This window comes from Humulus lupulus, chromosome 3, assembly GCF_963169125.1.
Source record: "Humulus lupulus chromosome 3, drHumLupu1.1, whole genome shotgun sequence".
NCBI lineage: Eukaryota > Viridiplantae > Streptophyta > Magnoliopsida > Rosales > Cannabaceae > Humulus > Humulus lupulus.
In genome coordinates this window covers 243980902-244052990 of record NC_084795.1, presented here as the reverse complement: position 1 = coordinate 244052990, position 72089 = coordinate 243980902, and the positions used below count along the sequence as shown (strand labels likewise).

The window sequence follows — 72089 nt, the reverse complement described above, 5'->3', positions numbered from 1 at the left end:
TAAGCAACTATATTTCCCAAGTGACTACAACATAAAACATATAGATACATATATACATAAACATAACATAGCATATAAACATATCATAACACATATAATCTAACCTATTTTCCTTACCAAAAATCGGGATATTGGAGACAAGAACGGGATTGGAAAACTCCTAAAACCAACAGTAAGAATCATGAGTTTCTAAAGAAATGGAGATGAAAAGAAGATCTAAACCATCAAGATAGAAACTTACCAAAAAACCTTAAGTTTCAAGAAACTTAAACACCTAACCAAAAGCCATAAAATCAAGTTAAGATCTGAGAGAAAATGAAGAAAATAAAAGAACTATAAGGAACTAAACCTGAGGATAAGAATACCTTTGATTGACTATAACTTCAATCTACACCTCAATACCGAAATATCACTCTATCTTACTTCCCAAGTGTTTATAAAAGCTTAGATCGAAAAGCTTTTTAGTCCCAAAACCCTAGTGTTTTCTCTCTAGAATAAACTTAGCAGCTTGAAGGCTCTAAAAAATGCTTGAATAATGAGTGAAATGTCCTATTTATAGAGTTCAAGGAGTGAAACTAACCCCTTTTAAAAAGAATAAATAAATGAATATTTATTGAATAAAATTTGAATTTTTGTTCAACAAATGCCCAGAACTCGGTCAAAAATGTTCAAGAGCAAGTCCAAGTTATTAAGGGTTGTTTTAAGCTCAGATTTCACGAAGTTTCAAAAATGCCACCAAAGGTAAATATATCGCCCCCCATAGGCGATATATCGCCTACCCCTATGCCCCGAGCCTTCATAGTTTCGTTCGTGCGAAGTTGACGTGTTTTCCGTATCAACCTTAGGCGACATATCAGCCCTTGTAGTTGTGATATATCGGCATACGCTGATATTTTAAACACGTTTTTGCACACTTTTAGCACACTCAAAGTTTGTTAAAACAACCTTGACTGAGTAAAACATGATCCTAATAGCTGATGGAAGGTTCTAGAGCTTCTAGATCTATCTTTTATTAATTTGTTCATCTAAAATGCTTAAATCCTTAATAAACATACATGCGACAAGTGTCACGCTCTTAATTATTCTATCTAAACCTTAAGTTATAATAAATATTATTTCTAGGACCAACTATATTAATCAAACCTTATGTTAAAATTAATATTCTAAACTATAGGTTAAACTTATAAAATCCATAACTGTTTCTACGAGTTTCCAACTAAATCCAAACTTGAACCAATAACCACGAAAACTAAAAAATACTACAAGCTATTACTACTACTACTATCTAGATAAGTAAGATTCTAAGATGCATCGAATCCTTCAACCAAGAATCCAAAGAGGGTCCATGTGCACAGGAGAAGAACACTTGTTGTTAATCCTATCTGCTCGAAGGCTTACTTGAACAGGATGATCACAGAACTCCCATTATCCACCAGGATCCGAGCATCCATTTTATTGGCAATCTAGGTCTCGATCACTAGGGGATCATGGTTGGGTAAATGTATCCTCTGAGCATCTTCCTTAGTGGATGTGATGACTTGGTCTGTCATTCACAGTAATTGGGCCCGAGCATACCTGTTTTGTGAGATTTGCAATGTCCTTTCTAGGTGAGGTCCTCCTGAGATGGTCTCCACTCTTTCGTTTGCGGGTGGGGGACCTTGAGCCATTGGTTATGGAATAGGTAATCTAGGGGCTGCTCCTTGGGCTTGATTTTGGTTTGGTTCCACCAGTTGTGGCTGATTGGAATTCACATGAGCCTATGTTGAGTGAGCTTCGGCCTGGGTGTACTAGTGAAAGTGTCCTAGTTTGATGAGATATTCTGTCTCATCTCACAACTGTCTGCATTCATTGGTATTATGCCTAATTTCATTGTGGTACTTGCATAATTTTGTCAGATATATTTTCTCGTGCTCTATCCAAAGTGGTTAGGGCCTCTAGTAGTGGACATGCTGCTCGCTGTCCAAGTACATGTACTCCCGAGAATCTATCGATTCGGTGTACTCAGAATATTGGGTCGCATACCTTTCTTTCGAAGTTTTATTCATTTTCTTGTTCCCTTTGTTTTTGTTCCCATGTTTACTACCACTTAGGCCCTCACTAAGCATCGTTGACTGAGATGGAGTGACTGCTCCAGTATTGAAAGCAAGCTAGTAAGCATTAAATCCAGTGGGAGTTGCTCCTTATCCTATGGTCTTGTCATTGTATCCCACTTATGGAGCACTCATTGCACTTGTTTATACCGAAGTGTATTGGGAGAAGTGAGATGGATTAGGAGTCAAGGTATTGGGCATGGTAGGAGTTGGGATGAAAACTGGACCTCCAAAATCCCCTATTTGTGCATCCTCCCAATTGAAAAACTCCTAGCCCAACAAATTAAATCCTCTAGCCTATAAGTTGGTCGGTTGCCAGCATGCAGGGCCATGAGTAGCTGGCTGTTATTGACTCTTTTAGTTCTCATGGATTCCTCCTTGAAGCACTTAATGTATGCTTTATGGGTCTCGAAAGGCCCTTGCTTGATGTTGGCCAAAGTATTGACCTCAAAATTCACCTTTCTTGCTGCGATGAATTGTCTCTATAACTCAGTAGATAGTTGGGACCAGGAGTGAATTAAACCTGGCTTGTGTTTCTTAAACCATTTGTCAGCTGCTCCTGTTAAGGTTAACGGGAAGCAATGGCTTCTGGCGACATTGGACACTTGGTGGACCGACATCAATCAATTAAATTTTGAGAGATGGTCGAAAAGATCCGTCATCCCGTTGTATGGAGCCATGTTTGGCATCTTGAATCCTCTTGAGAAAGGAGCCTTCACGATGTTCCGAGCACATGGTTCACCTTCCTCTTCCTCAGAGTCTGACTCTTGGCCTTGTCTCTTCGCCATCTTAAGCATGAGTTTTTTCAGACTTTTTAGCTCGCCTAGATAGGATCGTTGTTAGCACTGTGAGTAGGGAACGACCCGTCATCGGGCATTTCCTCCTTCCTATGAGCATTAAGGTTATCTCACAATCCGAGTTATAGTTTGCATCCCTGGTTGAGGTCTTCAAGCGCAGCCCTGTTCTTGCGAGCGTTTAATTCGACTCGCAAGTCAGGCTGCGTGTGCCCATGGAAACCTTCCTCGGGAAGTCCCACTTCCATTTCTCCATCTGACTCTTCTAGGAAATCATTATTCACCGAGATGCTAATATGATGTCCTTGGTCCATGGAGACTTCCCTCTTTTTTGCTCCCAGCCCTGAGTTTTCCCGAGGTCATTGGATCATAAAGGGCTCTCTCTCTCGAGGGCTTAAATTATCTGTCATGTCGCACCTGGGAAAAACGCTCGAGGTTCCATGGAGAAAGTGGGCCTGGGGCTCCCCTAGGGGTTTGAGGACTACTTTCGGATCACGAGCTCTTCTCGGAGGGACTCCAGGTGGCTCTAATGCTCTGTGGTAGGGCTAGGAATAAACTTGGTGGGCCAACAACCCAACCCAACCCACACTGCCAAAATGGGTCGAAGAGGCCGACCCTCACAAACCAAATACCCACTTGGTGGCACATTGAAGCATGTCGCATCTCACAGGTTGGAAACGAGCCAGACCCATTTGAAGCAAACCCAACACAATGAGGCCGACTTTAATTTATATACATATATTTTTATAACCATAAGCCTAAAAAAAAAAAACTAACGTTAACCATCCTCTCCTCACCACCTCCCTCCTCATTCTTCTCTAATCTCTTCTGAGATCTCATGCTCCCTTAATCTCTGTCTCTTTAAGACTAAGTCACACTCACACTCACTTCACACACACAATAGTCACTCATACCTCACTCTGGAATCACCACCAACTCTCACAAGTTTTCGTTTCTTTTTCATGTGTAAGTTTTTTTTTTTTTTTGATGTTGATTGTTAATGTTATTTTTTTTGCATACACTTAATATGCCAAAAATTTGATTTGTATAAATCTTATATTTTCGGCATACACTACTTAATATACCAAGTTCAAATCTGACACAAAGATTCTAATAGTGAAAGACTCAAAGCCTAAAAGGAAGCTGTTATTTTTCTTGGGAAAAAGGTATTTTCTTCACTTTTTTAATAAAATACTATAGTAATTGTAATTTATTTTTGTGATATTTATTTATTAGAATGCATTTGCTTGGTATTTGTTATTGATTTTTATTTATTACAATGAATCGATTAGTGAAAGACTCAGGCACACCAGTCGGATCTCTTTGCTAAGACTCTCTTCAAGCCGAGTTCATCCATTGTCTGCAACTGAGTTTTGAGGTGTGAGATTTTATTTTAATTGTTTTGCTCTTCTGTTGAATGCTCTGATATATAATCATACACCAAAAATAGTTTTGTTAATATATAAAGAGATATAAACTATACACATGTATCGTTAAAAAGAAGTACTGATGTGATGTGAGTAGTGTCGTTAAAAAAAAAAAAGTAAATTTGGATTCTTGGTAATTTAGTCATTATCTTTGACTTTAGCAATCTTTTTTGGACCATTATAAATTTGGGTTTTGTACAAACATTGACAAGGCTGTTGACTAGTATTACAAAGGTTTGTGTACAATATATATTACTTAGGCTTGCTGATATTTGTATAGATTTATTATTGTTTTATTTTGATATGTTGTGTTGAGTATTAGAATTAGTTTTATTACGAATCTATGATATTTGTTAAGTGCTGGAATATTATGATATTTGCCCAAAGTACTGAAATAATTTAATATTTTGTACATATTTGTCATATTTTGCAACTGTTAGTATTGTTCTTACTTTAATGTTGTTTATTTTCAATAAGTTGTGGAAGTTTGGTTTTTGAATTGTAGATAATAAACTTAAGGACAATGCAAAAACAAAAGAGAAGACTAAGACACCCATTGTCATTATTGATTGATGGAGTCAAGTTTTTTATTTCGTTTAAATTTCTATGAACTATACAGTTACTATAATGGATGACTGTAACAATTTTAGGACTTGTGTTTGGAATATGGATATCTATAATATTTGAGTTGTTAAGTAACTTGGTAGTAGAAACTACTAAGACATGATTTTCTTCATTTTAGGTTTTAATTTGATAAACTTTTTTTTATATTGAATTATTAATTTTGATAAACTTGATATATTTATTTAAATGGGTTATAACTCAACTCAACCCAATCCTTAATGTAAATTAGTAGGGTAAGGTTATATATTAAAAATATTTTAAATGGGTTAGAATTCTGTAGGGTGGTATAATTGGGTTGACTCATTCAAACACCCTCAACCCGGACAACCCAATCCATGCCCAGCACTTCTCGGGTTCTCTTCTACTTATGGGCAGTCTTGGCGCTTTCTTCCCTCACGTGTGCTGGCTGTACATGTGGCACACCAGTTGGATGTACAAGTGGCATGTCAGTTGGGGGGTCAACATGTAATCCATGGGCTACCAAGGCAGCCCTCATGATGTTAACCACCTCTTGTAAGGCGGTGATATTGTTCCTTTGTGCCTCCATTTCTCTCTGTTGGGGAGCCACTTAGTTCCATAGAACCACCACTTCAGGTGGTTGTTCATGCTTAGTGGAACGTGAGGACTCACTGTTTCCCCCATCTCCATCTTACCTGTCATTGTCTGCAACCTCCGGGATGCCTACTGGTTGGCGCCCTTGTTCTCCTCCAGGTGCGGTCGAAAGATCTTCATCTGCAACTGAACGATTTTGTGTGCTCGCCATAATATTGTTAGGATTTTTTGTCAACTACCAAATAAATAAAAAGCTTAAAGAAAAAGAAGATCAAACACTAGGTTTTATGTGGCTCGGGTGAGCCCTAGTCCACAAGTCACTTGCACTAAAGATAAAGAACTTGCAAAGCTCAAGTTCTCTTGGAATTCAGGTAGCGTTTTTGCTCACTCTGAAAGTTGGGATCCTTTTACAAGTGATGTCATGTAACGACCCAAATTTGCTAATAAGGCTTAAGGGCCTTGATTAGTGTGCCTGGAGGGCATAATGGGAAGTATGTGTGAATTTAATGATTAAGATGTAATTATGATTTAAAGCATGTTATATGACTACTTGAGTATTTGAGATGCGTGACTATGTGTATTATGTTATGTGATAATTTTAGCCCGTTGAGGGCATAAACGTGATAATTATGTTATGTGATTTGTACCACGTGGGTGTGGTGATGTTGATGTGATGCACGTGCCGAGACGGTCCTAGAGAGCTAGATAACTCAAAAGTCACAACGGGATTTTATACCCGGCTCGGGAGCAGTCTAGGGGTATTTTGGGGATTTTGTAATTTAGTTCTTGTGAGATAATGGTAACTGGTAATTTGGTAACCTGTGTAACTGTTAGTAACCATAGAAAGTAACATGTTTAGATGAAGAAATGGTAGAATTGTAAGGAAGTAGGAATGACAAAAAGGGCCTTGAGGTTTAGTTGGAATGGGAAATAGATGGAAGGGTAAAATGGTCATTAGGCAAGGATTTGGATTACATCAGCTGAAGGAGAAGGGAATACGTATTACACTTGGTTATATTTTGGTTTATGCTGAATTTGGAAGAAAGAGCTAGAAAGAAAGGGGAAATGAAGAAGGGGCTGAACTTGTGACCTAGGAGGAGATTCAAAGGAGTTTGAGGCAACCAAAACCAGATTTAAGCTAGGATTGCTCAAAGGTAAGAATTGTACTCTGTTTAAAGTTGAATTTAAGTTTGAATTTTCAGAGATTGAATGGGAAAACTTAAAGGGAATATGGCTGGTTTTACTTGGAAATTCAATTAGGATAATCAAGAGGGATAATCAAGAGGAAAGAGGTTGGGAGCTGGAATTGGGAGGAGTTCAAGCTGAGTTTGATTGAGGTAAGAATCTTTAGCATGTTTAATTTTCGTAATTGGTGTGGTTTAAGACTTTTGAAGCATGATTTATAGTTTTGGAAGCCATGGTTAAAGTTTTAAGAATTTGAAACTCAAGATAGGATCTTGGGGTGTGCTTGTGTGATTGGGGTTGTTTATGACGTTTATGGGTTGTTAGAGGGTTCATTTGGGGTTTTGAATTGATTTTTGGGCTTAGGTATTTGTTTGGAATGATTTGGAATGGTTTAGGCTCGGGAAAAACGCAAGGAAAAACCCAGATTTCTGGGCTCGCGAAGGAGCGCCGCGGCGCTGTTCTTGTGCGCCGCAGCGCGTGGCTGTTCCTGGGCAGAGCAAGCTCTCTAACTTGCTGGGCGCCGCGGCGCTAGGCCAATTTCAGAACATGGGATTTTGTAATTTTGAGCCTTTGCTCCGGGGGTTCGGGGGATGTCTTCGGTGCATTATTTTAGGGATTTGGGGGTTCCGAGAGTGTGGGATTGGTTCCGGGAAGTAGTTTTGGATTGGTTAGTGATAAAGGATGTTTCATTTGTGTTGTGACTAGGTCTTTGGTGAGGCTCGGGATAGAGGACCGTGCTCGCGGCTTTGGGGCATCGGAAGCTTAGGATACAGGTAAGAAAGTTGCACCTGATTATGTGGCTAGGTTGGGACTAAGTGTTCCCTATGTTTGTATGCATTGTTATGTGAATGTGATTAACCATGTGGACACGATGGGACTAAGAGCTCCCTACATTTGTATATCATGTCATGAGATGGTATTATTATTCCATGGGACATGCGATAACCGGCCTAAGAGTGTCGGAATCAATATTTGCGCACAGGGCGCGGCTCGACCACTGGTAGCTGAGGCAGCTTATTTATCACTAAGCTCGGTTAAGCTGGCCGGAGTCAGTGAGTATTACACTGGGGGCGGCCCGAGAGAGCCGAAGACAGTGTATTAAATAGAGGGTGCAACTAAGGGCGCTGACCCTGAGTATCATTTGATGATGTGATAAACTGTTGATTGTGAGCGTGAATATTGTGTTGTGAACGTGATTTGTTGGCTGTTTGGATGACAAACTGTTATTCTGTTGTGAGTTAATACTGATTGGATAAATGTTATAAAATGTTGAATTCCTGGTTGAGCATTGTGAAATATTTGATAAGTGTTGTTGATCTTGCTATGTTATCATGCTTTCTTGCTGGGCCTCGGCTCACGGGTGCTATGTGGTGCAGGTAAAGGCAAGGGTAGGCTGAATCAACCATGAGTTGGAGAGCTCTAGGGGCGAGGTGTACATTGTCAGTTGCTCGGCCGCCACGGTCGAGAAATTGTACAGGGACGGAAACCTAAAATGTATATTTTTCCATTAGAGTGGCTTGAAGTATTTGTAACTCTTGGAATTTGTTGTAACTAAGACGTCTAAATCCTGTTTTGAGTTTCCATGTATTAAACCGTCATTTTTAATGAAAATAGCCTGTTTGTGACCAAAATCTTTTATTCCTACTCTGATGATGGTATAGAGTTCACACTTTGTCTAAATGACTTGATTAGCAAGTCTTGCACTATTTTAAACACACAGTGTAACGGTCTTGGTTAACCACGGCGTTACATGCCACAACCCTATTTATAGGCGATTTAAGGGATTAAGCTCACTAATGGGAGCTGATTACAATAATTATTTCCATAATGGGATTGGTTATCTATAAATGAAGATTTTCCTCCATTAAATAGATCGGCAGGCCCCATCGGATATTTAGCATGCCCAATACGAGAATGTCAAGCTCACTGCTTTATTGGAAAAAGTGCTTCCCGATACTTGTCAGAGTGGTAGCTGCACATTTTCCCATGTCAAGCGGCATCATGGGACATCCTTTTTGCCACTTGTACAGAACTGGCAACACAATCTCTGCGGCCACTGGGTGTTAGAGAGGTGTCTGTGGTCCCGAGTGTCTCTCTGGTTGACACTTGGCAAGCATAACCCTTGCCCGGAGGAAAGGTTCTTGAGATTCAGACAAGTTAATCACAGCTAAAGGAATCTCAACGGGTCACCTCCCGACCACGTTCTCATGAGGTGGCTCTTATTGATAACCAACCTGACATCGTCCCCGGGAGTGATAAGAGCAACACTCACAAATTAGGTCTCAACTTCCAAGGAAGGCTAAATGACATGATCAATTAGGCTACATTGTCGTACGCTAAAAAAACAGACAACAAGATTCCTTGTCTTCTTCAAACCTCTTTTGATCTCATGTGTTGAGAACATCAAGAGAGCCTATATTTGACCATAATATCCTACGTGCACACATGCGTCCTTGTGTATTAAGGATTGGCTTATAATATTTTGGTGTGAATCTAAAAGTTGTCTCATTGGATTGGATGATCGTTATTGATTTACGAAAAGATAGCAAGGGTTATTGATAGGATACGAGAGGTATGATTCTATCTTATATGGGTCTTGATTTAATGTATAGGTATATATGTGATCCTGGCTTTGATATTAGTTAATTTTTAAAGTCACTCTCCTGATGCACACTCTGATTTACACAATCAATACCAACACATTACTCACTTCAGGATTAAGGTCAAGTCTCAAACGACCATTGAGTGATGAATGATGAACTTCTATATTTTAACGAAGATTATTAGAGGTTCTTTCTTTCATTGTGTCACTTGTCCTATATAATCTATATTGTATATGCCATCCCTGTCTCCATATGTCAACTACATGTAACAGTCCTGTTACACCCAAATTTCGAAGATAAAATAAATAGCCTTGAAATGTAGGCTCGAAAAAGTTAGACTCATATCTACAAACTTATACGAATTTTCAAGTGGTTCCGGATCTGTTATTAGCACTCGAGCATGAGTCGCATTGTTCGAGCCTGAGTTGCAAGATTGAAGACACCAACCTTCTCTGAGGAACGTACTCAACCAAATTACTGAATGAGGGGAGGTTATAACTGGAACGATGAGCTCGAAGCTTGACCAGTCTCGAAAGCGTGTCAGCACAACGAAGGAGCTCATTGACGTGTTTGGCGCGCGCAAAGGTTCTTAGGAAATCCCTATTTCATAGGAATTTGTTATTATCATATATTAAATCCCTATTGTCATGGGATATTATGTAATTAACACATATATAGCATTTATTTCAAATCTATTTGATTGATTGTAACTTCCCTGAATCAGATGAAGATATTCTCACAACCAGGTCTATAAATAACCTGGGGAATTTCATTTGTACTCACGCACAAAATTGTACTGAGAATACTCTGCCAAATTGCTTTCTGAAAAAGCTTTGAGAGAGTATCAAGATCAATAATATTGACACGTGGACTAGGCCGATTTTAACTATTGAACCACGTAAAAAGCTCTTGTGTTCATCTATTTTTCTGAAATATTTTTTAGTGCTCTTCATAATTAAGTTGATAAAAAACGGCGTCAACAATTTGGTGCTTTCATTGAGAGCATTAAACAAATCTATGTATTGTTTAATCAGAAACCTCTTGCATAGCATCAATGGCCGCCACGAACAATCCAGGAACTGGTGGATGACCATTGCCATAAATCCCTAAGGAATGAACTCCTTAGACTGAGAACCATCCACGAAGGCCCGGGAAGCAACCTATGATAGATCGAGGCCCGGATGAGGGAAGCACATCTTCCGACTCCAAGGGGCCACCTGCTCCAACCCCCAGGCCCAATGATGATCTCTATTATAATCCCGAGAGGTACGTGCCCATTGTGGAACTAGAGAATCACCAACTGTACCAACAGTTGGCCAAAGCCACATGCCGTAATGAAGAATTGGCCAGGTAGGCCCCCGAGGCCCAGGCACCTCCTCGGAGGACCAGGGGTTGTCCCGGGGGAGTACGACCACTAGAATGGCCAAACAAAGGGCCCAGCAAACCCAGCCAAAGCCTAGGTCAAACACCGACAATGATCACCTTGGGAAGAATACTTAAACTACTACTTTTGGTAATCCTACGGTGAGTGTAACTGCGCGAACGGGGAATAACTGAGCTCCCTCGGCAGCCCGAAACACTAACTCCAAGCCTGTCAAAAATAACCTGGAGCCAGTCCGAGGAAATTTTGGACCTTCCAGGCCCAACAATGGAAGGCCCCCACCATCGCCAATAAGGCATATCCCATCTCCAATAAGGCACCCATCTCCAGCTCGAGAGGCACCTCAGCCGGCTCCTAATACGAACCGGATAGGGGAGCGGGCACCTCAAATACCTTCTCGGAGTGGCAACCGAGATGAAACCATAGAGCTCAACCCGGCCTCGGGGGCAAACGAGAGGCTCCCTGAGGACATAGGGCATCCCATCCAGTAGGAAGTCACATGTCAAGGTCATAAACAACTTGAGCGAGGAGGCCAGTGCAAGATCCACCTCGCAACCATCGAGCCACACAACCAGAGAGAAATGTTAGTTTCATGAGTGGAAGTTTGGACCTCAGTAGCTCAGTGAGTGTATATAATATTGAACCCAGGAATACTAGGAATTGCGAGAACAAAAACCCTGATCTTCGATATCATTTGAATCAAAACCGGGGCTAGGCTAACCCTTCAAACCCAAATTTATGGGTGCATTTGAATAGCCGAAAAGAGCCCATGAAGCCAATATATGGGAATCAATATAACCTTGTACTGGGGTAGGGAGCTGGAGTTTTTACAAACAATAACCAGCTACCACAAGCGCAAGCTCAGCCTCCAGTGGACTTGGTCCAGGAAAGAATTAACCAGCTCGAAAGAGCACTCCGACTCCTTCAAGATGAAAGGAATAAGGACACGGCAGATGACTCCGATGAGGAGCTCGAGCCTTTTGCTCCGCACGTATCTAATACTCCGTTCCCTTATGGATTCAAGATACCCCACATAGCTCTTTTTGACAGGAACTTAGACCCATACAGCCATCTGAGCACGTTTAACATAATCATGCATGCCGACAACATTGGTTACGAGCTCAGGTGCATGCTATTTCCAACAACTCTGACAGGACCAGCAACAAACTAGTTCGAAAATTTTTGAAGGCATTCGATCTCGTCTTGGGAACAATTAGCAAAGGAGTTCAAGAAATAATTTAAGGCCATGGTAGGCATCACACTCGAAGCCTCGCCTTGACTATTGTTAGACAACAGTTGGGAGAGTCATTAAGAAGCTACCTGGCAAGGTTTAACATCGAGGTGGCGCGAGCCCGTAATGTTCATGACAGCCTATTATAACTACAACAATGAATGTCAACTCAACCTCGACCTCGGCTACCCCTCCACGTCTCAACCCTCAGGAGATAACCCTTCAATGAGATAGAAAAATGAAGGGAATAACTCAGAGGTGGACAGGGGGAAAATGAAAAAAGGTTATAAGTATTTCTCCATCTACATGGTTTATACCGAGCTTGCTGAAACTCGAAAGAACATTTTTATCGCAAATGAAAATCAGGTCTCGTTTAGGAAACATGACCCAATGAGAAATCAAAAATAAAAAAGAGACGCCAATAAGTACTGCAGATTCCATAGGGACATCGGGCATACCACCAATGAATGCCGACAACTAAAGGATGAGATCGAAGGTCTAATCTTGAGAGGGTATTTTGGACAATATATAAGAAAATGAAATCCGACTCAGGCATCGGCTGGATAGAGGGAAGCTCCTACACAGCCTACCCAGCAGAATACAACTTCACGAGCAAGGGAGGATGATCGACCTCCCTCAATAGATGGGGAGGATCTGGTAACCATTTTTAGAGGTCCACACCTCGCTAGGTCAGGTAGAAATGTCCAGAAAAGATATGTTAATGAGCTCAAGAAAAGGGACGGATTTCCCTACGAACCTGAACCGCAAGCTCCAAAACAACAAAGGGTTGAAACTCAACCCATTACTTTTATATAAGAGGATACATCGCATGTCCAATTTCCCCAAAACGACCCTCTAGTCATCACAGTTCAGCTCACCAACAAAAGGGTGTGTCGGTTCCTTATAGATAACGAGAGCTCGGTTAACATCCTTTACAAGGCCACTTTAGAAAAGATGGGACTCAAGCTTCAAGATTTGAAAGCCTGTGCAACAACGTTGTACGGATTTTTAGGAGAAAGGATAGCCAACACGGGATCCATCGAGCTCCCGATAACTTTGGGAGACTATCCAGTCTCGGTAACCAAGATGATGGAGTTTATAGTGGTGGACACCCCATTTTCCTACAACGTACTGCTCGGGAGACCAGCCCTGATCAGGCTGGGGGTAGTATCATCCGTTAGGCATTTGACCATCAAGTTCCCGAAATATATTGGGATTGGTACACTGAAAGGAGACCAACTCGCCGCACGAGAATGCTATAGCATTTCCATGAGAGGGAAGAACCAAACAAGCGCACAGGCACTTGTTATATGGGAAATGAGTGGGTCTGTCTTTGAAATCAAAGAAGAAATTTACCCTAGAGTAGAAGAGGATAGGACCGATCTCAAACCAATAGAAGAGCTCGATGAAAAGGATACAACTAGAGTGGTAAAAATAGGTAAGAACTTCTCCAAAGACGCGAGATAGTAATTAATTCGCTTCCTGAGGGAAAATCAAGATGTGTTTACATGGTCGCACTCGGGCATGGTTGGGATCAACCCAAACATCATAAGCCATGCACTCAACATAGAAAAAATCTTCCCTCAGAAACAACAAAAAAGAAGGCTCCTAGACGATGATAGGAAGAAAGCCCTGAAAGAAGAGGTCGAAAGACTAAAGGCGAATCGGTTCATCCAGGATGCTTTCTACCCTGATTGGATAGCTAATCCTGTGTTGGTTCTAAAGCCCAATGGCAAGTGGCAAACTTGGGTTGATTATTCAAATCTCAATAAGGCATGTCCAAAGGATTTCTTTCCCTTGCCTCGAGTCGATCAGCTCGTAGATGCCACTGCAGGTCACGCCATCATGTCATTCATGGATGCATACTTTGGATATAACCAGATAGCCATGCATGCACCCGACCAATAACATACGAGTTTCATGGCCGATAAAGGCTTGTATTGCTACAATGTAATACCTTTCGGGCTCAAGAACGCAAGAGCCAGATTGGTGAATAGGATGTTTGCTGAAATAGTAGGAAATAACATGGAGATTTATGTGGATGATATGCTAGTCAAATCCAAGCATAACTCTAACCATGTGGATGACCTCGCTGAATGCTTCGTTGTGCTCCGAAAGTACAATATGAGATTTAACCCACAGAAATGATCATTCGGAGTATCCTCGGGAAAGTTTCTCGAATTCATAGTGAATGCTCAGGGCATAAAGGCAAACCCCGATAAGATTAAGGTGGTAATTGATATGCCCTCACTTCGAAAAACATAAAGATGTCCATAGCCTAACTGGATGAATGGCGGCCCTAAGTAGGTTCATCTAAAAATCTACAGATTGGTACCTCCCATTCTTTAACCTTTTGAGAGGGGGCAAGAAATTTGAATGTTCGGACGAGTGTGAACTCGCATTTCAAAATCTTAAGAAGCACCTCGCCGAGCCACCAATCTTATCCAAGCCAATTACAGGGGAAATATTGTACTTATACCTCGCCACAACCGAGCATGCCATCAGCGCAGTACTTGTTTAGGAGGATAAGAAAGTGCAAAAACTTGTGTACTATGTCAGCAAAAGGTTACTGGGGGCAGAGTCGAGATATCCGTTAATGGAAAAGTTGGCTTTGTGCCTAATACATGCATCTCGAAAGCTTCAACCCTATTTCCAAGCACATCCTATACATGTAATAATTGATCAGCCGTTAATGCAAGTATTATTTAAGCCTAAAGCCTCTGGGAGATTGTTAAAATGGGTCATCAAACTCGGATAGTTCGAGATCATCAATCGTCCAAGAACGACGATAAAGGGCAGGCCTTAGCAGATTTCATTATTGAATGTACGAGAATCACCAATGAGGAAGTCGTAACCCCGAGCCCACGAGCTGTGGAGACTTTTCATCGATGGATCTTCCAACGAGAACGGGTCGGGGGCAGGAGTCATTTTGATCACCCCGACGGGAAATCGCTTTCATTCAGCATTACGGTTTGGCTTTAAAGCATCGAATAACAAGGCTGAGTACATAGCACTATTAGCAAGTCTCTGGACTCTGAGCTCAAGGCAAAGGTCATCCACCTCTATAGTGATTCCCAATTAGTCGTTAACCAGGTCCTATGTGAATATCAGGCTCATGGCATTAAAATGGTAGCCTATCTAGAGAAAGTTAAGGCGACATTCGGGGAGTTTGAATTCTACACCATAGAATAAGTTTCGCGAGAGAAAAAATCAAATGCGGATGCCCTGGAAAGGCTCGCCATGACCAAAGAAGCTGACAGACTTAATGTGGTTCCGGTTGAATTCTTACCGGTCCCAAGTATAACCGAGCCTGAAGAAGAAGATGTCGACATGATTGACTCGCAACCTACGTTGATGACCCCCATAATTGACTACCTTGAAACTAGAAGTCTCCTAGCAGACCAAAACGAGGCTAGGAAACTTATGTACAAAATAGCAAGATACACCATCTTGGAAGGAAGATTGTACAAAAGAGGGCATTCCATGCCACTACTTAGGTGTGTAACTCCGCCCGAGGCAAGGAAGATTTTAGAAGAAATCCATGAAGGATTTTGCAGAGACCACACTCGGGGGCATAGTCTGTCGAAAAAAGTGATTAGGCAAGGATACTTCTAGCCTACAGTTAAAGCAGACTCATTCGAATATGTTAACCAGTGTGACAAATGCCAACGATTCGCTTCAATACCGCAACCCCCACCCTCCCAGCTTACTATGATGAGCTCTCCATGGGCATTCGCGGTATGGGGAATTGACCTCATAGGATCTTTGCCAACCAGGAAAGGAGGATTAAAATATGTGGTAGTCTCCATTGATTATTTCACAAAGTGGACCGAAGTTGAACCTCTAGCAACCATCACATCAAAAAAAGTTCTAGATTTCGTGGTGAAGAATATAATCTGTAGGTACGGGATGCCCAGGAAGATTGTATCAGATAATGGGACCTAATTCAACAGCGACATGTTCACATATTTCTGTGAAAAGAGTGGGATGATTAAAAGCTTCTCCTCTGTGACCTATTCACAGGAAAATTTCCAGGTCGGAGCAGTTAATAAGACTCTAAAGAGTTCCATGAAGAAAAATCTAGAAGAGGCTAAAGGAAGATGGCTAAAGGAACTACCCCAAGTCCTATGGGCGTACAGAGTGACAACACGGACCTCAACAGGACATACCCCTTTCTCCCTGTCTTATGGTTGTGAGGCCATGTTGCCTATCAAGGTCGAAATCCCAACTATTAGGCACGAGGCATACGACCAGGCCTCGAACCAATCCCAGCTCAAAGAGAGTCTAGACCTAATTAACGAAAGATGAAATGAACTCAATTAAGAAATGATGCATACCAAGATAGGGCTACAAGATATTTCAACAAGAAGGTCCGAGACTGGAATTTTGGATTGGGAGAGTTGGTGCTCAGACATGAATTCCTGGCCATACGAGACCCATCTGCTGGGGTGCTCGGGCCTAATTGGGAAGGACCTTACCAAATCGAGTCCATCATTCGACCTGGCGTTTATAAACTAGCGAGATTGAATAGAGGTTTCGTCCCGCGATCTTGGAATGGTGAACATCTACAACCTTATTATCAATAACATAAGAACGATATTTATTCATTTTAACCCAGCTGGTGTTTAATTTTTTCTTTTCATCAATAAAGCATTGATGTTCATTTAAAGTTTGTCTTTTTATTGTTATACTTTTTGCAAGCCCTCAAAATTTAATAACCTAAGATCACAATCATAGGATATGAAGGGGGCATAAGTGGTATGCAATCATACCATGTGCTCGAAAAAACATAACGTCAATAAAAATAAACTCTAATAGCAATGTATGGATTGGCAACCTAACATGAAGTAAACAATAACAGTGTATGCATCATTAACCAAACACGAACTAAACAAGTCTGGAACGAACCAGAAAAACCTAAACGACACAATCAAAAGTTAGAATTCTAGATAAACCAACAAAAGTCATAAGTCGAGACAAGAGCTGAAAATTTTTGCAAATAAGTTTTGACCTCGCAACCTCGAGATCATACTTGAGGATGAGGAAAAGTTACTATGGAAGAACAAAATAAAACTAGACTAACGAGGTTATATGCCACTAAGTATTTTTTTAATAGAAATACATGGTAAAAGTAAAATTCGACCTTGACAATAATGAAGTCGAATATGGGCATTCGAGTGAACTATGCATGAATGCGTCAAAATTCGAGCTTAAACCCAACAAGTATTTGTATAGATAAACAAGTACAACACTTTATGCACAATGTGTAAATATTTCGAGCAAGGAATATAAGTATAAATATCAAAACTACCATTGACATAAGATATATAAGCAAATGTTTCAAAAAAAATTGTCCCAAAGGGCGTAAAAACAATTACAATAATAATAATAATAATAATAATAATAAGGGATGCAGCCCTTTAATAAAACTCAGTCTTGGTGAGTAGGTGCAGACTCGGCCTCCTCCCCTGTCTCTTCTTTAGCTCCGCCATCCAATGTGGTGGCCGCAACCTCCTCCTCGACCAACCGAGCCTTCCACTTGGAGATGAATTCTTCCTCTTTATCCTCGAGGAACAAGGTGTCCATCTCGGGGTTCAGGGACCACATCATGTACATGGCTCGGTCGATTGCCCAGTCTTTTTTGGCCTTGAATTCCTCAATCATGCACTTCATTTCATCCTCGAGAATCTCGAAGGCAGAGTTCTTCTCTTCCCTTAGGCGTTCGGCCTCTGCCTTGGCAGCACTTGTCTCTGCCTTTGGGCGATCAATCTCGGCCTTAGTGGCATCGAGATTGACCATCTTAGTATCAATCTTTGCCTTCAGGTTGTCAACAGGAGTCTTGGAAGAGGCGAGTTTGGCCTAAGAGATTTTGAGAGTGTCCTCGAGCTTGGCCTAGGCCCCTTTTGCCTCCTTCAGATCATCCATGGCATAGATTCGAGCCTGGTTTGTGTCATAAACAAAGGTCTCAGCCACCACCATTCTTTAGGAGAAGAGTGAGCTTTGGCGAAGGATACCTAGGAGAGTCTAAAACACAAGACTACCATGGTTAGAATATTAACAAAGTCACCAAGAAAATAAAGATCACCTAAAATAGACTTACCGAAACCCTGAGCTCCATGGTCTGGTCAGCGAGGCGTGTGGGATTGTCCCCCCTCAAGAACCGCCACACCTCGGCATCGAGGTTGCTGCACGACTAGAGGGAGACAGAAAGTCCGAGCAGAGATCAGCCCCTAAGGTCCCAGCCATGCTGGCCAAGGAGTATTCTCACATGTGAGACGAGGCTACAAATTTATGAGTTATGGTTGGGGCACCCATAGGCTGAGGAGCCAAAGGAGACGCAACATTTTTGCCTTTATCTTCAGTAGGGACTAGGCAAGGAGGAGACTTCGCACTAGCAAGTGGCATGGTAACCGGGGGATTGATGGTAATTGCCATCGAGGTCGCAGGGCCACCAACCACGTCTGTAGAGTCCAGAGCCTGGAGCTTGGGTTCGTTGGAGAGAGGAACCCTCGGCAACCTTCCCAGACTTCGAAGGAGCGCCTTTTTTCGAGGTGGCGCATCCTCACTTAGTCGCCCGGGCCTTAGGGGGCTTCCTTAAAAGGTTATCCAAGTCTGATTCCATGTCACCTGAGAATAATAAAAAGGATCAGTTAAGCCGAGAAAGGAAAAAATCATACACATTTCAATATATATAAATATATAAAAGGTTAAGTATCAGGAACCTAACTGGAGGACCTAATAGAGCTCGAACTCGGGGACTAGAAAATTCCCCTATCTTCTGACGAGGCTACTAGAGTCCCCTCCCTGAAAGTAGGGGACATCCTCGAAAGGTCCCTATAATCATTTTTGTCATATTGCACAGAACCTATGGTTTCGTATTTCCCTAGCCATGGTCTGGTATTTCCCTAGCCAACTATCGAATCTATGGACTCTAAGGTCTACCCTTGACCATGCCAGGAAGTTATTCCTGGGGTTCTTAAAAAGAACCATTACCTAAAGTCCATACTTAAGTAAAGAGGGAGACCACATAGATGGTTCGAGCACAACTTTACCTCCTCCTAACAAGCTCGCTGAGGCCTCGTCTTGTGCCTCATTACCCGAGCCCGAGAGTTCGAAAGGGCGAGATCTATGGGTATGAAAGCTCGGGCCCACGTATTTTCCTCTCATGGGGAGCTTGGTGGTGGGCACGGGGAGATCTTCCCATCTCGCGTATGTGCAATTGCCAGAGTCTCCAATAGTCTCACCCTCTACAAGAAGGTTACAAAGTCAAAGCTTGTCTTTGTGAAGAAGGTATGGGAGGGATTGTCGGCCGTAGGGAAGCTTAAGGATAGCTTCCCTATGTTCCTTCATGGCTTATGTGGGTTGGGGACGATGATAGTTGGCTGTATACAAGATTTAAGTGAGCCAATCGACCTCACAACTAAAAGGGAAAATATAATCAGTGAAGACTAGCAAGATACTTACGAATTTGCTGAAAGGAGTAGAAGCGAGAGGGAGCGAGACCATCTGTCTAGAAGACGACGGTCTTGAAATTAGGAGGATGGTTTAGAATATCCTCGAATAGCCGTTTCTCCTTGGGATAGCTCGAAAGGTAATAGAATCCATCTCCGCTGTGAGCTCGGGAGGGGTTGCTTTTGAGGAAAAAGAGGCATAGGATCTCGTGTGTCGTGGGCTCCTCCCACTTCATCTCCTTGTATAGTAATCTTAATGCAGGCAGGACCCTGTATGAGTTCATCTAAATTTGGAATGGAGTTATGTCCGCATAGTCTAGAAAGCTCCAGAAATAATCCTTCAGAGGCAGTAAATCCCCAGCTCACAAGTGCTCACGACTCCAGGTTGCAAGCTTAACCTTTCTATCTAGATCGTCATTTCCAGGGGCCAAAAAACTCCTCTTATCAGAGCTGGTGGGGTGCCAAACTAATTGGCCGGAGAGCTTCAATCCATGACAATAGAGGAGCTTGAAAATCTGTCAAGTCGAGGTTATGGAGCTTTGGTAGTGTTCGGCCTCGAAAAAAGAACTCTTCAAGGCCGGGATGAAAAGAGATTTGGGGGCTTTGGATGGCTGGTTAGATGGACCCTCCATGAGGTTGAATACGAGGTCACCAAGAGAATAGGCTACTGTGACCTTGAGTTTGGGATTCAGCGGAATCGTTCGGATCTCGAGGTCCGGATTGGGATACACCGTACCTCGGAGCTTCTTTCTTTTCCTCTCGTCGATCTGACATCAAAAATGGGCGTGTATATCTTCTTACTCACAATGTCCCTTGTGCATGCAGATTAGTCGCTGGTTTTGTGTTAATGGCGATTCCAGTTTGGGAGTTGATGGATGGCAAGCTTGGGCCCCCACCGATTCTCAGAAGACTGTGACATCTAACAAGGAAGAAAAAGGTGAGGGCCCATTATAAATATATATATAAGAAAAGGAAAGGGATAAGATCTTAATAATCTGAACTCGTAGGCATGATGATAACCCTTGAATAAAGAGTTATTTCATGTGCTTTTGAACTTATAAATGTGAAAAAATCATTGATGATGACAATTTACTATTAGCTTCTGTAACTACCTTTTGTGTTTTTATGATCTTAGTTAAGTTTAGTTATTTTTGTAGTTTTTAATAGCTCATGGGTTGAAGACAATAGTTTCATGGATAGATATTTGTACAAAGAATGAACTAACATGTGAAACTATCTAAGTTGAATTTTGATTGCTGAATTAGCAGGTTTGCAGTAGCAAAGCAGATTTTGCTGAAGCATTCTGATTAGGCCTGCTTTTGGACACCTAAGTGTACTTGGAAATTCAGAGGGTGAGTTGGAATAGTGGCTAAGGTGGCAAGTACAGAAAGCATGAGGCAAAAATTGGAAGTAAATGTCAAAGGAAAGAAGAAGAGACCCACGTATATAGAAAATGAGGGAAATATTGTACTGGTATGGCCAAATTGGGAAACCTAGAGGTACAAAGAGAAGCATCAGTTGCATATTGAGGGAGGCTGCCATTTTTGGGAAAGAAAAAGCAAGAAAGAAAGGAAGAAAAGCCAGAAATCACACAAGAAAAGGAGGGGGGCGCATAAAGGAGCTCAAGCATCATTTGGATTTGTTCTTTCTCCTATTTCTAAACATCATTTTATATTTTCTAGATTGATTTCTGCTCTGAATATTTATGGGCTCTATTGAATTTGGGTTAATGCTCTTTAACTCAGCCATGAACTAATTTTTGTGTGGCTTGAATTGTTGATGAACCCTATGTTCTACTATAGTAATTTCTTGTGCCTTATTTTAGTGAAATCTCTCTTGTTCATTCAAGTGTGCTTATTGTTAATTTCTTGTTGTTGTTTGGCCAGCAATGGCAAGATTGATTAATTATGTTTGATGCTGGAAGTATTAAATATAATAGAGAAAACTTTGGATGACACAAGTCATAATCTAGGTTAGATTATGTTAGTAAGTAACATAGGGATGTGTTATTTGCCTTGAGTAACTTTTGAGAATTGAACCTTGAATTTGCATTCCTAAATCTGATTTGGCATAGGAATATGTTTAATTAGGTAAAAGAATTAATATCATAAATTTGAGAGAGTTTTATGAATGTTTAGTGAATTTTTGTTAACCTAGGAGTTTTGCTAAAATATTGCTGCCGCAATCTGTTCAGGATAACTAACATAGGGGTAATCAGTAATTCAAGTCCATTTTACAATCCGCATATTTCTTTCAAATTTCTTTGTTTAGTTCAGTTTTAATTTCAGTATTTCCATCTCTTTAGTATTTCGTTTAGCTTATAAACAACTCATTTGATTGTTAATACTTTTAAGTTGTTTAGTAACTGTTTTGCCTATTTTTCTATTTTGCAATCCCTGTGGAGACAATCTACTTATCGTTGTATTACTTGTGTGATTACGTGCACTTGTGTATTTAAATCAATTAAAATTTATCACAACAAGTTTTTGGTGCCATTGTCGGGGATTGGAATTAGACATCTGTGTAATCTCAATTACTTGCAATATTTTTTTTTCTTTGTTGAGCTTACCTTGTTTGCTTGCTCTTGTGCTTTCTCGAGTGATCTATTGTATGAATGAGCAAGAAGACATTGAGCTAGATCCTATTGACCCTGAGATTGAACAAACAATTAGAAGAAGACTAAGGGAACAACGGGCTCAAAATCGCCTTAATATGGCTAAAGAGGTTGAAGGAGTTGAGGGTACTAATAATGTCGCTAACGCGATTGCTATGGCTGATGATAGAGAGAGAGCCATAAGGGACTATGCTGCCCCCGTATTCAATGAGCTCCATTCGGGCATTGTTAGGCCTGAAATTCAAGCACCTCAATTCGAGTTAAAGCCTGTGATGTTCCAAATGTTGCAAACAGTGGGTCAATTTAGTGGTCTGCCTGCTGAGGATCCTCATCTTCATCTTCGTTCATTTTTTGGAGGTGAGCGATTCTTTCAAGCTACAAGGAGTGAGTGACGAGGCCCTAAGGTTGAAATTGTTCCCTTTCTCTTTGAGGGATCAAGCTAGAGCTTGTCTCAACATCGTTCCTCCCGACTCGGTGATTATATGGAATGAGTTGGCTGAAATTTTTTTGATGAAGTACTTTCCTCCTACCAAAAATGCCAAGTTTCGCAATGAAATCATGTATTTTTAGCAGCTGGAAGATGAATCCTTTTGTGAAGCTTGGGAGAGATTTAAGAAGTTATTGAGAAAGTGCCCACACCATGGGATTCCGCATTGTATACAAATAGAAACATTCTAGAATGGGCTCAATTCTTCCACTCGCGTGGTGTTGGATGCTTCATCTAATGGGGCTATTCTCTCTAAGTCCTACAATGAAGCCTATGAGATTTTGGAAAGGATTGCTAGTAACAATTACCAATGGTCCAATGCTAAAGCCTCAACAAGTCGAAAAGTAGCTGGAATACTTGAAGTGGATGCATTGACAGCTTTCATTGCTCAAGTTTCTTCAATGAATAACATTCTCAAGAACATAAGTTTGGGGGAAATGGTACAACTCGCTGCTATAGGACTAGTTGCTTATGTGTCGTGTGTTTATTGTGGAGATGGGCACACATTTGAGAGTTGTCCTTCGAATCCCACTTTGGTTTGTTATGTGGGGAATCAAAATGCCAATCTTAATAACCCATATTCAAACTCTTATAATCTGGGGTGGAGGCAGCATCCAAATTTTCATTGGGGGGGGGGGTCAAGGAGCTAGTTCAAGCGGAGCACCAATGCAAAACAAGCTTACATATCCACCGGGGTTTTCTCAACAACCACCAAGAGCTCAACCATCTCTTCCTCAATAGTCTCAATTAAGCTTTTTGGAGAGTTTAATGAAAGAATATATGGCCAAGAACGATGATGTAATTCAGAGCCAAGCAGCATCCTTGAGGAACCTAGAGATTCAAGTGGGGCAGCTAGCTAATGAGCTAAGGAATAGACCACAAGGCACCTTGCCTAGTGATATCAAAAATTGAAGGAGAGATGGTAAGGAGCATTGCAAGGCGGTTACCTTGAGGAATGGTAAAAATTTGGAGTTGACTGAGAATAATCCTAAGAGCAACAGCGAGCCCACTTCAATCCAAAGTAGTGTGGGAAAAAAAGACAGAGTTGTGAGTTTGAAAATGTCAAATGCTGATCTTGAAGCACTTGTTGCAGCAATTCCTTAGCAAAATGTAACAGAGAAGCCTATGAGCAAGCCACCTCCACCATTTCCTCAGCGATTTCAAAATCAACAGCAAGATGGTCAATTCTGAAGATTTTTAGATGTTTTGAAACAACTTCACATCAATATATTGTTGGTGGAAGCTTTGGAAAAAATGCCCAACAATGTGAAGTTTTTGAAGGATATTTTAACCAAGAAGATGAGACTTGGAGAATTTGAAACAGTGGCTTTGACCGAAGGTTGTAGTGCTATATTGAAGAATAAAATTCCTCCTAAATTGAAAGATCTGGGTAGCTTTACAATTCCTTGTTCTATTGGTGGTAGAGATGTTGGTAGAGCACTTTGTGACTTGGGAGCTACTATCAAGTTGATGCCATGTCAATTTTCAAGAAGTTGGGAATTGGAGAAGCAAGGCCAACCACAATCACTTTGCAATTAGTGAATCGATCTATGGCACATATGGAAGGCAAGATTGAAGATGTACTTGTGCAAGTTGATAAATTCATTTTTCCGACGGATTTCATTATTCTTGATTATGAAGCGAATAGAGACGTTCCAATAATTTTGGGAAGACCATTTCTTGCCACCGGAAGGACTTTGATTGACGTTCAAAATGGAGAGCTTACTATGAGAGTGAATGACCAACAAGTGACCTTTAATGTGTTCAATTCTATGAAGTTTCTGGATGAGATTGAGGAATGCTCTTCTTTGAATGTGATTGATACTATAGTGGCTAAAACATTGCTAAAAGAAAATTGTGAAGATGGATTGGGAGTGATTTCACTTGATGAGCTTGAAGAAATGAGTGAAGAGGAAGAGACCCAAGTTACATGGGTGGAATCCAAAAAGCCTTTTACTAAAGTTGGAAGGAATTTTGAGTCCTTAGAATTATCGAAAAGAAATTTCAAGCCTTCTAAACCATCTATTCAAGAACCACCAAATTTGGAATTGAAGCCTTTTCCTAATCATTTGAAGTATTCTTATTTGGCATGTGAAGAGACTTTACCAGTGATTATTTCTGCATTGTTGGGGGTTGAAAAAGAGAATATGCTGCTGGACGTGTTGAAGAAATACAAGAAGGCTATTGGTTGGACTATGGCTGATATAAAGGGTATAAGTCCTCACTTTGTATGCATAAGATTTTGCTGGAAGATTCCTGTAGTGATTCTGTTGAACAAAAAAGAAGGCTAAATCCCATTATGAAGGAAGTGGTAAAAAAGGAAGTGATTAAGTGGCTTGATGTTGGTATTATATACCCAATCTCAGATAGTTCGTGGGTCAGCCCAGTTCAATGTGTTCCCAAGAAAGGGGGAGTCACAGTGGTAGCTAATGACAACAATGAGTTGATTCCCACAAGGATGGTGGCGGGTTGGCATGTTTGTATGGATTATCGGAAGCTAAATAAAGCAACAAGAAAATATCATTTTTTGCTGCCTTTTATTGACCAAATGCTTGATAGACTAGCGGGAAAAGAGTATTATTATTTTATGGATGGGTATTCAGGCTACAATCAAATTTCTATTGCCCCTGAAGATCAAGGAAAAACTACATTCACCTGCCCATATGGGACATTTGCGTTCAGGAGGATGCCCTTTTGTTTATGCAATGCGCCCACTACATTTCAACGTTGCATGACAGCTATTTTTTCAGATATGGTGGAGAAAACTCTAGAGGTGTTCATGGATGATTTTTCGGTGTTTGGTGAATCTTTTACTGCTTGTGTGATTAATAATGAGAAAGTGTTAGAGAGATGTGAAGAAACAAACTTGGTGCTCAATTGGGAAAAGTGCCATTTTATGGTGCAAGAAGGCATTGTATTGGGTCATCGGATTTCTAACAAGGGCATTGAGGTAGATAAAGATAAGATTGAAGTCATTGAGAAGTTACCACCACCTACTTCATCCAAGAGAATTAGAAGCTTTTTAGGGCACAAAGGCTTCTATAGGAGGTTTATAAAAGATTTTTCGAAAATCTCCAAGTCCATTTGTTCCTTACTTGAGTAAAATTGAGCATTTGAGTTCACTAAGGAGTGTCAAGAAGCATTTGTGACTTTGAAGAAAGCTCTTATCACCGCACACATCATTGTAGCTCCGGATTGGTCTCTTCCGTTTGAATTGATGTGCGATGCTAGTGACTTTGTTGTGGGTTCCGTACTTCGGCAAAGAAAATAGAAGGTGTTTCATTCCATTTATTATGCAAGCAAGACATTAGCCGATGCTCAATTGAACTATACCACCACCAAGAAAGAACTTTTGGTAGTGGTGTTTGCTTTTAACAAGTTTAGAGCTTATCTTGTGCGGACTAAAGTGGCGGTTTACACAGACCATCCAGCGATCAAGTATCTAATAGCCAAGAAGGATGCTAAGCCAAGACTTATTCGATGGGTGCTTCTTCTTCAAGAATTTGAATTGGAAATTCAGGATAGAAAAGGAATGGAGAACCAAGTGGCTGGCCATTTATCTAGACTTGAAGCTGGTAGTGAAAAGCAAGGTGAAGAGCCTATTAAAGAGACATTCCTCGATGAGCAATTGTTGGTTGTGAACCAATTTACTACACCATGGTACGCTGATTTTGTCAACTATTTGGTGAGTGGGTTACAACCACTTGATTGAATAAAGAGTAGCTCAAGAAATTCTTTCATGATGTGAGATTTTATTATTGGGATGAGCCCTATTTGTATAAGCAATGTCCAGATCGAATCATGAGGCGTTGTGTGCTTGAGGATGAAGTTTCGAGTATACTAGAGCATTGTCATTCAACTCCTTATGGTGGACATTTTGGTGGGCAAAGGACAACAGGTAAGGTTTTTCAATCGGGGTACTATTGGCCTTCTATCTTCAAGGATGCCCATGACTTTGCTAAAAGATTTGATCGATGCCAACGTGTTCAAAATATTTCAGCAAGGAATGAAATGCCTTTAAATTGCATCCTTGAAGTGGAATTTTTTGACGTTTGGGGAATCGACTTCATGGGGCCATTTCCACCGTCATTCAGAAATTTGTATATCTTGGTGGCGGTTGACTATGTCTCTAAGTGGGTTGAAGCAGTGGCAAGTCCTACCAATGATTCCAAGGTGGTCATGAAGTTCTTACATAAGCATGTTTTCACCTGCTTTGGTACTCCAAGGGTGCTTACAAGTGATGAAGGCACCCTCTTTGTGAACAAGATTTTGGCAGCTTTGTTAGCCAAATATAGTGTGAAACACAAGATTGCTACAGTCTACCACCCTCAAACAAATGGTCAAGCGAAAATATCCAATAGAAAAATCAAAGGAATCCTAGAAAAAGTGGTGAATCCTAGTAGAAAAGATTGGTCTCAACGATTGGATGATGCTCTTTGGGCCTATAGAACGACTTTCAAAACCCCTTTGGAAATATCACCGTATCGTTTGGCTTTTGGGAAAGCTTGCCATTTTCATGTTGAGTTGGAGCATAAGGCATATTGGGCAACTAAGAAGTTGAATATGGATCTCCAAGCTACTGGAGAAGCTCGTAAATTACAATTAAATGAGCTGGAAGAGATGAGATTTTTCTCCTATGAAAATGCTAAGCTGTATAAGGAGAAAATGAAGAGGTGGCATGACCAGAAAATTCAAGCTCGATTCTTTGAGAAGGGGCAAAAAGTGTTACTCTTTAACTCGCGCTTGAAACCAAATTGAAGTCCCGCTGGTCAGGCTCATTCACCGTGGTGAAAGTTTATCCCTTTGGAGCAGTTGAAGTTCAGGAAGATCAATACGGAAGGGAATTTAAAGTGAATGGGCAGCGCTTGAAACATTATTTGGGAGGTGAGGTCGATTGCAAGAAGACCTCCATCACTTTGGAGGATCCTCAAAGTCGTTGTTTTGGGTTGTCAAGTGATTCAGGCACTAATTGTAAGACAACCCAAAAAAAAAAAGGAAGAAGTGTAAAATAATATGTATATAAAAAAACAAAACAAAAACAACTATATATATAATATAATATATATAAATAAATATATATGTAGTTGTTGTTCTTCTAATTTCTTTTAGTTCTTTAGTTTTGTTAGTTTAATTTCATATGATTATGTTATTTTTGGAAGTGGTATTACGTTTATTCTTGTATTTCAGGGGTTAAAAGGTGAAAAGTTGGCATTCTGAAAGTTAGTTCTGGGTCTGATGGTTTTACAAAATTTTTGCTGCAACAAATAGAGAGCAAAAATTTCCGAAAAAAAATGAAGGGGTTCTGTCAAAATTTAGCAAAATTTTGGCAATTTTGGAGCATGGAAGTCGGGGCATAGTTCGTTCAGAGAGGAAAAAATCAAAAAATATATATATACAAAAAAAACCAAAAATAAATAATATGCAATATGTATAATACTAAATATAGATATATATATAAATAGCCCCCAACCCGACTGCCCTATTTTCCCCTAACTCGTCTTCAACCCATTTCCCTCCATCACAACCATCCTCTCCTCCCTTCAACTCTGAGCAACACATCTACCCATATACCCGCACCTCACCAGCCATAGCCCAATAACGCAACCCATCCCATCACTCTGCCTTCCCACGCCCAAGCCACTTTGCCGATTTGGTCAGACAAAACCCCAACCCTCGGACCAAGACACGGCTCAATTCGTGCACCACTCCAAGGTGTGATTCCGTCTGCACCATCCAGCCGAATGACCCCAAGCCCCAGGCCCAAGCGTCTCCAAGCCTCGGAACCCAAACGCGACTCCATTCGTGTGCCACGCAGAGGTGCAACTTCACCAGGCGCCTATCCCCGTCCACCCGTACGTTCACCTAAACCAACTCAGTGCCCAGACGCCTCTAAGCAAAAGTCGAGCATCAGCCAAACCGAGCCTAGGCACAATCACTCTCTGCCTACACTGTGAGTTACACTGATATTTTTGGGAAATTTCACACAGACTTATACACTCTATTCTTACTCCTGGATAATTGCTTCATTTTATTTTTCCTCAGTGTTTTGCAATTGTGCATCTGCTGTGAATATTGTTGGGTTCTCTGCTAGTGAATATTTGATTTTGGGGCAGCCAATGGAAAATGTTATTGGCAGTGTTGGTCAGGTGACTGTTGTATTGCTTGGTTGCTATTCTTTGTTCAACGGATATATTTTGTGTGTGGGTGCCTGGTTCAGTTGTTGTGTTGTTGCTTTATGATCTATTTAGTTCCTTTTTGACCAATATGGCCACCAAAACAAGAGCTCAGAGAAGGAAATCCAAACCACCATCTACCCCACCACCAGCCAAACAGAAATCTACTGTCCCAAGCTCTACCCCACCACCAGCCAAAAAGAAATCTATTGCCCCAAGCTCTACCCCACCACCAGCAAAACAGATTCCCATTGTCCCACACACTACCCCACCACCATTGCCTTCACCAACCACTGTAAATAACCCTACCCACATCACTACCAAACCAGCAACTAAGACAACACCAACCATCCCAAAATCCAAAAGGCCAACCCAACCCGCATTAGTCGCACCTCTACCCAAGACACAAAAGACCACCACTACCACAAAAGTTGTGCCCAAGCCAAAACCTATTGTTGTACCAACCACAAAGACCAAGAAAAATCCAATCCCTTCAGTTCCCTCTCAGAAATTTGTTTCTCCTCAAGCCAGGGAGAAATATGAGTCCATTAAGACAAAGAAGTTGCTCCTCGAAAAAGGATTTTTTCCTACCATTGTTGAGGTGCCAGCCTTCATCATTGATGTCATTGAGCAACACAATTGGGAAAATTTCTGTCAAAACCCAGAGCATGATATCATTCTATTGGTGCATGAGTTTTCCGCTAACATCGTGTCCTCTACAAATTCTGAAGTGATCGTTCGTGGCAAGGCTGTTTCATTTTCTGGTGAGGCTATTAACTCGATATTTGGGCTGAACAGCTTTAAGTGCACTGTTCATAATGATATGGTAGTGGCCCTTGAACTAGAAAATTTTGACAAGGCACTGCAGCTTGTCGCATCTCCAGGCACTTAATGGTGTGTCTATTCCAGTGGTGTGCATACTTTATTGCACACCTCTATTTTACTTGAAGCTGGAGTGTGGTTGCATTTCCTCAAATGTAGTCTGCTTCCTACCACACATGACACTATGGTTCCAAAGAGCAGTTACTTCTGCTATATTGTATGTTGGTTGGTTTTAGTATCGATGTGGGCAAGCTGATTACCAGGCAGATTTTTAGTTGTGCCAAAAAGAAAAAGGGCAAGTTATTCTTTCCATCGCTCATCACGTAGTGGTGCCTTCGAGTTGGGGTGCCTTATGAGTCCACTTAGGATGTGCTCTTTGAGCACCGAGACATCGACTTCCTCACTCCTATTCAGAGTCGAGAGCCTGTATGTGAAGCTTGGCCATCCACCGCGCCTCCACCAGTTCCCCCTTTGCTCCCACACTCGCAGACCTCCTTGCTCAGCAGCGGGAAATTCTTGGGCGGATGGTATCTCTTGAAACTCAGCAGCAAGTCTATTGGAAATATGTCAAACAGTGGGATGCGGTGTCAATCATGTCCCTTCAGCGAAACTTCACCAGGCCTATTACTGCCTTTCCTGCATTCCCCAACTCCATTTTGTAGAAGTGGGCAGCTCTAGTTTTTCAAGACGACCCTATTCCTTCGGATGCCAATTTCGAGGAATAGGCGTGGGGAGTATCTTTAACCCAGCTTTTTTCTGTACTTAATATTTTGTACTTCATTTCTGTTTTGGTTTGTCCTGTTGTTTCCTTTTATTAGTCCATTGTTTAGTTTTTGTTCTGTTGTGTCTTGCTGTGTTTAGTGTCATTGTCTTGTTGTTTGGTTATACTTTTGAGGATAATCTTTGCTTTTGTTAGTGTTAACTAGGGGGCTCGATGACGATCTTGAAAAACTACAAAATTATAATAAATCTATGTTGAAGCTGAATGTCATTCTTGCTTGAGTTTTAAACTAAATTCTTTGGGTATAAATGTTGCTAGCAATTGATTGATGAGAGTGTTCCTCTTTTTAGTGTGTGCATAGCTTGATTAAACATTTTTGAAACCCTAGAAAGAGCTAGTTTCTTATGAGAGCTTAAGTTTCTAGAATTACTTAGTGATTGTCCTTGAGGCAAAAGCCTAGGAAACACCACACCGATGACATGATTTAGGCCATCCTTGGACCATTTGAGCCTTTGAAGCCTACCCTTTATGCATTTTTATCCCTAGTCACCCCATTGAGCTTAACTGTCATTTTCTTGCTTAGCCACTTATTAGCCTAGCTATAAATAATAGCCTCTTTTCACCATACCCTTTAGCACTTTGATTTTTATAGGATTTATTTGTTGTTGTCTTTTGGGGGGTTGAGAGGTGTTGAGCCTTGATTTGGACAACGACACGGAGTCAAATAGAACGACAATAATAAGATGAATTCAAGCCAAAAAGATTTAGAGTGGTTCGGCCCCAAGTAATGGTAATGACCTATGTCTACTTAGTGTTCTTATTGATGTAGAACTCCAAAAACATGTGATCAATGAACTAGGATTCACGAGTTTCACAAGCTTGGAGATGAATACAAGTTTTGTGGATAAAAACACTATAATTCTCTCTCAGTCTCTCAAGATCAAAAGTCTCAAAGTCAAAAGTTCCCCCTCTTGAGCCCTTTGAGTCTTATTTATAGGCTCAAGGAGTTCCTCATGGGCCAATGGGCCTTAATTACATTTAATATAAGTGTATCTAAATAATAATAGAAACTGCAATTATTACATAAATGTGAGATTACATATCTATAGAAGATATTTGAAATACTGCGACCAGACTGGTCGCCCGTAAAATATGCCTTCTGCCGAGTGAATTCTCCTCTGGTCGATGGTCGAACAGAACGTACTCACTTAAACAGTCACATTTATCCCACGTGCATATTAATTTTGCCACATCATCAGGTGAATCTTTTTGGGTAAATATTTTCCCCCCAAGTTTATTTTACTGCGACCAGTATATAATTAACTTACTCGACCAGCTTTTCGTCTGACCTGTCACATCTGTCAGCACCTTTTTGAAAAAGTAAGCAATCATGACCGTTACACTTTCCCAAAAATATTTTGACGGCTAATACGACTTTCGATACATCAAAAACTTACCCTCATCATTACCTCTTTAACTGCACCACGATCAGTATAAATAAGTCACTTTTCCCACTTTTTACCTTTTACCAAATCCTTCTCTCTCAAGAACTCAAAAAAACTCTCAAGAGAAACCTACAAAACTTCGGTGATCTGAGACGTGTCCGATCAGCCCTGGGCAACAACACCCATGATTCCTTTGAAATCTGCAACCCAAGTAAGTTTTTGAACCCCTTGTCTCGGTTATACCATCTAAAATGAATTTTATGAGTTTTTTGGTGCTAGGTTTGAGTGTTCTTGAGAAGATAGAATTTGGGTAATCGGGTTCGTACGTAGAAACATGGTAGAATAGGTACTTTAGGCAGTAAAAAACATTAGGCAGGGCTTAGAAATCAGTGTGGGAAACAAGAATATTGTTTTAGTGGATAAAATCGAAGTAAAATTTTGATTTTATTGTTTTCGAAAAAACTGAGTTTTTCTCACCTTTTTTCGGAGTCAAAAAGTTTTCTCGAAAAAACTTTTCACTTCCACTTCTTGATCCATTTTTCCAAACTGTTCGCATGTTTTTAGTGTTTATGCTAGGATGTTGTGGGCCGTATAAAAGCTTAACTTTTATACACGAGCGACGTTATCCTTACATATCTTCTTCTTCTTCTATCTATTGGTTGTAGATTCTCATCCCCTTTACTCTTCTCAGATATTCATGCACGATCCATGGGGAGGAGAGAGGCCAATAGATGACGATCTTCTCGCGTTGCTATTTAAAGATCAAGAACAACCGCCACTTCCTTTTTCTGACCTTCCATCTTCTCAACAAAACCCCCTGACCAGATCCCCAGTCCGCCAGCCACACATGGGTCGTGTTAAACATATAGCTCATAGGAAAAAGAAACCAACAAATTCTCCTTCTAACCGACCAGCAGCCAACAATGAGGGTCCTTCTGACGATCCTTAACCCATAAATATTGCACCACCAGAAATTCAACCCAAAGCCCGGCTTCGCGATGGCCTTCGTCCAGAAGTTGACTGGTATGTCGCACCTCCTAGTGTCATTTTGGCTAGGATGGTGACAAGGTACCTCAAGAAGTACGGTCTTCCTAGGGTTACCTTAATCAAACCTACCTCCGACCAATGGGCAAACATGCCTGGAGGCGCCTTCAGTGCCTGGTTGAGGTTCCACATCGAGGCAGGGGCAATCTTACCCCTGCACAAATTTTTCCAAGGGGTGGCCAACTACTTCGAGGTCTCCCCCTTCCAAATCATTCCCAATGGATATAGAGTACTATCAGGACTCTATATCCTTTACAACCATAAAAAGTGGCATGTGCCCACACTGCACGAGATCAACTATCTGTTCAATCTCAAGTCCAACCCCAACTAGAACAACACGGGATTTTTCCATTTTTGTCACCAGGAGTCTACTCGCATATTCTTGAGTGACGTAACTTACAAATCCAACGTAGGAAAGTACTTCCTTATGACAAACCTGGTCGCTGAAAACCTGACCTTCAACCGAGGAGGTAAATCTCTCAATTATTGGTCATTGGATTTCTGCTAGTTTTTTCTTCACCGTCCTTAGAACCTTGATGTTGTGTCTAGGTCCATGGTATCGACCAGACCCCACTCCAAAAATGGAGATAAGGGCCGCAGCCCTGACCAACATGACGAATATCGAGAAGAGCATCAAGGAGCTGGTCACAGAAAGCAACTTGAGGCTAGTCGGCCTTTTGGCATCTCACCCGGAAGTGAGGGAGTCCACCGCGAGGAGTTATATTGGAGAGAAAATCCCCGAGAAGCAACAGGATATGTCACAATCCCCAAGACGATGGGCAACAGAAGTGACCATCCGGGAACCCTCTAGCAACCCTGGGCTGCTGCTGGCCTTACCCAACACGGTAGAGGCAAGCAAAAACTTTCGGAATACACCGACCCTGTACTTGAGTCCTCTGATGAGAATGGTATAGATTTCTCAGTCTTAGATAGCTTTCCCATACCCTATCATTTATTTAACAGGGAAGGCAACTTTAAATTTACGACCAGCACTTTTTATTCAGACTTCTTCGAGGCAGAGAGTGAGTGTAGCAGTAGTTCTATATATAATATATCGACCAGTAAAAATAGCTCGGGTATATTACTTAGAATTTCCCTTCCTCATTATTTATTTTCTCTTTTAAATTAGATTATCTGATCGTTTGTTTTTGTCTTGCAGTCATTCATTCTGAGGAAGCCTTCGACATATACACAAACGTCGAAGCTCCTACGAGAAAAAAGAAAGCCGCAGGAGGCACCATGGGGAGAGCAGCAATGATCCCTCCAGGAAAAAGGCTCGAACAGAGGAGCCTCGAGTAGAAGATTCTCCAGCGCCCACTCCTTCCAGGGCTATGACACCTCCTCTTCCTCCTCCTCATATTAGTAGCCTTCCCTCCAAGAAGGCGAGGAGACCCTCAGCTAACGAACATTTGAGTAGCGCCTTCAACACTACTTACAAGAAGCTACAACGGCTTTCAAAGCACCGGCCTTTTCGCATCTTCCTCCGCTACCGACCAGCTAGGTCATCAGTCGCGGACTGTCTGAAGTCATCAGTGTAAGTGTCTCTTCTTTTCTCTTTAATCGAACAACTCTTTCTTTAATAGCCCCTGAATTGTTTACTTTTTTTCTTTCTATTCCCAGGGCATCCTCACCATAGGACACAGCTGGCGCTGAGCCGAGGAGGCTAATGCCAGATTTGCCGAGGAGATGAAGGCAGTCGAGGCCAGACAAGCTGGAGAGATTAAGGCGGTCGAGACTAAAATTGTCGCCTTGAGCGAGGAGGAGAGGAGATGCCAAGAGTCGGTGGTCAAGATTACTACTGTCAAGGATAAATTCAAGGAGGCTTCGGAGATGAACTACAAAGAATCCTCCAAACTCCAAGATGACTTGGTGATCAGCCGGAAGGAGACTGCTGAGCTGGAGGAGCGAGTCAAAAAGCTTGAGGAAACCAACTCTCGTAATCTGGAGAAGTTCAAAGGAGCAACTTTCAACTGCTTCTAATTTTTCTGGAAAAACAATCCAGAGGCGAACTTTGACTACCTCCCCGAGCAGGTGAAGAAGGCAGAACTGGAAAAGTGTGCTGCTCTCTTGGAAGAGGAAAAGAAAGCTCAGGAATCTCCTTGGCGACTAGCAGGTGTCGAAGAGGATGCTAGGACAACAGTCGACCAGCAATCCCAGCCAGATCCTCTTGCTACTTAGTGACTTATCCATTTATTATTATTTTTGTTTGTAACTAGGACATACGAACTACAGTTCGTAATGTCGAGACAATTTTTTGCTGCGTAGGGCAGCTTCCTTTTAATCATTAATTACATCTGAGCAGCAACTGCTCGCAGTGTAAAACATTTTGTTTTGATATTATAATATTTATTGTTGACCCTCGAATTGGTCAACGACATGGAGTCAGATAAACGAAATAGAATGAGATGAAAACAAGAAGAAATCAAGACAACAAAGTAAACGACACAAACAATTTATAGTTGTTCGGCCCCAATCAGATGGTAATGACCTACGCCCACTTAGTGTTCTTATTGATGTAGGATCCCAACACTGTGATCAATGAACTAAGGGTTCACGAGTTTCACACGCTTTAGGATGATTACAATTTCAGTGAATAATAACACTATAATTTTCTCTCAGAATTCTCCCAGTCCAAAAAAAGTCCCCTCCCTTGAGCCTTTTGATTCGTATTTATAGGCTCAAGAAGGTTACATGGGTCGATGGGCCTTAATTACAATTACAACTCGCGTATCTAGATAATAAGAGAAATTACAATTAATGCACAATTACAAGGGTGCACATTTGAAGGAAATAAATGAATATATGCGACCAGGCTGGTCGCACATAAGTATGATGCTTGATAAACCAGCATTCTTCTGGTCGATGGCCGAGCAGGATACACTTACTTAAAATAGCCACGTGCCTCCCATGTGTAGACCAATCCTGCCACGTCATCAGGTAGTCTGTTTTTGGATAAACATTTGCCCCCCAAGTTTATTTTACTGTGACCGGCATAAAGTAAACTTAAACAAAAGACCTTTCGTATGTCCTGTCCAATCTGTCAGAGCCATCAATGCATTCTCTAAAAAAGGCAACCAATCATGCCATTGCAGTTTCCCAAAAATTGGTTTGACGGCTATCACGCTTTTCCATGCCTCAAAAAATCACCCCCCATCATTACCTCAGTAACCGTGCTTCGACCAATATAAATAACTCCTCAAATTCACTTTTTACTTTTTACTTTTCATTTCTCCTCAAGAACATTGAAGAACAGAGCATAAAGAACCCAGAAAACTCAGACGATTTTGGCAATCCGTGGAGTTTCTGTCTAGCCACTCGACTCAATGTCTCAGAAATTTTCACCAATTTTTATCGAAGTAAGTTTCTTGAACTTCTTCGTCGTTGAGATGCCATGCAATATTTAGTTTTCTGGGTTGTTTTGGATTTGAAGTTCCTGAATGTTCTTAAAAAAACGATTTGGGGCAGTCGGGCATGTAGGTATGAACATGATATGATAAGGATAAAAACACTACATGAGGCCTAGGAATCAATTTGGGAGTTAGGATCATAGATTTAGGGCGTAAAATCAAAGTAAAAATTCAATTTTTAAGTACTTAGAAAAAACTAGGTTTTTCCCGCCCTTTCTCAGAGTCGAAAAGTTTTTCCTGTGCTGCTTTTTAATCCATTTTCCAAACTGTTCGTGTATGATTTAGTGTTTATGTTAGAATGTTGCTGGTCGTATAAAATCTTAACTTTTATACACGAGCAATGTTCTTCCAACTTTTCCACTTTCTTGGTCCATTGGCCGTAGATTCTCATCTCCCCTTCTCTGTTCACAGATTTTCATGCATGACCCGTGGGGAGGTGAGAGGTCGATCAACGATGACTTGCTCGCGCAGTTACTCGAAGATCAAGAATAGTCGTCGCTGCTAAGCTCAGAAATGCTCTTTTCTTATAACCCTTCAAATAGACCTTCGACCAGCCCAGCCAATATGAGTCGCGTAAAATCCATCGCACCAAAAAGAAAGAAAACAGCCAAGCCTTCTAATAATCAGCCTGCTCCTCAGGCTGAAACTCCTTCGACTAGCCCTCAACCTAAAAACACTTCCCAACTAGGAATCCAAATAAAAGCACGACTTCGAGACGTCCTTCGACCAGAAGTTGAATGGTACGTAGTGCCTCCTAGTGTTATTACAGCTAGGATGGTAGGGAATTATCTCAAAAAGTACGGACTTCCTGGGATAACCCTAATCAAGCCTTCGATCGACCATTGGGCAAACTTGCCTGGGGGCGCCTACAGCGCCTGGTCGAGGTATCACATTTAGGCAGAGGCAACTTTGCCTCTTCATCCATTTTTCCAGGGGGTGACCAATTATTTCGAGGTCGCTCCCTTTCAAATCACCCCAAATGGATATAGAGTGCTCTCTGCTCTCTATATTCTGTACAGCCACTAGAAGTGGCCCATTCTTACTCCACATGAGATCAATTATTTGTTCGATCCAAAGTCCAACCCCAATCACAATAACACGGGGTTCTTCCACTTCTACCACCAGGAATCTACTCGCACCTTCCTGAGTGATATTACCCACAAGTCCAACGTGGGAAAGTACTTCCAGGAGTACTTTTTAACACCAGACTTGGTCACCAACAATCTGGCCTTCACTGAAGGAGGTAAATTATTTATTCACTGGTCGTTCAATTTCCTTTAGCTTTTCTGTACATTCCTTAGAACCTTGATGTCATTCAGGTACATGGCATCGACCAGCTCCCACCCCCAATATGGAGATACGAGCAGCATCCTTGGCCAGCATGAAAAATATTGAAAAAAGTGTCAAAGTGCTGGTCACGAGACCAATCTAAGGTTGGCTGGCCTTCTGGCACCTCACCGGGATGTGAGGGAGTCAACTGCAGGAAGTGATACTGAGGGAGAAATTCTCGAGCAGCATCAAGTTCTGTCACAACCCCTGAGGAGGGCAATGGGAGTGACCATCAGGGAACCATCCAGCACCCCGCGTGCAGCAACTGCTCCTGCTCAAAAAGGAAAAGGCTAGCAGAAGGTCTCTGAACATCCCGAGCCTATTCTTGAGTCTTCGGATGAGAACGGTACTGACTTCTCACTCTTAGACAGTTTGCCCATTCCCTGTAATTTATTTGATGGGGACGGCAACTTTAAATACACACCTGATTTAAATTGAGACTTCTTCAAGGCAGAGAGTAAGTGTAGCAGTAGTACAATAAGTAATGTAGTGACCAGTAGTTGTAGCTCGGGTATTTTACTTGTAATTTCTTTGATCTTATTTCCTTGATTTAGTAGGTATCTCCATCTATATTGCCTGACTGTTTGCTTCTATATTGCAGTTATGTCGGCTGAAGATCTATTCGACCTATATAGTGAACCTGACCCCATTGCTCTTGCGAGCAAGAAAAAGGGGAGCCGGCAACAAAAAAGGCTCGAACCGGGGATCCTCCAGCACCAGTTCCTTCCAGGGAAACAACACCTCCTCCAACTCCCATCGACCAGCCGTCTCCACCAGCCCCCGTTGACGAGACACGTCTTCCAGCGCCTGCTAACCAAACTCCTCCAACTCCCGCTGACCAGACACCTCCTGATCAGATAGGAGAGGCTTTGACGAACATGGTTCTCAGTTCGGCCAAAGATAGGCTGACAAAGCTATCGAGGCATCGACGTAGCTGAGAGGCCATCAACAATACTGACTCCCTGGAAGTCGATCAGATCTTTAACTATGTGTTGAATGAAGTGCTCAACGTAAGTTTCCATTTTTTTGCTGAGCTTTATTTGTTTATCTTGTCACTTTATTCCCACTAACAGTTTTTCCTTTTTTCTGATCGCAGGGAGTTCTAACCATGAGCGATGGCTGGCGCCGCTCAGGGACCCTAACTGCCAATACGAGAAGAGGCTTGGTGAGCAGCTCAAAGCATCCAAGGATAAACATGCTGAGGAGCTTAATACGGCTGAGGCGAAATACACCAAGCGACTCGAGGCAGCCGAGAAGAAAAATGCTGAACTGCTCGAACAGAAGGCCAAGCTAGCCGAAAAGCTAAAACAGCACCAGGCTGCCTTGACCAAAGCCATTGAAACTAAAGAGAAGTACAAGGAGGCTTCTTTGCTTAATTCCAAGGAAGCCTCTAAGAATCAAGATGATCTAGTCACCAGCAGAAAGGAGACTGGGGGGTTGGAGGAACGCATCAAAGAGCTCGAGGAGAAAAATGCCCGTAACATGGAGAGATACAAGGGAGCCACTTTTAAATGCTTCTATATGTTCTGGAAGAATAACCGCGGGGCGAACTTTAGCTATCTATCAGAGCGTATGAGGCAATCTGAGATAAACAGGTGTCTGGCTCGCCTTGAAGAGGAGGAGAGAGCGAAAGTTCTAGCATCCCCTAAAATCTCTTTGGATACGGGCATCGATGGCGTAGACGAGGAAATTGGAGCCTCCGTCGACCAGAAAATTCCTCAAGATCCTCTTGCTTCATAATTTCTTTTATTTAAATTTGTAACTTGGGACACACGGACCTTAGTTCGTAGTGTCAAGACAATATATTTTTTGCTGCACGGGCAGCTTTTTCTTTTAAGCAGAGAATTACATCCGAGCAGTAACTGCTCGCGGTGTAAAACAATTTACTTTTAATATTTAGATATCATAATACTTGCAATATATTACAACATCTTGTTCACATGACCGAACTTAGCATAGCACTTTGGTTTGATTTAACAAAATTTAAATAAAATTTTAAAAAATACTCTGCGTACCGTAGCATGCTTTCACTTATTTTTCTCGTGTATTTACATATACTTGTCGATATTCTTTGCTTACTAGGTACCTTATATGCCCCCCCCCCCCCCAAGTGATTAAGGAGCTTATGGTTCTCAGTCACTTGCCTTGACCAAGACCTGTTCGAACATTTCTGCTTGTAATAAAGATTTATAAAAAATGATAATATAGCAAAACACCACACGTAATGAGCAAATACTTGTAATAAATACAATAATTGGCAAGATTTACTGGCTGCGCACAGTCCTTTTTATTTCTCATAATAAATGGACAATCGTGTCTGTACGAGTGATCAAAAATTTGATCTTACACTTATAAGCGATTAGTCATATGGTTGACTAACCCTTGTTCATTAATTTGTAAAAAGTGAAATTAATACAAGCCAATTCATTAAAAGAATTGTTTATGGATAATACTTGTGCAGGTGCTCTCCATTCCAATAGTGAGGAATGAGATCTCCATTTAAGCGAGCGACTTTGTAGGTGCCTAGTGTAAGGACTTCTTTGATTTGGTATGGCCCTTCCCAGTTAGGTCCAAGCACTCCAGCAGCTTGATCGCGGGTGTTGAGGAAAACTCTTCTAAGTACCAAATCTCCCACATTAAAGTTTCTTTCACATACTTTAGAGTTGAAGTAACGGGCGACCTTTTGTTGGTAAGCTGCTACTCAAATTTGGGCTTGCTCACGCCTTTCATCGACCAAGTCCAGAGATTCTGTCAATAACTGGCTATTAACGTCTTGATCATATGCCAACCTTCGGTGTGATGACGGATCTAATTCAACAGGCAACATAGCTTCATACCCATAGGATAAGGAATATAGAGTATGGCCTGTTGCTATTCGATGTGATGTTCTATAAGACCAGAGGACTTCAGGGAAGCGCTCTGGCCATGTCCCCTTCACTTTTTCAAGCTTTTTCTTCAGAGTATCCTTTAGTGTCTTGTTGACAGCCTCAACTTGTCTGTTTTCCTGTGGATGAGGTATTGAAGAAAAGCTTTTGGTAATCCCATGTCGTTCGCAAAAATCGATGAACAGATCACTGTCAAACTGTGTGTTGTTGTTTGAGACAATTTTTCTTGGCAATCCATAGCGACACACAATGTTCTTGACCACAAAATCTAGAACCTTCTTGGTCGTGATGGTCGCAAGTGGCTCAGCTTCGGCCCACTTCGTGAAGTAGTCAACAGCAACCACAACATACTTGACGTTGCCTTTTCCTGTGGGCAAAGACCCAATCAAATCTATCCCCCACACTGTGAATGGCCACGGCTTTGCATTTGCATTTGCTTTAGCTCATTAGGAGTTACTTAGGGTATCTTGGAAAATCTTTGGCACTTGTCGCACTTTCGAACAAAATCCATAGAGTCTTCATTCATCGTAGGCCAGAAGTATCCTTGCCTTAGGATCTTTTTTGATAAACTCTGCCCCCTAGCATGATCTCCGCAGAAACCTTCATGGACTTCTCGAATTAATTCTTTGGCCTTATCTTTAGAAATACACCTTAGGAGTGGCATTGAGTACCCTCTTCTGTATAAAACTCTGGCCCTATTCTGCCTTTGACGCTGGGAATTATCTCAACCACCGTGAGAAGGTGGCTACTACTCAGGATCTTGAAATGGAATATCTTGTTGAGCAGCAGGATGTTGCTCCAGCCTCTGAGGGCTTTCCGGCTGAGGTGGAGGACTTGGGTCTAGGCCTTGTTGTGGTGGTGCACTTGGTGGTTGATCTGGTTGAGAAGTTGGCGCAGGTTGTTCTCGTGCCAACTAGATAGCTGCCTCCAGGGTGGTGGTGGCATCTCTTTGTCGGCGGTCCATGTCAGCATGCCACTCATTCAACTCTTGACGTTGACGGTCAATCTCCCTTTGTTGAAACGCCATCGTCTCAGCCACATTCTCCTGATTGGCCCTCAGATTGGCCAACTCCTCCGCAACACACTCAGTGTTGTCCTCAAGGCCTCAGAATCCATCTCCTCCTCTTCAAAATCCAACTGTGGCTCATATTTAGCCACATTTGGTGAAGGATGCTGGGTGGATGCAGCACCAGAAGTCTGTCCCACCTTTCTGGATGTTTTCACCATTTGATTTCCTTGGAAGTCTCGAATTCGAACTCTAGATGAAAGCACCAGAATGTTGACCCTCGAATTGGTCAATGACACGGAGTCAGATAAACGATATAGAATGAGATGAAAACAAGAAGAAATCAAGACGAAAAAGTAAACGACACAAACAATTTATAGTGGTTCGGCCCCAATCAGATGGTAATGACCTACGCCCACTTAGTGTTCTTATTGATGTAGGATCCCAACACTGTGATCAATGAACTAAGGGTTCACGAGTTTCACAAGCTTCAGGATGATTACAATTTCGGTGAATAATAACACTGTAATTTTCTCTCTGAATTCTCCCAGTCCAAAAAAATTCCCCTCCCTTGAGCCTTTTGATTCGTATTTATAGGCTCAAGAATGTTACATGGGCCGATGGGCCTTAATTACAATTTCAACTCGCGTATCTAAATAATAAGAGAAATTACAATTAATGAACAACTACAAGAGTGCACATCTGAAGGAAATAAATGAATATATGCGACCAGGCTGGTTGCACATAAGTATGATGCTTGATAAACCAACAGTCTTCTAGTCGATGGCCGAGCAGGATACACTTACTTAAAACAGCCACGTGCCTCCCATGTGTAGACCAATCCTGCCACGTCATCAGGTAGTCCGTTTTTGGATAAACATTTATTATTACAACATATGTTTGCATGACCGAACTTAGCATAGCACTTTGATTTGATTTTACAAAATTTAAACTAAAAATTTTGAAAAATACTCTAAGTACTGTAGTATGCTTTCCCTTATTTTGCTCTTGTGTTTACATATGCATGTTGATATGCTTTGCTTGCTTAGTATCTTATATGCCCCCCAAGTGATTGAGGAGCTTAAGGTTCTCGGTCACTTTCCATGACCAAGTCCTGTTCAAACATTACTGCTCGTGCACTTATAAACAATTATCGAGAATATAGCAAAACAACACACGTAATGAGCAAATACTTTTAATAAATACAATAATTGGCTGCGCATAGTTCCTTTTATTTCTCGTAATAAATGGAAAAAATTGTGTCTGTACGAGTGATCAAAAATTGATCTTACACTTATAAGAGACTAGTCATATAATTGACTAGCCCTTGTTCATAAACTTGTAAAAAGTGAAATTAATACAAGCCATTTCTTTAAAAAGAAATGTTTATTGATAATACTTGCGTAGGTGTTCTCCATTCCAATAGCGAGGAATGAGATCTCCATTTAAGCGAGCAATTTTATATGTGCCTGGTTGAAGAACTTCTTCAATCTCATACGGACTCTCCCAGTTTGGTCCGAGCACTCCAATAGCTTGATCGCGAATGTTGAGAAAAACTCGTCTAAGTATCAAATCTCCCACGTTAAACTTTCTCTTACACACTTTAAAGTTAAAATACCTAGCGACCTTTTGCTGGTAAGCTGCTACTCGAAGTTGAGCTTGCTCGCGCCTTTCATCAACCAAGTCAAAAGACTCCATCAGTAATTGATCATTAGCACTTTGATTGTATGTCAGCCTTCTATATGATGGTGGGTTGAGCTCAATAGGAAACATGGCCTCATACCCATAGGCCAAATAAAATGGAGTATGTCATGTTGTTGTTCGATGGGATGTTCTATACGACCAAAGGACTTCTGGAAATTTTCTGGCCATGCCCCCTATCCTTCTTCAAGCCTTTTCTTCAGGGTGTACTTCAGGGTCTTGTTGACAGCTTCAACATGTCTGTTCACTTACGGATGAGCTACCGATGAAAAACTCTTTATAATCTCGTGCCTCTCGCAAAAATCAATGAAAAGATCACTGTCAAATTTTGTGCCATTATCTAAGACAATTTTCCTTGGTAACCCTTATCGACACACGATATTCTTAACCACAAAATCCAAAACTTTCTTTTTCATTATGGTTGCCAGTGGCTCGGCCCACTTTGTGAAGTAGTCAACAGCAACTATTGCATACTTGACATTCCCTTTTTCCTGTGGATAAAGACCCGATCAAATCAATCCCCCATACTGTGAATGGCCATGGGCTTTGCATCTGTTTGAGCTCATTAGGGGCTGCTCATGGTATCTTGGAGAATTTTTGGCACTTGTCACATTTCCGAACGAAATCCATAGAGTCCTCATTCATGGTAGGCCAGAAATACCCTTGCCTTAAGATTTTTTTCGACAAACTTTGCCCCCCAGCGTGATCTCCACAAAAACCTTCATGGACTTCTTGCATCAGTTCCTTGGCCTTTTTCTTAGAAACACATCTTAACAGAGGCATCGAGTACCCTCTTCTATATAAAATTATGTTGACCAGAATGAATCGAGCCAACTGTCTCTGGAGAGTCCTTGCTTTATTTCTTTCCGTTGGCAGCAATCCTTACTCAAGGTATTTAATGATGGGTGTCATCCATGTGTCTGTCGCTTGAATCACCAGTGAAGACCCTTCTGCTTGAATGCTTGGTGCCGATAAATGCTCAACTGGTACTATGTTCAAGGTGTCAGCATCCTTCGCGCTTGCTAACTTGGCAAAGGCATCAGCATTCGAGTTCTGATCGCGAGGTACTTGCTGGAGAGTATACTTTTCAAACTGCGTCAATAAGTCCATTGCTTTATTTAAGTAAGCAACCATATTAACACCCCTGGCCTGATACTCTCCCATAATCTGATTGACCACTAGCTGGGAATCGCTATAAATCTCTAGTGACTTTATATCCATGTCCTTGGCTAGTCTTAAACCTGCGAGCAGTGCTTCATACTCGGCTTCATTATTGGACGTTGTAAAGTCGAATCTGATTGCACAATGGAACTGATGTCCTTCTGGTGTAATCAAGATCAGTCCTGCTCCAGCATCGTGCTCGTTGGAAGAGCCATCTACAAACAATTTCCACGAAGGAGCTTGATCTTGACTTTCAGTTCCTTCCATCGGCTCGCTAATTGGGATCCCGGTGAATTCTACGAAAAAGTCTGCTAGAGCCTGTCCTTTCACAGCTGCTCGTGGAGAATAAGAAATGTCGAACTGCCCATTTTAGTAATCAACCAGCGGCTTCTAGTTTCTGCAAGACTTGCCGTAATGGCTGGTCGGTGAGCACCACGATGGGGTGAGCTTGAAAGTAGGGTCGCAGCATTCTAGATGCCAGAATCAAACAATAGGCTAACTTTTCAATGGGTGGATACCGCAACTCTGCTCCTACCAGCCTCTTGCTTACATAGTACATAGCTTTTTGAACATGGTCCTCCTCTCTGGTCAAAACAGCGCTAGCAACAAACTCCGTGACTGTCAAGTAGATGAACAAAGTTTCTTTTTCGACCAGCTTGGACAAGATTGGTGGTTGCGACATGTAGGACTTTAGTGCCTGGAAAGCCTGTTCGCATTGTTTTGTCCATTCGAATTTCTTGTTGCCTCTGAGTAGATTAAAAAGCAGAACACACTTGTCCGTTGACTTAGAAATGAATCTACTCAAAGCGGCAATCCTCCTAGTTAGGCTTTGAACATCTTTAATCTTGGCAGGTGACTACATCTCGATCAGGGCCTTAATCTTTTCGGGATTAGCTTCAATTCCTCGCGAGTTTACTATGAATCCCAAAAATTTCCCTGATCCAATACCAAAGGAACACTTGAGGGGGTTCAGCTTCATCTAATATTTGTTCAAGATGTTGAAGCATCATTGCAGGTCCTCGATGTGTTCTTCAGCCTTCTTTGACTTAACCAGCATGCCATCGGCATAAACTTCCATGATAATGCCGAATAGTTCTTTGAATATATGGTTGACCAGTCGTTGGTAAGTCGCACCAGCATTTTTCAAACCAAAAGGCATTACTTTGTAACAGTAAAGCCCTGTATCTATTCAAAAGCTAGTGTGATCCTCATTAGGTGGAGGCATACTGATTTGATTGTACCCAGAGTATGCATCCATGAATGATAAAATTTCATGTCCTGATGTAGTGTCAACCAGCTAGTTGATCCTCGGGAGTGGGACACAATCGTTTGGGCAGGCTTTATTAAGGTCTGTGAAATCCACGCACGTCCTCCACTTGCCATTAGACTTGGGAACCAATACAGGATTAGAGACCCAAGATGGATAAAACGCTACCCTGGTGAATCTGTTCTCCTTCATTTTCTTGATTTCATCTTTTAGCGCCTTCAATCTGTCATTGTCGAGCAGTCTTCTTTCTTGTTGCACTGGTGGAAAGTTTTTGTCTGTATTTACGACATGGCTGATAACTGCTAGATCAATCCCAACCATATCTTTATGCGACCAGGCAAACACCTCCTGCTTCTCCTTAAAAAATTTCACTAGTTTTTTCTTTGTTGTTGTCTCTAAGTTTTTACCGACTTTCACAACCCTAGTCGGATCTGCTTCTTCTAATTGAACCTCCTCGAGGTCCTCCATGGGTCCAATATTTTCTTCAAAATCCCCAAAGCGAGGATCGGTTTTCTCAGATCCATTGGCGGCTTTGGTGGAATCTTCTTTTGGGCCCTGGTCGTTAGTAGGAGATTTCCCTTTATTAGAAATGGCCTCCTCGAGCTTGATATACCTGTCTGCTCGATCCAAAAACTCTTGAATGCTCTTGACTCCATTCTTCCGTAAACTGTTCCAAAGAGATGAGTGGTGTCGAACCCCATCTGTAAGAGCCATAATCTTACCTTCATCTCCAACCGTCTTGGCCCCAGCCGCTACTCGCATGAAACGCTGACATACCCCTTAAGGGTCTCTCCTTCTTTCTGGTGTATCTTGACCAGTTGATCGGCCTCGATTGGATGTACCCGACCAGTATAGAATTTCCTGTAAAACTCCTTTACGAACATTTCCCAAGAGACTATACTGGTCGGAGGGAACTTGAAAAACCACTCTTAGGCAGTCTCGGATAGAGTGGCAGGGAAAATTCTGCACTGGGCATCGTCTAACACCTTTTGGATGTCCATCTGTATCTCGAATTTATTCACGTGAGATACAGGATCTTCTAACCCAGTAAAGTTGGGTAAGACCGGCATCTTGAATTTGCTCGGAGTCTCTACCATTGCAATTCTTTGCACAAATGGAGTGCCCTTTCTCCAATCAAATTCTATATGGGATGTCTGGTTCCCAACTAGTTGCTGGACGGCCTGATTTAAAGCATCGAGCTGGCCTGCACAGCATCTAGTATTGTTGGAGCAACCGGCACTGGGGGGAAATACCCGTCGTATCTTTCCCTTCTATCATTGAGGACGTCCCTCACGTCTTCCTCTCTACGTCTTTGCTCGCTTGCACCCAGTCAATCAAAGACGTTGGGCTGTTTAGGTTGCCCCCCAACATTTTGGCTCATTGGTCGGTTCTCCCTTGGTGGAGGGCTCTACTCTTCACCCCTCTCTTCTTGCTGCCTGCCAGCATTCCTTCTGCCAGAATCTGTCTCATCATAGTCATGGCCATCTCTAAACTGTGACCGATGACGGTGCGACCTGCTGTTCGCACTATTTCCCACTCTCCTTGCTGGAATATCCTGATAGGTAGGTGGAGGCCTGCGTTGGTCAGTAGGTCCCCGGGCATTATTATGTCATGGGGGACCCCTGACCGTAGAGCCTAATTCCACTTGCCTTCTACTCACAGAAGGAAGATGTCCTCTGCTCAGAGGGTTTTGCTCCACAGTCTGGCATCTAGGGCTTCTAGGATGCTGCCCGGCCCTATTCTGTCTTTGCTGCTGGGGATTATCTTGACCAGCCCGAGAGGGTGGCTGCTACTCAGGACCTTGGACTGGTCTGTCCTGTTGAGCAGTAGGGGGTTGTTCTGGCTCTTGAGGGTTCACCGGTGGTGGAGGATTGTGATAATGCTGGGGATGGTCTGATTGTGGATCTTATTGTGGGTGAGCACTTGGTGGCTATCTGGTTGGGAGGCAGGTGCAGGCTGTCCTCTTGCCAACTGAATGGCTGCTTCCAGGGCGGCAGTGGCATCCCTCTGCCAGCGGTCCATGTCAACCTGCCACTCATTCAACTCTTAGCGCTGCCTATCAATCTCCCTCTGCTGCAGCTCCATTGTTTCAGCCACATTCTCTTGATTAGCCCTCATATTGGCTAATTTTTCCTGCAACACCATCAGGGTCGTTCTCAAGGTTTCAGAATCCATTTCCTCCTCTTCCAATTCTACTTGTGGCTCATCCTCATTTTCGCCATTCATTCTTCTTGGAGGTCTTGAGTCTTCTCTCAACGAAATCACCAAAATGTTGACCCTCGATTTGTCCAATGACATGGAGTCAAATAGAATGACAATAATAAGATGAATTCAAGCCAAAAAGATAAAATGACAAAAATATTTAGAGTGGTTCGGCCCTAAGTAATGGTAATGACCTATGTCCACTTAGTGTTCTTATTGATGTAGAACTCCAAAAACCTGCGATCGATGAACTAGGATTCACGAGTTTCACAGGCTTGGAGATGAATACAAGTTTTGTGGATAAAAACACTATAATTCTCTCTCAGTCTCTCAAGATCAAAAGTCTCAAAGTCAAAAGTTCCCCCTCTTGAGCCCTTTGAGTCTTATTTATAGGCTCAAGGAGTTCCTCATGGGCCGATGGGCCTTAATTATATTTAATATAAGTGTATCTAAATAATAATAGAAACCATAATTATTACATAAGTGCAAGATTACATATCTATAGAAGATATCTGAAATACTGCAACCAGTCTAGTCGCCCATAAAATATGCCTTCTGCCGAGTGAGTTCTCCTCTGGTCGACGGTCGAACAGAATGTACTCACTTAAATAGTCATGTTTATCCTATGTGCATATTAATTTTTCCACGTAATCAGGTGAATCTTTTTTGGGTAAACAAGAGGAATAGAGAGTGTGAGAGGCATTGGATGAGTGTTTTCATTTTCTTCTTTTTCTTATTTTCACCATTGGGGAGAATGTTGAATTTTATGTTTGGGGGGAGAGTGTATTCTCATTTTTCTTATTCTCTTGCCAACTAGTTGTTTATCTCCATTCTAAAAAAAAATAGAAAATCCAAAAAAAAATTAAAAGAAAAGATTATAGAGTGCACTCCCTTGCATTAAAGCAAAGTTCAAAAAAAAAAAGTAATCAAGTATGCTTGTAAATAAGTTTGGGGGTGTAACTCTTCAATTAAAAGGAAAGTTTATTTTAGTTTTTGTTTTTGTATGTTACTAATAAAGGCTAGTGGCAAGAGTTATATTTTGTTGTGGGTGTTCCTTGGGAAAATTAATGTGTGCATTGATTTAGGTCCTAGAAAGATTGAGGTGCTTAGGGTGATTTGAGCCAAAATTAATCTCTCTTATCCTACCTTCACCCTAACCTATCATTAAAAGCTTGATAAAGTCCTATTGATCATTGGTGTGGTATTTGTCTACATTAGTGGAGCGAGAATCACTAAGTAACTTATGGAGACATTATTTAAGCTTTAGGACCAAGGTCTAGCTTAATTTTTGGCGATTGAAAATGTTTAGGAAAAGTTATGCATGCACTAAAGGGTGAAACACTTGATTCATATTTTGGTAGCAGCATTAATGCTTGAAGAATTTGGTTTAAAGCTTGTGTAAGATTGAAATTCAGTTTCTCTTATTCAAAATAAAATTCCCGAGAGCCTTCCTCTTTTAACATTAGCAAAGCAAATTTTATCCTCTCTTGTTATGTCTAGTCCTTGTTGTTTTCCTTTTCCTTTTGTTGTTTAATTTGTGTCTTTTGTTATCTTTTTAGATTCATCACTCGAGGACAAGTAATGTCTTAAATTGGGGGGTATGATAACTCTTGAATAAAGAGTTATTTCATGTGCTTTTGAAGTTATAAATGTGAAAAAATTCTTGGTGATGATAGTTTATTATTTGCTTTTGTAACTAACTTTTGTGTTTTTATGATCTTAGTTAAGTTTAGTTATTTTTGTAGTTTTTAATAGCTCATGGGTTGAAGACAATAGTTTCATGGATAGATATTTGTACAAATGAACTAACGGGTGAAACTATCTAAGTTGAATTTTGATTGCTGAATTAGCAAGTTTGCAATAGCAAAGCAGATTTTGCTGAAGCATTTTGATCAAGCCTTCTTTTGGACACCTAAGTGTACTTGGAAATTCAGAGGGTGAGCTGGAATAGTAGCTGAGGTGGCAAGTACCAAAAACATGAGCCAAAAATTGGAAGTAAATGTCAAAGGAAAGAAGAGGAGACCCACATATATAGAAAAGGAGGGGCAATATTATACTTGTATGGCCAAATTGGGAAGCCTAGAGGTACAAAGAGAAGCATTAGCCGCATATTGAGGGAGGCTGCCATTTTTGGGAAAGAAAAAGCAAGAAAGAAAGGAAGAAAAACCAGAAATCACACAAGAAAAGGAGGGGGCACATAAAGGAGCTCAAGCATCATTTGGATTTGTTCTTTCTCCTATATCTAAACTTCATTTTATATTTTCTAGTTTGATTTATGCTCTGAATATTTATGGGTTCTATTGAATTTGGGTTAATGCTCTTTAACTCAGCCATGAACTAATTTTTGTGTGGCTTGAATTGTTGATGAACCCTATGTTATAGTGAAGTAATTTCTTGTGCCTTATTTTAGTGAAATCTCTCTTGTTCATTCAAGTGTGCTTATTGTTAATTTATTGTTGTTGTTTGGCCAGCAATGGAAAGATTGTTTAATTATGTTTGATGCTGGAAGGATTAAATATAATGGAGAGAACTTGGACGACACAAGTCATAATCTAGGTTAGATTATGTTAGCAAGTAACATAGGGATGTGTTATTTGCCTTGTGTAACTTTTGAGAATTTAACCTTGAATTTGCATTCTTAAATCTGATTTGGAATAGGAATATGTTTAATTAGGTAAAAGAATTACTATCATAAAATTTGGGAAAGTTTTATGAATGTTTAGTGAATTTTTATTAACCTGGGAGTTTTGCTATAATATTGCTGCCGCAATCTGTTCAGGACAACTAACATAGGGGGAATCAGTAATTCAAGTCCATTTTACAATCCACATATTTCTTTCAAATTTCTTTGTTTAGTTCAGTTTTAATATCAATATTTCCATCTCTTTAATATTTCGTTTAGCTTATAAACAACCCATTTGATTGTTAATACTTTTAAGTTGTTTAGTAATTGTTTTACCTATTTTTCTATTTTTCAATCCATGTGTAGATGATCTACTTATCACTGTATTACTTGTGCGATTACGTGCACTTGTGTATTTAAATCAATTAAAATTTATCACAGCACTTAAGCCAACAAGATCGCATTAATCAAGCCTAAAGGCTCGAAATGGAAAGGTTAACTCAAACTCCTATCCCAAAATATTGTAATGTTCGGGGCATCGAGAGTGCACCCACATGAGAGTGGGGTGGTTATTACCAGTTTAAAGGAATTCCGAATTTCTAGGGAAAAATTGGGCAGTTACCCAAAAAGGCGATATTTTCGGGATGTGTGCACTAAAACCCTAATCCAAACCCTATTCCTTACGCTACACGAAACCCGTGACCTAAATACCCCATTTTCTGAAGAAAAAAAAACTCCATTTTTACATGATTTTACCCAAAAAAAATGGCATAAACCGTGTTTCTGATCATTCCAAATCTACCCAAATAAAAAATTTGCCTAATGCGAAAAGAAGCCTTAAAAATCTGGTAGAAACCAGAAAAATATTCTTACGGACAGAAGAAACGTATAAGAAAATAATAAATAATGAAGGAAAGATTAGGAGCTTACCAAAGATGATCTTGGGAATGTTGAAATCGTTGACTGAAGAATGGGAAGTAGAAATTATCCCACGGAGCCGAAAGTGGTGAAATTGTGTTGTTTCTTCAGTTTAGAGAACATGCAAAGGAAAAAAAAAATCTCTGGTTTTCTCTAGTGCATAATTTTCTAAAAGCCAAAATGAAAGTGAAGGGAACGGAGAAGAATAGGCACATATATATATACACCCCAGTGGGATGTCAAGGGTCGAAGGGATCTGGGCCCTTGGTTTGAGTTAAAAGAGGATCCGATAGACGAGGTTTGATTCTCAAAAAATTGGTGGCAAGGTCATAAGAAAGGACATGCACAGATAGCAAGGTACGTGCGCGGGTAGCAGTGTACTCGAGTACTCTCGATAGGCAATCCTCCAATGACACGTGTCTGCACTCGACTGTGATGGGTGGGCACGCTTTCTAAAAGTGGAGTTCAAAAGTTTCCTTCTTAGAGGATTCGAACCAACACTTTCGAGGGGGCAAAATGTTACACCAAAATTTCGAAGATAAAATGAATAGCCTCGAAATGTAGGCTCGAAAAAGTTAGACTCGTATCTAAAAAGGTTATCAGTACACTTATACGAATTGGCAAGTGGATCCGGATCTGTTATTAGCACTCAAGCATGAGTTGCATTGTTCGAAACCGACAAGGGGGTGTATTGCTACATCGTCATGCCTTTCGGACTTAAAAACGCCGGAGCCACATATCAGCAACTCGTTAACAGAATGTTCCAAGCCCAGCTAGGAAGGAACATGGAGGTCTACATCGACGACATGCTAATCAAGTCCAAGAGCTCCGGAGGACACGGTGATGACCTGGCTGAAGCCTTCGCGATCATTCGAAAGTATGGGATGAAGTTGAATCCCAAGAAATGCACCTTTGGCGTGGCGTCCGGGAAGTTCTTGGGCTTCATAGTAAGCTACAAGGGAATAGAGACCAGCCCGGACAAAATCAGAGCATTGATTGACATGCCCTCTCCCCGAAAGCACAAAGACATCCAGAGCCTGACAAGGCGGATAGCCACCTTGAGTCGTTTTGTCTCAAAGGCCACGAACAAATGCATCCCATTCTTCAACGTCCTTCGAGGAATCCAAAGGTTCAAATGGTCAGCTGAATGCGAAGAGGCTTTCAAAAGATTAAAAGAACATCTGGCCCGATCGCCAATATTAGCAAAACCGGTGGAGGGAGAACCGTTGTACCTCTATATGGTCGTGACCGAACACACCATCAGTGCCGCACTAGTATGGGAAGAAGGGAAGGCCCAGCTCCCGATCTATTACATAAGCAAAAGGTTATTAGGTGCGGAATCACGATACCCACTAATCAAAAAGTTGACATTTTGCCTACTAATCGCATCCCGGAAGCTTAGGCCTTACTTCTAGGCCCATGCCATAAAAGTACTGACCAACCATCCCCCACAACAAGTGTTGCAAAAACCTGAATCATTGGGAAGGCTCTTGAAGTGGGCCATGGAATTGAGTCAATTCGACATTGCGTATGTCCCCAAAATATCGATCAAGGGGCAAGCCCTGGCCGACTTCATCGTGGAATGCACCGGGATCACTGAAAAGGACGATCCCGCCGATCCCACGGTACCCTTGTGGAAGGTTTTCGTAGACGGAGCCTTGAACAAAAATGGGGCAAGAGTTGGAATCATCCTAGTGTCACCACAAGGACACCAATTACAAAGTGCCCTGCGATTCCAGTTCAAGGCATCGAACAACGAGGCCGAGCACGAGGCCATGTTGGTCGGATTGCGCTTGGCCTAGGAAGTAGGGCCGCAAGCCTGGAGATCTATAGCGACTCCCAATTGGTTGTCAGACAAATCTCGGGAGAATACCAAACAAAAGGGGAAAAAGATGGCAGCTAATGTGACACAGACGTGAGAGATACTTCAATCTTTCAAGAAGCACTCCATCCGCCAGATCCCCAGGGAACAAAACATTTTCGCAGATACATTGGAAAAATTGGCCACAGATGCGGAGACAGAACTCTTCGGGCTGGTCCCAATCAACCATCTCCCCGCACCAAGTATTCAAGCCCCCACAATCAATGTTATAGACTACTCTACATCCTGGATGGGACCCATCATCCAATACCTAACAACCGGGGAGCTGCCCACGGACAGGGCAATAGCCAGGAAGCTTCAATACCAGGCCCCCAGATACGTCATGATGGAAGAAGAACTCTACCACAGAGGGATATCCATGCCATACCTCTGATGCGTATCCGGGACCGAAATGAGTGCAATCATGCACGAGGTGTACGAAGGTTTCTGCGGAGATCATACAGCCGAACTCAGCTTGTCCAAGAAAATCCTGCGACAAGGATATTTTTGGCCAACCATGAAGAAAGACTATGTTGATTACGTCCACAAGTGCGAACAATGCGAAAGGTAAGCGAAGAACTCGTGAGCCCCTCCAACAGAAATAACTCTAATGATGAGTCCCTGGCCCTTCGCGATGTGGGGCATCAACCTAGTAGGATCGCTCCCGACCGAAAAGGGTGGTGTGAAGTATACTATCGTGTCCGTCGACTACTACACCAAGTGGGTCGAAGCAGAACCCATGAACACCATCTCCTCAAAAAAGGCCCTGGACTTCGTCATCAACAACATCGTGTGCCGGTACGGGCTCCCTACAAGATTGTGTCCGAAAATGGGAAGCAATTTGACAGCGTCCACTTCACTGAATTCTGTGAAAGGCATGGCATCATCAAAAGCTTCTTCGCAGTGGCCAGACCTCAAGCAAATGGGAAAACAGAGGCTGTCAACAAGATCATGAAGGGAACGTTGAAGAAAAAGCTTCAAGCCTGCAAAAGCAAGTGGTCGGAGGAGCTGCCCCGCATACTATGGGCATACTGGACCACCGAACGAACATCTACCGGACACACTCCTTACTCCATGGTATACGGATGCAAAGCCGTCATCCCGGTGGAAACAGCTGTCCCATCCCACAGGAGGGACACGTATGATCCCGCTCAGAACCATGCCTTACTCCAGGAATCTTTAGACCTTATTGAAGAGATCCGGGAAGAATCCCAGGTTCAGTTGAAGATGTACCAAGGCAAGATCGCTCGGCATTTTAACTCGAAAGTTAAGAGCCAGAGGTTCGAAACCAGCGATCTAGTCCTAAGAAGAGTCTTCCCTGCAACCTAAGATCCGGGAGTGGGGGTTCTGGGCCCAAACTAGGAAGGACCATACGAAATCCAACATGAAGTGTGTCCGGGAATGTATCGCTTAAGGCAACTCGACGGAACCGAAGTCCCAAGGGCCTGGAACGCGAAACATCTCTGTAAGTACTATCAATATTCAGGAGAGCATGTTTCAGCTTTTAATTTTCCTTGTAAACAATGTACATCCCAGGGCAGTTTCTTGAATAATAAAAATGATGTGTCCAAAACATCATAAATAAATATTGTAAAACAATGAAAGTTCTCGTCCGTCTTCATAAACAAGTGACCCAAAACTAGTCTTCGCTCACTTGGGGGGGGGGGGGGGGGAGGGGAGTATATCCATTCATATGAACAAGTCCGGGAACAAAACAAAACAGGAGGCTAAGTGCTCTTAGCCCAGACCGTACAAACGGGTGGCAATGAAAACCCAACTCCTAACAAAAAGACGCGAGGCTAACGCCTAGTCCCAACCTAGATCGACAGGGTCTGGGGGGTACAAACCCGAAAGGATGCAACGCTAATGCCTAGTCCCAACCTGGACCGACAGGGTCTGGGGGTACAAACCTGAAAGGATGCAAGGCTAACGCCTAGTCCAAACCCGGACCGACAGGGCCCGAGGAATACACACCCAACTCGGACATTCATAGTCTAGGAGCAAAGAACGTGACAATCGGTCGACTGAACATAGTCCCGGATAACCAGATACCTGTCCATGTCTCTGCCATAACGGCCCGAAACCGTTAGAACGCGAGTCCTAGGTATGGGCAGATCCAAAGCAAGTTGATCAACTGATCCCTGATGGCCCAGGCCGTTGGAACCCGAACACCAAAATCAGGACAAACAAACGTGGTAGCAATTGCTAACTCACTAGCAGCCCAGGCCATTGCAGCCTGAGCAGCATGATTAAAGTAAGTTAAAATAAAAAAATTAATTAAAATCTAGAGTTCAACAATGGTCTCAGCCGTTGGAACCCGAACCAGATACTCGACTTTTTCATGCAACGGAAAAGCTTTTGCCGAAGGAAAATTAGATACATATATAAATTGTCTTGGATGCTATAAATTGTCTTGGATGCACCCGCATCTATAAAAGTGTTACAAAAGTAAATAAAAAGGAGAGAAGGAACAACACAAAGCAAAAGACCCGGGCTTAGGCCTCCCCATGTCCTAATGCCTTCGGGTTGGCCCCGTCTATCTCTTCCTCATCCAAGGGCTCCGCGTCAGCTTTCTCCTTGGCCTCAAACTCAGCTTTTTTCGTAGCAAGAACGGGGTAAAGCAGGAGGTTCATGTTCTTTTCTTGGATCCAGGCCATGTAGATGGCCTCGTCGAAGGTGGCCTCCAGCAAGGTGTCCGCTTGCTCTTTCCCTTGATGGGTCTCCCCATGCATCTTCACCTCTAGCTGAAGCAGATCATCTAATGTCTAGAGCCAAGTCTCAAGGGCAGTGATCTTCTCCCGGTCTTGGCGAGATTGGGCTTCGGCTGCCTCCAAAAGAGCCTTAGACGACGCCTTAGAGCCCCGAACACGAAGAAGCTCCGCCTCCAGACTAGCCACCAGTTTTTTATACTCGGCTTCTTTCCGGGATGAAGTCTCTTCAATCTGGAACCGGGCTTGAGCAGCCTCTTCGCGATCCACTTTGGCCTGGGCCACCTTCTTGGCCAGGGCTTCTTTAGCGGCTTCCTGCTGATTGACGGTCACCTCTAGCTCCAGCTGGCCTGTCTCCAGTTTCATCGCCATCTCGGCCATCAAGTCAGCATTCCGATGGGCGAGTAAAGCGTCCTAGAATAAACTGAAGTTAAAAAGAATATGTGGAATTAAAAATATGAAAAGCAAAAGAGATACAAACGGATAGCTTACAGCGGTGGCCTGATGACGGATAGCCTGGGAGATGAATAGAGCGTCCTGGTTGGCCAGGGTGGCATACTGTTTCAGCTGGAGGTTGGACATAGTAGCCTCAACCTGCTCCAACAGGTCCACGGCGAATGGGGCTATGTCCTGCCCCAATTTAGGACAAAACCCAGTCTCAACAACAAGTTGGTCCATGATCGGCTGGGAAACACTAAAGGCAGCTGGACGATCGGAGAACTCGACCTTGCGATGGATCATCAAGGCTCGGTAAACTTCCTCCCTCTTTCCCCGGCCGTCTTCCCATGTCTGGGACACCATCTTCGACCACTCATCCCACAAGATCATCTCCCCCTCTTCAAGTAGGGTTGGATTGATGGGAATCACAAGTGCTTCCGGAAGTTCTCAGGTGGTAAGCTGACTTTCCCCGGAAGAATTCTCAGTCAAGGAAGAATCTTTGGGCTTGGCCCTCTTCGCCCCTTTCGCGAACTCACCCGCGACCGAGTCCGCAGCTCTCTTCTCGGACCCCCAACTCGCCAGAGGTTCCTGCTCCAGGTCAATTACAGGAGGACGGCCAAGGAGAGGTGGGATAGTTTCAGCGTGAACTGTCGTAGTGGGGACTGCAGCTAAGGCCTCCTCGACCGAGTTTGGCTCCAGCACCGAACCCCCAAGAATCGCATCCAACACCTTGTGCTTGGTCACACCTTTGGTAGCTTTCTTAGCTGATGCCCTGGCCTTGGCAGCCCGGGCCTCAAGGGCTTGCTTCATCTTGGCTACCGAGTTAGACATATCGGATTCTTCTGAAATGGATAAACAGAAAGAAAGTTAGCAAAATATACAAGTTAGGATAAGAAATGAAAGTAAAAGCTAAGCTAAAAGTCCTAAAGCAAAGGAATGAATTCGGTCTCCCATGTCATCCGGGTCCAGGAAGTTGCCATATTGAAGGAACCCGAATGAGTACATGAGTCTCCGGGTCTACAGTGATGGGGGATGAAGGTCTCATTTCTCCATCGGCCCCGAACAGGGGGCCTCGACAAACTAGTCTATCCCTAACTAAGCCCCCAAAATGGGGAGCATAAGTCAAAAGCAAAGGCGAATTACCTTGCCCTAACACACTAGCCCCGGGGGCTCCCGTTTTCAGTTGAGCCTCGTCAAAGAGGGTTTCCAGCTCCTCAGAGGCGGCCCTCTCTTTTTGTTGAGCATGTTCCCTCTTCCTCTTTGCCATATCCGCCCGGGCCGCGTCTTCCACAGTCTTGATATGTTTGAGGGCCAGTTCCTCCCTCAAGGCCAGATCTTTCTCCCATTGTAGTCCCCGAAGGTTAGGGACCACGATCGTCTGGTTGGCTGCCAACATCCCGACTACTCACAGGTTGTCGGTGTTAACGTAGCCCCCTACGTCCAGATCCTCCGCGCTTAGTGTGGAATAGAACTTCCTCCAGTCAAGGATCGACTGGGTAAAGGGGTCTGGGCATAGGGTCCTGTCATCCAGGGTGGTAAGTTGAAAGCGGGTAATAAAAATTTGAAAAATGAATTAAACTAGGAAACAGGAAACTACTTACCCACTCGCTGGAAGTCCAACATCAGCGTGGGGTTCTTATCCAAGAGAAACCCGGATGTCATGAACCAATAGTGTCTGACATCCAACGAGTGCTTCCAGGAACTAGTGGGGGTAGCGTAATTGCCACGAGGTTTCAATCTGTAGAATTCATCCTGGGTCTTGTTCTTGGCATTAAGCTGCGGCTCCAGCTTATAGAAGTATAGCACCTCAGCTGGGGTCAGCTCTGGGATTTCCTTCGCCACGCAAAAAATGTGCCATCCCGCAAGCAGTCAGTAAGCTTGAGGCAAGAGTTGGAACGACGCAATCCCCACGAACTTGAAGAATTGCGCGAAGTATTCGTGAAGCAGAAGAGTGGCTCCCGCGCTGATGTTGCCCATGCTCCAAGCCCCAAATTCTCCCACGCCGGTGTGGGCCTTTTCTTCCTTTCTGGCTAGGCGGTTATAAAATAGTCTAGGAGTCCACTCCACGCCCAAATGTTTCTCCAGGGCATACAACATCTGATAGTTCCGGAATAGGCTCTTCTCCCCGTCCATCTCCCATGTGTTGCCACTAGGGGCCTTATGGCCTAACAGAGTGAAATGGGTCGCTTGGACATGTTCTTCTAAATGAATGTTGATGTCGTAACTCATAGCTGATGAACTGAGATCAAAAGGGAACAAAACAAACAACCAAGCAGTCAGCACCAAAACCCAAAAAGGTTGGTTAAGGTACGGGGGATCTCCTACGAACTGCTTGGAAGAGTCCCCTCCGGATCAGATCCGGGATCACCAGGGATCCACAAAGCCCTGATCGGGAACAAATAAGAAGGGTTCTTGTTAATGTTTTCCTAAGCCGGATTATCACCCCTTGTCCAGGGACAGCCCGGACCTGAGGGGATCCGGGACAGCCCAGACAATTTTTTCTCCTACTCTAATGCACCCAGAGCCACCCTAAAAGGAGGCACAGGCTCTAGCAACCTTATAGTTATAAAAGCAATACAACGATATGATAAACATGAGGAAACATAAGTAAAAAGTTTTGGAAGCTTAATGGAAAGGGCTGGTCGTTAAGAATGGTGTATTTCTGGCGACAGTGATGGCAAAATCACAGTTTTGAACAGGTGAAGGCGGCACAAAAGTTCGTCTAGTGGGCAATCCGAGGTCGCCCTTTCAGGTAAGGGTGCGGAGATCAGGCATGTTGGGAATAAACAACGGCGAAGATGAAGTAACTGACGGTGAATGTCGTCGGTGAGCTTAGACATAAAAGGTCCCCTATCTGATTTCGTTTGAAGAGTGTAGAGCTTTTGAATGAAAATCTAAGGGTATTTATAAAAATTGAAAAGTTGTTTTTGATCTAATGGTTTGGCACGATCCCACCCATCAGACGGTCCTGGATCGTGCAAGGACATTAATTAGCCTACTCGAGTACCGGGTCACGGTTACCCAAACGTGCGATCTACACCACCTCGATCCAACGACCCACGGGAAGAGTATCTCAAGGTTCATCCCATCCAACGGTCCTCTTTAATGTAGAGATATTAAAAATGTCATTTGTGCGGATGGGACGCTTTGGAATTTGTGCTGACGTATGACTGCCAACACGGTAACCAATAGAATGTCTCATGACCCGTTAGATTCGAGTGCCGTCGATGCGCCAATTGCAAGGGGACTCGTGTGCGCATCATGATGAAGCTGAAAGATCAGGAGACACCTAAACAGCCCTGATGTAAATGAACCAGGGCTCTGGTAAACAAACCCGGATCCTAATAAACGGACCGGGCTCCTGGGATTCGATCAGGGACGCTAATACAGGCCTACTATACAAGCTTTCGGCAAGCAATTCCCAACAATAGCAGACCCGTCGCCTTGGAAATGAACCGAGATGTATAATATTGATCCTGGAAGGCTACAACCCTCCACCGCGCAAGCACAGATGAAGGTTTGGGGGGTAATTGTTATCCCCGTTTCTCCCCAAGTGTACGGATCCACATTCTGAGTCTTTGGGATGCCCTAAAAGGACTTAAGGCCCAGATCAATCCCAGTACACGAAAACGGAACGAACTTTGGCGGCCCAAACCTCGGTAGAGCCCAAAGGGCATCCCGGAATAGAAGCCAGGACCATCGCGTTGGCATGTCAGATATTCCCAGACCCTTCCTCTGGTGCCTCCCGGGATGCAATGAAGAGGTCGTAGTTCCCAAGTCTGAGATTAGACCGGGACGGCGGTGGATGAACCCGGGTCCTAGTAAACGAACCGGGACCCTGGTAAATGAAGAGGGATGTTGGTAAACGGACCTAGACCAGGTGGCCAGGTTGGGCGTGATAAAGTGTCCTCGATACTGACATCACCCCAAGAAATGTGGAGCTATGTCCCCATAGTAACCTGTAGAAGAGGTTACATCGGGAATGTACGCCGTCAGTTCAGAACTGTACTGCCACTACTCTGACAGATCTTGTCCCCCGAAGCTTTAATGCCCTGAATTCTCCGATGTGGTTTAGTGGCGGTTTAGTAGGCTGGGAGGGCTGTAATTGTTTAATTACGCCATTAAATGAATATATATGCATGTTTATGTGAATTATATTATAATATGATGATATATGCATGCATGTGGGTCCACATTTGAAATATGATGCTGTTTTGGTAATTTGGCCCAATGAGGGTAATTTGTGTATTTGGGTGCATGATGTGATTTGTGAATGAGATTCCATCATTATGGAGATATATTCGAGCTATTCGGCATGAGACAGTTATTTTTAGTGGATTAGCGGTTTTGTCGTAACGGGGTCAATCTTGGGGTAATAGAAATGTTTATTTGATGATAAATTAGGAATATTTGAGATCAGGGTGAAATTCTTGAAGTTTTGACTATAATGTCCCCGGGGGTATTTTCGGGACCCCGAGCATTAGGTTTTATTTGAGGTTACTTAAGCTTGAAGTAGCTGTCAGATAGAACGTACGATTAGAAAACCTCTCGTTCTCCTTCGTTAGTTCATTTTTGCCACCCGGGGCATATTTAGAGAAATCTTGAGTTCTAGGAGTCGGAATCGAGCGATGATTGAGGCATAGCGATCCTAGGAAAGATTAGAAGCTTCTTGACCGAAGGATTTGACAGAAAACAACCTAACCGAAGGTAATCTAAGTTTAAAGTTTTGAGTTTTTAGAGTTTCTAAGCTTTGAATTGGACTTTGTGAATTGTTGAGTTTTTGGTTGGTTTTAACCTTGGGTTTTGAGGGTTTTGAAGCATTGGGAAGCTTGGGAACTTTGATTTGATGATTGGGGAATGTTTATGTATGATTTTGGAGGCTTTGGAGTGTTAGAAACGTGTTTTGGAATGGCCCAGAGTTGGGGGCCGCGACCCTGTTCTTGGGGTGCTGCAGCCCTGTCTTGAAGAAGCAGGTGGGGCTTCTTGTGCCTGCTGGGCGCTGCGGCCCTTGCTTCAGGTAGTTCTGGGGGCCACAGCCCAAGGTGCTAGGGCCGCAGCCCTTGCCCTGTTTTCACCCCTTTTGCTTGTTTTGACCCCGAGATCATGGTTTTAGGCCTCGGGATCACTCCTACTACTCGGATTAGTGGGGATTGATGTCTTGGAGACTAGATATTGGTTTGGGAACCCTTGATTATCATGTTATTGATGGTATCCTATAATTTGTTATGATTAGGTAACCGCTAAAGGACTAAAAGCTAAACCGTTCTCAAGGGTCGTTCTTTTGTTCATCCTAGCTCGAATCAGAGGTAAGAAAACTGCACCCCAAATGTGACATGCATGGTTATTCACGAGGCATGTTGGTTGTATAAATGTGGACATTAATTGATTGTGAAACACTTAGCAAATCTTGCTCACTTGTGCATGGTACTGACTCATTAGTCAGATTTGGCAAAGGTGCTAGTATCAACTGTGAAGTTGTGACTCATTAGTCAGGTTCGGCAGTGGTACTGGGCACTGGTCACATTGCGCTGACTCATTAGTCAGGACGGCCTTAGCGTGTTCAACGCAAGCCAATAAAGATTAGATCTAATCGACTTTCTGCATTGAATGACTCAAAGAGCATTAATGCCGGACCGACCTCAAGTTCGATGAATATTATAAGCGCTTGTGTGGCTTACCCATCAGTCACTCACTTGTTAAAGTAGAGACTTACCCATCAGTCTCTCATTTGTTGAAGGCTAGTGGCTTACCCATCAGCCACTCTTCCATTTGAATTAGTGACCTGCTTGTCAGTCACTCAGTATGGTTTACCAGAACCTCAAGTGATATTCACTCATCTATTTGAAAGCTATGAGCTCTGTGTGATTATGATGATAATCATTTGATGATGTTTGCATATAATGTTATGTTTTCCTGCTGGGCTTTGGCTCATGGGTGCTATGTGGTGCAGGTAAAGGAAAAGAAAAGCTCACCCAGCCTTGAGTGGAGAGCTTAGGTGGTGATGTGTACATATGCGGCCGCTTGACCACCACGGCCAAGGAGTTCTCAGAGGAACTAGGGGGTTTACCCTATTTTTGCCGGTTAGGTCGGCGGGGGTTTGAAATTTTGGAACAATAATGACCTTTTTGAGTTGTAAATGTTCTTGTGGGCCCATGAACAGTTTTATGTATCAATAAAACATATCATTTCCTTTTAATTGGTTTTCACCTTAACCTGTTAATAGCACTTAGATCACGTTTTTAACCAAAGGACTCAGGCAATGAGTCAAATTTCCGGTTCACCGTTCACCGTAACTGTTCTGGGGTAACCAGGGCGTTACAGAAGCCCACGACACTCAGACTGAAGCAGAATTCTGTCGTTAGTCTTATAGTGTAGTTACGCTTGGGCTGGCCCAATGGGCCTTGGTTAGTGCATTTTATATATTAAAATCCTTTGTATTAAGCCTCCATCAGAGAGCAAATAATTTTTATACCCTTATTGGGCCCAGATTAGTCCGGCCCAAGCCCAGTGCACTCACTAGCCTATAAATATGAACAATGGTGCACTGGGGAAAAGGATCCAATTCTTCTCTGAGAAGCATACACTCTGCTCAAATTCAAAGAGTTCATTACTTAAGCTCCTAAAAAGTTATAATACAATTGACTTGTGGACTAAGGCTCATTAACGCCCCAACCACGTAAAATTCCTTGGGTGATAATATTTATTTATTACTTTCTAAAATCTCTTATTTTTCATAATTCTAGTTTCCGAAAAACTCGGTAAACAATTTGGTTAACCAAAAAATTTCTTTTCTGCTTTTTTTTATTTAAAAAATAACTATGTAGTTTCTTTCTAATTTGGTTATAGAAAAATTCATAATAAAAAATCAAAATGTGTATTTTTTTATAATACAAAATTAACTTCTAAGTTTATTTTTTGTTTGATTAATAAAAGAAACACTATTATTTACATGTAAATTACATTATTGACTAAAAAGTGAATTAAAATTTTTCATTAAAAAAAGTTACTATATTGTATACTAAAAATAAATTTCAATGATAAGCTAGAGTAATTTGTTATACTTAATTGTAACACATTAGTTCCTAAAACAAGTTTGAAGGTAACATAAAAGTATCTTAAATAATAAGACACTATAATATAGCCTAAAAATACTAATTAGTATTTTAAGATAAAATACTATCGATAAATAAATTTTGGAGGTAACCAAAATGTATATTCATCGGGCAAGTTTGTCAGTTTTGGGTTGGTTGAGTTCGGATTTTTCGAGTGGGGAAAATTAATACCGAACCCGTCCGAAATAGTATCAGGTGTTGATTGGGTTTGCATCGGGTCGGGTGGTGGGAGCTCGGGTTTGGGTGGGGAAACTAACACCGACCCTGACCAAGATGGTTGCGGGTGTGGTCGAGTTCGAGTCGTGTCGAATCGGGTTGGCTTGTCCTTTTTTTCTTTTTAAATACCATTTTTTTTCTTAAAAAATTAGACTTTTAACTATTTTTTTTTTACAATTTGGATTTAGTTTATTATTTTTGTAAATTTTAAGTGATTAATATATTTTACCATTGATTAAAAATAGACTTCTTAGTACATAAAACTTACTACTTAGAAAAAAATTAATTTGTAAAATTATTGCAATTTACTCAACTTTAATTTATAATTTATTTTTTTTAAAACTTAAAATAAAAAAAAATGCTCGGTTGGGTTCGAGTGTACCAAAAGCTGATGGAAACGGCCACCCAAACCTATGGTCGGGTTTAACCCGATTCGACCCAAACACACGGGTTTCATCTTTTTTTCAGGTTTTTCGGGTGCGGTCGGGCAGGTCTTGTGGTTCTTCGGGTCTAGACATGCACCCCTACTAAAAATAAACTTTTTTTGTGAAAAGTAATCAAGTGGTAACTTATCTGTTGGGTTTTATGGCCTTATAAAACCATGTCAAATGTAACACGATTTCATATTGTCAATAAAAGTAGTAGAAATTATGTAGTTTGACAACCGTGTTACTTGCTCATTTTATTACATTATTATTGAAATAATACAAACATTTATAAAATCCTGAACATATGGATGGTTACAATTATAATGACTAGGTCACAGTGGATTATAGTTGTAATTATATGTTCAAAAGAACGAGTCCTAAGATTAGACCAGCGCATTGAATTTTCACTGATTAGGTAATCTATGATATGATTTACTTACACATTCGAGGTGTGATGTCTTGTCCAAGGCATTGACCAAGTAGATAAGATCGGATGTATTTGATTACATCGAAATAGGACCGATTTTGATTATTGATTGATAAATAAGTATCGTTGTTATCGAATCTAATCAATGTCATAACGTTGACCATAGGTTAAGTCGTTCTTAATTCTGAGTGATAATATTCTGCTAATTATATTATTTAAATCGTTTGACTTGTTCGTTACTAGCTTACCCTACGGTCTAGCCCATACTTACATCTTGGAGATTTAGTAGTGTAATTGAGTGGGAGTATTATTCATAGATATGAAATCTATAACTTCTGTATTAGAAGCGAAAAGATGATTTCCTTAATTTCTTTGTTCAAAATGTTAAATGATTGAGATCTCATTTCTATGATTAAGTTCACAAAAATATCATTTATAAGAAACTTAGTGGAAATTAAGGATAAAATATTGATGAGGGATAAAACAGTAATTTGTACCTAGCTCATTAGTAAGTCATCGATAGAGGATTGACTGACTGTAATAGTTATAACAATGGATAACGTATTTATGGTTTGGAAAATATGTTCTATGAATTCAAGAGTTCAATTCCGAGTCTGTAGTGGAGTCACGAAGAATTAATAAGGTAGTGAAATTATTCGTCAATAAATTCACGATAACTTATTGGAGCTTGATTTTATGGATCCATGGTCCCCGCATCACCTTTGAGTAAATCATTTAGAATGTATCAATTAATTGATTTAATTATCAATTAGGATTTTCAAATTTGACTAGGTCAATTTTGGAAAATTTACAGAGATATGAGATTTAGAAAATAAAAGAGAATCTTTGAGTATATTTATTAATATTGATAAATTGGTGTCAATGTAAATAAATAATATCAAATCAAGTTTCAAATTATAATTAATTAATTTGAATAAGGATTTAATTAATTAAAAAATAAATAAATAAAAAGTTTTTAATTTAGGCCCAATTGGGATTTAAATTCAAAACAAAGAGATTGGTCCAAGTCCATTTGTGGGAGCCCAAGACTTTTATCTGTTTGTTTATTATTTTAATTAATTTAAATTTAAATAAAGCTCATTAAGTTGCCTATATAAGGAATATGATATCTAAAATTTTCAAGAAGGAATATGATATTTAGGATTAAGTTGCCTGTCACACTCAGTTGACTCTTATTCTTCTCTTTTAGGTCTCTATCTCATGTGTTGAGAACCAGCTCACACTAGTTCTAGGTTGATCAAAGACTTGGTGAGGAAGACTGTGTTGCTGATCTAGTTCAATCTCTTGATAATACTCTACTACATAAAGGAATCACGGGTTAGAGAGATTGAATGAATGAGTTGTTCCACTTCTGTTGCGTATATGTTAATTTCTGTACTTAACTCTGTTTATCAATTCCATAAGAGCATGTTTTAGGAATTTACATGTATGTTTGATAATATGTAAATTATATGAAAATAAATAGACCCTGCAATATGTATTTCCTACATTATCACCATTATAAGTAACCAAATAGTACTTTTGAAAAACCAAAAAATGAGTTTTGGAAATATTTCCAATTCAAGTATATTATTTTTTAAATCCACTATTTTTTGATGATGTGGCAAAGTATTTTTGTAAATAAAATTATGTTGATGATTTTTGTAATTATTTTATGTTATATGTATATAATTGTAAAAATCCCTTCATTCATTATGATAACCTCATTTAGAATTGGAACCTAATGTCTATATTATCAATAAAATACACATGAAAATATAAATTTTTTTATAAATAAGTTCATTGGCTCTGATTTTCTTTAGAGGGTCTATTATTATAATTTGTTACAAGGATCATGCGATATGGATTAATTACAATCTTTTCATTAACTAATTGTACATTTTAGAACAAAATTAGTCCAACTAAACGATAAAAATTAATAATATAATTTAAATAAATATCAATTCTGTCTTTTTTTCATCTTTTTCATGGAGATGTAAGAAAAGGTAATTGACATCTTGATTCTTGACGTTTCTTCAGTTAGCAAAACGAATGTTGGAAGCGTTTTTGGTCTGTCTGTCCTTGCAATTAAGCCACAAAGGCAGAAGTTTCCTAACTCCTTAATAATAATTTCGGAACTTCATTTATAACCAGAAGGCCAATACAAGTACTTCCCAAAACCTTCCAACTATCCTAACCCTCCTCAGATTTCACCTAAAATACAAGTAAATTTCAATTAAAAAAAAAACCAATTTACTATAGTTAAATAAACAGCATGATTCTCCACAACTTACATACTGGTGGCTATGAATGATGCCTCTTAATTTGTATAAAAATATTGGGCAACATGCTTTTGTTGTAAGAGGGACCAAGTTGTGCTTGTTTAAATAAAATAATGATACTGGGCCCACAAAATTATGTGAATGAATGAGAACCAGGTATATGACATTTTGGTGTTCTTCATGGGGCAAGGCAGTCATGGCAAATGCTTCAGTACTGGCACAAACTTAATTCACCATCTTACGTAGTGATAATAAAGTAATTAACTAGCACAAAGGAATTGTGACAATGATGTAATATAATATTATTACATGCCAATGATGTAAGGTAGCATTTATAAATAATTTTTGTGAAAAAAAAAACTATGCATTAACCACAAGTCGAACAACCAAACAATTTTAGTTAGTCATGCTATTATGTAATTCTTGTTGTAGAATCTCATGAAAACATCCCAAATGATATAAAACTATAAAATTCCAAAGGTAGTAAACTATAGAGATAAGTTTTCTTAATAACAAAACGCCTGGCAACTAAGCTTTGAAATCCCCACCCCTTCTACCGGTTTTTCTTCCTTTTTTTTTCTGCATCCCTCTCTACACCATAATATGACAGTCTTTATAGCCTTACATGTACTGTACAAACTATTTTAACCATCGGATATTTATTGAAACACTTCAATGGTGGAGATTTAGTATACACCACACGCTATGTAAATTTGGCTAATATTCAACATGGCCAAGGCAACGCCAGAAATGGTCGTGGTCAACCAATGCCAATACACAAAAGCAAAACTACTATAATATATTGGCAGGCCGACTATGTTGTCACACACACAGCATTCAGTGTCAGCTTTCACACGTTGGCCGGCCAAAAAAAGGCCAAATTAGAAGAGAAGAAAGAGTAGGCATTGCATATTTGAATAGGGAATTCAACCAATTTGTAATGTACAAGAGAGCTATACTTTTGAGTTGAACTCCAGCCCCCCAAACCCAACCTATATGACCAAAGCAATGACCTACATCCCATCCGCATCCATGATTTACAGGTCAACTGGGAAATTACATTCAAAACCAATCAAACCAAATAACTTTGCAAATTACAAACAATCCAAGAAGAAGAGGAAGAAGAAAAAATTAAAAAATCCGCTATCAAAATCCGAAAGGAGACGCATACTTGAGCATAATCTTCAATAGGGTAGTGTATGGATGATTTGATTATTGGCTTTACACTTGAGTGCTTGTAAGACATCTCCAATGCCTTGTGCGGGGCCCTTTTTCCAGAAGCATCAGCAAACCCATACTGTTGGCTGATAACCCAAACATGTATCTGCAATCATATTACAAATTGAGAAATGCATGAAGAACATCAGATTCCTACACTAAGCACATTATCACGTTAAACAAGTAGTGATTAACACAAACTGCTCAAGGATAGACACCAAGACGAAAGAAAGAGATTTCTATTCTAAACATCAGACTGAATATATTAAAAGGAGCTTTTCTTGGCATATGCAACTAGTGATCAACAAATTGTTCAAGGGTACAGACACTCTTTCCTAGAACTATATGTTCAAACTGAACTATCTGTTCTCTATTTAAAATGATAATATGCATACTTCATATAGGATACTGTTAATTCGTTACAAATCATTGTTGTTCATCAACTTAATCAGAAATACCATTGATCCAATCATCAGCTTATTAGATGCACTTTTTGTTTATCATCGCAAAAGAAAAAAAAATGTGAACCATGAAACATAAGACAAAGGCCTATTCTTTACTAATTGTGTAAATCACTAATGAATTACTTACTTGCTTCGGCGAGCTTTCCTCTTCCAGAAAACAAAGGAAATGATCCACTGAAGGCCAAACATCAAAAGAAACAGCCGAGTCAATTGCAATTAACAAAAAATAAAAAAGATGTCAAAGAAGCAAAAGAATCAGTTGCAGTCAGTTGCAGTTACCTTGAAAACAGACATGAAGGAAAAGCTTCCAAGAATAGATGGCTTTTTAACAGTAATTTGTCTTGAGGGTGACACATCCTTGCACAACTGTTGTGCTATTTCTTTCAGTAACACTAGTTGAGCTTTATCTGTTCCAATTGAAAGAATTGCTTGCCTCATTGATTCCCTGTCAGCCTCAAGTGCCTGGAGCCTCATATAGAGCTTCTTGATTTCAGGATCTCCAATATCACCTTGATTATAAGATCCTCTTGGAGTGGTTATGTTATCCTCACCAATCCCAACTCCAGCTTTAACCTCCGCATAACCATTGTAAGGCACCCCATTATGGATTGAGTCAATGGTATAAACCCTGTCGCTCATGTCGTCTCCAATCTCTGATCCATAATCTGCATTTCTTGTGCTGTACTCCTCTGCGTGTGAAACATACTCTGTCTTCTTGAAACTAACATTGAACCTTGGAGATTCAGTGTTGAAATCTGTGCCCGCTTCTCTGACCATACCTGAAAATGAAGGTGAATCATTTGAGTATTTCCTGGAATGTCTTGACCGCCTAGGAGAGTGGCCAACTATCACCTTTTCTAAAATGTTCTTAGAACCTGCAAAATCCCCTTCCAATTGATTATTACTTGGACATCTCTCCATCTGGTGAATCCTATGCTCTAAATTTTTCAAGTGATCTCTACCACGAGGTGTTTCACCAAATGCGTGTTTTTCAACATCTGCAACATCGTCGTCATCAACCTCCAAAGAACCTAGGTTCTCATTGAGATTGCATCTCAAAGGTGGGTATTCAAACATTGGAATCTCGTTTTGTGAGTCAAATTCCATCATGTTGTCATTACCCTTCTCACCCTCAGCCTCTGCCTCTGTGAGCCCATAACTCATCATCCTATGCTTATAGGCCTGCACTTCACATGAGAGTGATTGAATGACCTGCTCTCTCTTGTACAACAGGTCTTCTATTGCCATAAACTCTTGTTGGTCATGTGCCATTTTCTCCTCAGCAAAACGCTTAAATTGCCGGGCCTCCATTTGGATTTCAGCCTTCTCCCTCTGTAGCCTGAGTATCATAGACATGGCTTCATTTGCAGCTGACGAGGAAGCATTTCTCTCCTCTTCTAATTCTGTATATAAATCCTGTATCGTTTGCTGCTGGTTACCAACCATCTCTCGTAGTGCAGCACATTCATTCTCAACTTGGACCCGAGCAACCGATAAAGGTTCGAAGCCTGGTATGAAGAATGGCTTATTTTCCTCAACCTCGTCATATTTTCTCTTCACAGACCTAAACCAAGGCCCTGAAGTACCACTAATCGAGGAACAACTACAACCACAATTACAACATTTCACCAAGTCCCTTGAAGATGGAAACGCTTCCAAATCCATAAAACACTTCTCATCCAATATTCAAACAATTCAAGATCAAAGAGAACCCAGTTTCACTATAGAAATTTATCAATAATCCACAAATAGGTTATCTTGTGGATTATTGAGGTTACCTTGAAGAAGAAGAAGAAGAAGAAGAGGTTATCTTGGAGCTCCAAATCTCTCTCAGACAATCTAAAAGCCTTTAATAAGGATTTTGCTCCCTTTCTTTACTCCAACTACCAGCAAGTTTTTCCTCCAGAACAAATCACATGAGAAAAAACACACCTAAATCCAAACATATAAAAACAAGAATTTTAAATTTCAATTCTAAAGAATGTAAAGAAAAAACCAAACTGGTATTACCGGGAAACATATAAAAGATAAAGAGGAAATTGAAGCATAATATATATTTTTCACGTAAACAATCAAATTTAATCGAAATTAACTCAGCGAAAAAGCCATTTGGATTTGATTATAGACGATAAACATGAATAGTTGAGAGAAAAAAACTTTCAAAGAAAAATCAAAACAATATTTCTCGTCCTATTGGTTCGGAACAAATCCATAAAAAAGAGGCTTACCGAACTAGGTCGTCGATTACAGCTGGAAATAGAGCGAAAAAATTTCCCGGGAAACGCAGCTTTTCCGAGAAAACTCAGGATCTAAATAAACAAACAAAATTGAAAAAAATCGACCACCGAACGGAGCTGGTACCCTTTTTCCTCCTCGTAATAATACTTTCGCGGGTGTTTGGACGGAAGGAAAATCAAAGGCAAAGAGAGGGAAACTGAGAGAATTTGGAAACCCTAGAATTCTTATTTTTATTTGATTTTATTTAAAAAATATATAAAATTTGTTAATAATATTTTCTTGGGTTTTGTGTTAACGTTTCTTGATTTTCGCGATTTGAGTTTTGATGAGAGAGAATGAGAGATTCAGAAACCAAAGAACAGAGAGAGAGAAATTTTTTTAAAATAAATAATTAATTAAATTTAAATAGAAAATAGTAATAGAAAACCTGTATCAACTAATTACAACTAACTAGTTATTGCCACCTGGACTAGATAATTTGGTGTTTCAAAAATAATAAAACTAAATATTATCATTTTTTTCTCTTTCTCATGTGCTTATAATTATCTATTTTTAAAAAAATAAATTTTTCTGATACGAGAGTTTATTGCGTCAATCATTATTATTACATTATCCAGCAATTGACAATACAAAAGAAAAGTTAATTACTAATCATTGGAGTTATTATGATTTTCATCTCATAATTGATATTATTTTAAATTATTTTATTTATTTTTGACTAAATCAAGTGATTAATTATTTTAGGCTAATTTTAGGTTTCACCTTACACATATTTTATTAAGATAAAAAAATATGCATATAAAGATATAGGCACTTTTGGCGAAGTTTTCAGTTATAGCTTAAGCATAATAAATACAAATTATGAGTTATTTTTCCTCTTTAAATAACTATCATAAAAATATTTTCTTAATATTTATTTTTTTAAAAGTATTTTGATATCAATAAAAAAATATTTTCAATGGTAAATTAAGAATTATAAAAAAATATTTATTATAAATATTAGTAAGTAATTTTTATTAAGATTAGATACAAGCAACATGAAATATGCACGTTTGCTTAGTTTTATTTATAGAATTTATTAATTATTTTTATTAAATTTATATTAATATCATATAAATTTTAAAATAAATATATTATTTTAATTAAATAATTTTTTTTGTTTAAGTTTATGTTTGTTCTAGTTTTTTTAATTTGAGAGTGACAACAAAAGATTATATATTATATATTTAATGTAATATTAAATATTATACGTGTATTTTAAATTTAAGTTTCTGCTTAGGTTTTTTTAAAGCAATTTGTTACTAATTCGCATTAGATTAAATTATATGTTTAATATGATATTATTCTAATAAGTGAGTTTAAGTTTAAGTTTAATTAAATTTTATTTAAGTTATAAACATATACTTTTATTATTTTTAAATAATTATCGTTGTAAAATATCTAAAAAAATATTCTATTTTAATTTGTTTCATTATTTATTATTTTTAAATAATTATCATTGTAAAATATCTCAAAAATATCATATTTTAATTTGTTTAATTATTTATTATTTTT

General features: G+C 40.9%; 2 protein-coding genes and 1 non-coding gene across 4 annotated transcripts; 1 reads left to right on the top strand and 2 right to left on the bottom strand.

Annotated features, from left to right (window-relative positions):
- Positions 1–22492: 22492 nt before the first annotated feature.
- On the bottom strand, positions 22493–22599 carry LOC133827865 (small nucleolar RNA R71). Its single transcript, XR_009890514.1, has one exon. It is a non-coding gene; the product is annotated as a small nucleolar RNA R71 (small nucleolar RNA).
- A 6104-nt stretch (positions 22600–28703) lies between these two features.
- LOC133825512 (uncharacterized) lies at positions 28704–29504 on the top strand. Its single transcript, XM_062258442.1, has one exon. The coding sequence runs from the start codon at positions 28704–28706 to the stop codon at positions 29502–29504; it is 801 nt and encodes a 266-aa protein (XP_062114426.1).
- A 36752-nt stretch (positions 29505–66256) lies between these two features.
- Positions 66257–70905, bottom strand: LOC133823528 (myosin-binding protein 7). Of its 2 annotated transcripts, XR_009888393.1 has the most exons (5): positions 70526–70905; positions 68577–70229; positions 68425–68471; positions 67787–67939; positions 66257–66547 (listed from the first exon to the last, which is right to left on the bottom strand). XR_009888393.1 is itself a non-coding variant. In XM_062256341.1 (4 exons), the coding sequence occupies exons 2-4, from the start codon at positions 69960–69962 to the stop codon at positions 67837–67839; spliced, it is 1536 nt and encodes a 511-aa protein (XP_062112325.1). In that variant the 5' UTR covers positions 69963–70229; positions 70526–70905; the 3' UTR covers positions 67497–67836. The 2 variants fall into 2 exon arrangements, 1 of the variants encoding a protein (XP_062112325.1); XM_062256341.1 differs by lacking the exon at positions 66257–66547 and having other exon boundaries at positions 67497–67939.
- Between the last annotated feature and the right edge of the window lie 1184 nt (positions 70906–72089).

Bases quoted from the DNA above. Each gene is read 5' to 3' on its own strand.
- LOC133823528 (XM_062256341.1), bottom strand. From the start codon at position 69,962: ATGGATTTGGAAGCGTTTCCATCTTCAAGGGACTTGGTGAAATGTTGT. The intron at 68,472-68,576 runs GTAACTGCAACT...TTTGGCCTTCAG, and splicing joins CCTTCATGTCTGTTTTCAAG to TGGATCATTTCCTTTGTTTT. The intron at 67,940-68,424 runs GTAAGTAATTCA...ATATGATTGCAG, and splicing joins AGGAAAGCTCGCCGAAGCAA to ATACATGTTTGGGTTATCAG.
- LOC133825512 (XM_062258442.1), top strand. From the start codon at position 28,704: ATGGCCACCAAAACAAGAGCTCAGAGAAGGAAATCCAAACCACCATCT.